General features: G+C 29.1%; 5 protein-coding genes across 19 annotated transcripts; 2 read left to right on the plus strand and 3 right to left on the minus strand.

Annotated features, from left to right (window-relative positions):
• Positions 1 to 829: 829 nt before the first annotated feature.
• LOC108560747 (ADP-ribosylation factor-like protein 5A) lies at positions 830 to 1579 on the plus strand (the record flags this gene model as incomplete). The annotated part of the gene is made up of 2 exons (XM_017918413.1): positions 830 to 1065; positions 1128 to 1579. Coding segments are annotated over 2 exons (285 nt in total), but the record flags the coding sequence as incomplete, so codon positions are not given.
• Positions 1580 to 6825: 5246 nt separating this feature from the next.
• Positions 6826 to 39506, minus strand: LOC108560750 (voltage-gated potassium channel subunit beta-2). Of its 13 annotated transcripts, none has more exons than XM_017918425.1 (11): positions 38016 to 38148; positions 16457 to 16537; positions 10921 to 11156; positions 9657 to 9767; positions 9503 to 9599; positions 9302 to 9429; positions 9017 to 9229; positions 8813 to 8952; positions 8343 to 8552; positions 8156 to 8286; positions 6826 to 8102 (listed from the first exon to the last, which is right to left on the minus strand). In XM_017918425.1, the coding sequence occupies exons 3-10, from the start codon at positions 11123 to 11125 to the stop codon at positions 8185 to 8187; spliced, it is 1206 nt and encodes a 401-aa protein (XP_017773914.1). In that variant the 5' UTR covers positions 11126 to 11156; positions 16457 to 16537; positions 38016 to 38148; the 3' UTR covers positions 6826 to 8102; positions 8156 to 8184. The 13 variants fall into 13 exon arrangements, with proteins under 13 accessions (XP_017773914.1, XP_017773912.1, XP_017773915.1 ...); XM_017918423.1 differs by lacking the exon at positions 16457 to 16537 and adding an exon at positions 23186 to 23398; XM_017918426.1 differs by lacking the exon at positions 38016 to 38148 and adding an exon at positions 37087 to 37102.
• Positions 39507 to 44906: 5400 nt separating this feature from the next.
• On the minus strand, positions 44907 to 50616 carry LOC108560752 (RNA-binding protein 45). 3 transcript variants are annotated; one of them, XM_017918431.1, is made up of 7 exons: positions 50115 to 50615; positions 47732 to 47846; positions 47199 to 47680; positions 46846 to 47145; positions 46500 to 46777; positions 46002 to 46116; positions 44907 to 45278 (listed from the first exon to the last, which is right to left on the minus strand). In XM_017918431.1, the coding sequence occupies exons 1-6, from the start codon at positions 50308 to 50310 to the stop codon at positions 46015 to 46017; spliced, it is 1473 nt and encodes a 490-aa protein (XP_017773920.1). In that variant the 5' UTR covers positions 50311 to 50615; the 3' UTR covers positions 44907 to 45278; positions 46002 to 46014. The 3 variants fall into 3 exon arrangements, with proteins under 3 accessions (XP_017773920.1, XP_017773921.1, XP_017773922.1); XM_017918432.1 differs by having other exon boundaries at positions 46500 to 46762; positions 50115 to 50608; XM_017918433.1 differs by lacking the exon at positions 44907 to 45278 and adding an exon at positions 46413 to 46430 and having other exon boundaries at positions 46048 to 46116; positions 50115 to 50616.
• Positions 50617 to 50652: 36 nt separating this feature from the next.
• LOC108560749 (FAS-associated death domain protein-like) lies at positions 50653 to 51377 on the minus strand. Its single transcript, XM_017918416.1, has 2 exons — positions 51037 to 51377; positions 50653 to 50983 (listed from the first exon to the last, which is right to left on the minus strand). Exons 1-2 carry the CDS (start codon positions 51278 to 51280, stop codon positions 50706 to 50708), a joined length of 522 nt encoding a protein of 173 aa, XP_017773905.1. The 5' UTR covers positions 51281 to 51377; the 3' UTR covers positions 50653 to 50705.
• A 1294-nt stretch (positions 51378 to 52671) lies between these two features.
• Positions 52672 to 54455, plus strand: LOC108560748 (elongation of very long chain fatty acids protein 6). The gene has a single exon (XM_017918415.1). The coding sequence runs from the start codon at positions 52942 to 52944 to the stop codon at positions 53797 to 53799; it is 858 nt and encodes a 285-aa protein (XP_017773904.1). The 5' UTR covers positions 52672 to 52941; the 3' UTR covers positions 53800 to 54455.
• Positions 54456 to 72089: the final 17634 nt, after the last annotated feature.

The raw sequence follows: 72089 nt of genomic DNA on the forward strand, positions 1-72089 counted from the left end.
AATTGAAACTTAAATGAACTGAAACTGTTTCCTCTTTCAAATTTCACGCCTAATTGACGGAACACACTCGAGGTTCTCATTTGAAAAGTTACATAAGTGGAACGGCTTAATTTCGTGTTCGCCTCGCCAACACGAGTTTTCAGTTCCATTGCTTTCAGTCATTATGCAATCGCCGGAGATGTTTTTTTCCTTCTTCTCGTTTTAACTTCTGGTCACCGCATTTGCATAGATTTGCATACCGGTAATCGCAGTATGGAATATACTCGGTCGCCTTAATTTGGCTGGTTTCCATTTTCCGTGTACAATAATGGGTATGTTGTGATAATATTGATTTATGCTTTAATCCTGTTCGTAAATACTCAATTATCGAGTGATTAGATTGGGATGAGGAAAATATTGTTGATAAATCTATTATTATCAATATAAAAGTTTTAGTTTTATTTTATTGTGTATAATAATAAATTATATTTTATATTTGATAATTTTTCACTAAAAAATGCCTTTAAATTATGTATCTCAAAATCATGTATGTATTTCGAAAGTGCATTTAATGCATATGAGTATTTACGTAAATTCTGCACTATTACGAAACGAAGAATTTAAATTGAAAGTATAGGAAACATAATTGGGAATTATCGATTTTATAATCAGTCTTTAAAATATATTCAAAAGCATTTTCGCGTCCATTTCTCACGTTCCATTTATTTATTTGCCGTTTAACTGAAGACTTAGAAATATGTGCGTAGCGCAGATGTTATTACGGTGTTTATTTGATCATTATGTGGCATATGCTTCCTTTAATAACACTATAATTTATTTGCTTTTCCAGTTTGTCATCGTGGTGATAGATTCTACGGACAAAGAGCGATTGAGTATGATAAGGGAGGAACTGTGCAAGATGCTTTCCAACGAGGAACTGTCGAAGGCTGGAGTGTTGATCTACGCCAATAAACAGGATCTGAAAGGTTCGATGTCGGCCTCCGAGATATCCAGGGAATTAAATTTGACGTCTATCAAGCAGCAACAGTGGCATATTCAGTCCTGCTGTGCGTTAACCGGAGAAGGGTAAATTTGATCCAATTTTGTGCGTAATTCATCATTAACTTTCCCCTTTTTTTTTCTTGTAGACTGTACCAGGGGTTGGAGTGGATCGTGAGCAGACTTAAAAAGAAATGACTAATCCTACAAAACATGTCTTCGTATGTGTGTGTAAAAGCGAATTGATGAATGGGTTACCTATAATAATAATAAAGAAGATGTCTCATATTGAGAATAATTCGGTTGTGTTTAAAGATGAATCCATTTGAGGGAAAACTAAATGTATTTTTTTTATATGTTGTTATTATTATTTTCTTTTTCTTTCTAAAACTAAATCTTCTACAATGACATTCGAGCCATTTTTATAGCTTTGTAAATATTCCAAAATACAACAACAACCACAAAAAACTTACAAGACTATAACCGATTACATTCTGTTATAATGAAATTTATTATTCTCTCGTGTTCCTGTTTTTAATTCATTTATGTTATGATGGTCTACCTACTACTAATTCAATCAAAATAAAATGGATCCATATGATTATGTTGTCTTTATGTGTATATATTTAAATTAATAAATTAATCATACATTTTCTAAAACAATTTTTATTCACTTATTTTAATAAAAAAAAGTACTTATTTGTAAATCCTTAACATTAAACAACTTCACTTCCTATCTCCTGATAGCAATCACTATAATGATTTTTTTCTTCAAAGAGTCTGCAATTATTTCACATAATTATTAAACATATTTGTGTTAAAATATCAACAGTTTGTATATAAATTATACAACATTTTAAATCAAATCTTATGTACTTCGATATATTATTTTCAGTTATCGATTAAAAAATTAATAATACCTATCAAATAATTTATTTGTTGTTCTTGTACTCCTAATCACTACTCCCACCCCGTATTTAGAAATAAAAATTGTTGTTCTGGTGACCCCTCTGCCTGCCTATTTTGGTGATCTGGATCTGCTTGAACATTTTGTATAATTTGATATGGTCGATCTCTTGTTTCTACTGCTTGTTTTTTTTATTTGACCAATAATTTGGGCAACTTTAGCAGAACTTGCTTGAGGTGAATGATTGTGACCGACAAATTTACGAATGTGATGTTGTCCATTCACATTGTGGTCACTCTGCCCTTGCAGATCGTTGCTTTTATTTTCTCGCAGCACCAATAAAAAATGTTCTTCCGGTTTCTCTCCTTCCCCATTAAATATCCACGTGCACAAATTTTATCACTTATTTTTTGTGACGGAATTATTTCACAAATATCAATTTTTACAAATCTTGATGAGTCGAAGTGTCGTGTTGTGTCTCGGCGATGGGACACTGCTCATCATTGACTACTTACGAAGTAAATTATTATTATTACGGGGTTGGAGATGTGTTTAGGAGTAGAGCTTTGTTTATAATGATGATTAAGCGTTTTCACGAAATTCGGAGTATTAAAAAATGTATTCGATTGTTTACGCTTAGTTTCTTTCTTTGTTTTTGGTTATACGATAAGTTCAAGTTATAAAAATGTTATTGTAGAAATTTTAATAATAAAAGATACTGCCGGGATTTCGATTGTCACCGATAAGTAACATAAACAAATGGAATAAACTCCCTTCACCGTGTGTGAATGGCAAAACAGTTCATTCTAGTTGCATCTTAGTGTTCTTTGTGATTACACATATTTCAAAACTTCTGTTCGGACATATTATTTGTGTTTTTTGTTAGGTAACATTTTTATAACACTTGCATGTCTCCGAATAGAAAGCAAAAGAATAAAAATAACATAGATATGATAAGCAAAATCATTAAAAAGCGAGACCAAGTTATACTTTTTTCCGGCATGGAACGCATTATCGTATTTTACATTAGTTTATATGGGAAACATTGTTTAACAGTAGGAATATAATGATACATGTAGAACTAGTTTAAGTGACAGAAAATATTAATAGTTTGCAACACATTTCTGTCATTTTGTATAATAATATTATTCAAGATTATACTGTTTATATACTACAGAGCAGCAGTCGCCAACCTTCTTGATCGTGAGGTCACCAATCGCAAAATATTGAATCCAGCGAACCACTACCATGATATGAAATGATTCTTATATCTGTTTTTGCTTTAGGTCTTTTATAAATATGCAATATAATAAGGGAAAAATTGTAAAAAAGTAGAATCACAATATAAGAAAAACAAAAATTGCAAATATATCCAAATTACTCTACGGAATACCAAATACTCTCGAGGACCACAACTGAATTTTTTGAACGGGCCGTGAAATGACAGCTGTCGCCTTGTGTTAAAAGAAGGAAGTTATGAAAAACTTAATAATTAAGTTGCTGTACAATTAAAAACAATTATGTTGGGTAGTATGGCAAAAAGATTGGTAAGCAATGATATAGATCAGCGCGATACACTATATTTGTTGACGCATTGAGGTAAAGTCATTTCATGACTCATTAACAATTTTATCTATGTTGAGAACATATTTATTCTTCGTATTTCTTCAAACAGAAAATTATCATCAATAACTTCTTTCAATTGTTTCGTTACAAATATAGTTGTAAAATAAACATCTTCATATTTAGTTTCAGCAAATGGTAGTTTTTTACTAGATTTTTATACTTAATTCCAGAATCAGAAATTGTTAGTTTTTATTTAAAACTAGAGATTATGAGACTCAATTTCTTGTGCAGTTTTGTTTAAAAATTATGCCTCGCTGTGAACAAAATAGAGCATAATTTTAGACGATTGATTAAGAAATAATGCTTTCAATCTCGCAAAATGTCATTTTGTACCTATTACAATGTTCCGAGATAATAGCCCATTTTGCACCGGGTACATTACAGGAGTCGAAAAACTTAAATGTATCTAATATATATTTGAGGCTCTAGAATAATTTTTAAATTGTTCTTTGAGATAGGTTTGGTTCTTTTGATTCATCAATTTGCCGACAGATGGTATAGTATATCTCAGTTAAGTTAGAGATGGAGTAAGTTTTTCAAATTTGAAGATTCAATCGATTTCGGTACATTATAAAATTGAAACACAACGGTTTGTTTTGTCCACTCTTATTTTTTCAAGGTTTCATAAAATATTTAGAAAATAAAACAAAAATGGAATTGTGTTATCTTATTTGATGTCAATGCACTTATAATAAAATTTAATTATACTTACTCAGAAAAGCATCATAATGGTAAACTATCCACCGGAAAAGATTACCTACCTAATCTTAAATTTACTCAATGTTCACATTGATGAACAGATTGTAAATCAAATTACACGACATAAAAAAAACTAACTCAAAATAATGCATAATATAGCAAGTTACTATTCCTCTACCATTTTGTTACTTACTAGTTAATTTTTTTTAAATTTTGCTTACCTCCATAAACTCTAATTATATTAAATCAGTTACTTCAAGGAATAACAAGGTGCAACAGTTTCTATATGTGTGTCTAAGCTCACAGCGTACTTGTGAAGACAATATTTAGTACTTAAAGAATATGTAAATCATTTTTTAAATATAAGTAATATCTTCTAAATTTGTATGAAGATGAATTAGTGTATCTTTCGAATTTTGTATATAGAAATAAATGTTTAGATTTTCGTACAGTATATACCTGTATATATAGAAATTGGAGGAACTGTTATGTAAATTATATACTTGTTTTCAGATGCTAAATCATATAAACTACAGGTATCCCCGACTTACGAACTCCTGGACTTACGAACATTATTCTAAAGGCTCTAACTTGTTACAAGGACATATATAGATATAAAAAAATAACTATCCAAACAAAAATTAATAATTTCTGCTTTGCTTTGCTGCATTTGTTTCTTTTGTCGTTGAATTTAACATTTATAAAAGTAAAAACCATTATAAAGTGTGATAAGATATGTATTTTGTTTTTTTTAAGATTCCCCCGACTTACGAAAACCCTTTGGAACGGAACTAGTTCGTATGTCGGGTGATATCTGTATATGCAAAAATTAGAGTAGAATAAAAAGTTTGTGTTTCCTTTATTTGAAATATTAATATAAGGCCTAAGGAACTTTTTTTGTAAAAAATAGGTTTAAAAGAAACAAATTGGTGTATGTGTTGAGGTAATAATAATATATTTTAAGAAAAAAGCTTTTTTTATAATATTGCAATAGATCAATCGAGACTTAAAACAGATCTCGGTTCAAGATTGGAAACGCAGTTTCATATACATGGTATTTTTTTGTTTATTTATTCATTTGTAAAATTGAGCCGAATGCTTTTGGAAAATTCACACTCTCACGCACTTTGTTCCAATATATATATATATTTACATAACAATTAGGCCTATCGTTGCCTATACATTATTTTTATTTATTCATATGCCTACATCTTCAAGGGCCCGGCCGCTACCGAAATTGCATGCAAAAAAGTCTCCCAATCAGATTCGACGGCGTCCACAAACGACACGCGAATAGACGGTTGAAGATGCAGCGGGTCACTGGACTTCTAGATATTTTCGCTTAATTTTAGATTCCCAAAATAAGATTCATTTTGTGCAGATTTAAGTCACTCGTCTTCGAAACAAAGAGTAACACATATTCTCCTATATGGCAGTAATTATTTTTCTGAAATTAGGGTTCTCGGTGGGTGCATTAAAGCTTTGCTTCTTCGTCCGATATCACCGAAATAATGCACTATTAATCATCCTCATCAAAATGTCATCCATCGCATTACAATAATCACTCTTAAATATTCACGTTGATTCCAAAATTAAAAGAGCGAAAATATTTAGAGTTTCGATACAATGCAAAAGTTGTTCCATACAAATTGCGCACTCACTAATATGAAACAAAACAATACAAATATTATTGAACGTCGTTCACTTAGTGTTTTCTTTCTTTCTGTCTTTACATTATTGCTTTCAAGTTAAAACCAAACTCGCGGTTAAAAAAAAACTTATCATTATTTATGTAGAACTATGCACCGATATCATCTTTTTTTTTTGCTGATACCAAATATTATATATATATTTTTGTACAATTTATATATATATACAAATAAGTGTATATAACAATATTTTTTCTTCCACGATTTTTCTCCATTTAATATTAATATACGTTACAATGATAAGAATTCATAACAAGAATAGAATTGATAGATTCTAAGAACAAGTAATAAAATTTCGAAGGTTACAACCGGGACAGAGGTTTCTTGATTCAGTTCCGTTCATTTTTTTTTAAAGAATATGAAAGTCCGCACGGAACAAAGCAAAAAATAAATTTTTCATAGCACCAGCTCAACGGGGAGCTTTTTGTTTTATTCTTGCAATTTATTCTGGCTCCAATTAGATAAAATTATGCTCAATTTATTGTCAAACAAAATAATCACAGACCAACGTTTTGCTCTACATATTTTTTATCATTCGGACATCAAAGAAAAGATTCTTCTTAGAAATGATCTGCAACAGAGCGGAATCAATAAGGTGCCTTCTCCTGGTTGTAATAAAAGACGATATGAGCACCGAACTTCTGTTTTTTGTACACAATAACAAGTTGAAATATGTTTTTGTTGTACTTGGACATCAAAGAGAACAAAGTGAAATGAAACTATTATTATAGCAAATGTAAACGATATCACAAAACACATGGTCTAACGCTAGTAAACTTTAGAAGGAAAATAAATATATCTTCAACATTGCATAGAGTACATTGTCAACCCATAATCCAATTATTTAATAAGCAACATTCCTAAATCATTCATCAAATAAATACAAATGAAGATACAGCAATCTGAATTTTAATTGAATTTTATTTAGCTTCGTGCTGGTCTGTTAACATAATTGAATTGAATTGACAACGAAGCCAATGCAATGTATTTAATCACTTTTACTTGCTTAATTATGGTTTCGCCTGGTATTGGTTCAGTTATATTAATGCCGATATTTGTTTTTTTTATATAGTATTTACACGAATCGTTTTAAGGCTCCATAGAGGTTCGTTCTCATTTCCGCGCATCAAATTTGACATTGACAAATTTATTCTGCAAGGTTTGCCTGCAAGATACCTTAAATTAAATGGGTGATGAACAAAGAAAACGATCGGTAGCGAATTTCTGTTGCATATTAACAATCCGATATATCGTGACTACAGTAGAATTCATAAAGGAAGCTCTGAAAATATCAAGAAACAATAAACGAAGTGTATCTAAGAGATTATTTTCTCGCTTTTCAAACATTTTTTTTGTCTTCTTTTTTTTGAGATAAATTGGTTATATACGTTTTTTTTTAATGATAAAATCTATGTAATGAAGAACTGGGACTTGACGCGTGCTGTCGGTTCTTCATCGTTCAAAAATGTTATTCTAATTTTCTTTAATAGTTTAGCGTGTATATAAATGACAGGAGTAATTATAAGAAAATATTACGTGATAAATGGTACATGGTATAATTTGTCTTCTTCATCGAATACGCCGATATTTGGCCATCCACCATCGCCCGCTTCTTCCAAAAGTGTAGTGTGGATGTGTAATGTAGTAAGAGCTTCGCTCTGACAGAAATTCTTCTCTTAACTCTATTAATCCATTTTAGGTTATTTTTGCTTCTGCAAATCTACCAGCAAAGATTTCGGTTGGAAATATTCAGATCACTATAAAAGCTGCAGTAACCTCTTCCATTAAATACAGCATTTCCTATTATCAATTTGCTTTAAATTTGAATGCGCTGCGTGTTTCGAAAATGTGCCTAGATTTAAAGTTTTTTTTTGTTTGTTTTGCTTTATACTTGCACCGGACTGCTCGAGGATGAGGATTTTTTATCCTTCGTCTTTTTTGCTAGAAGTGTTTCTATGGTACATTTTGGTCCTTCGTCGGGACTATAGGACCAACGTACTTTCTCTCGAGTCGCAGGCTTTTCGTCCGGGGTCTTTATTTTGCGAGTTTTTACAAACTCGGTCACCTTATGTCACTGAATCTCACAGAACGGCATTTTTTGATTATCTTTGTTTTCCATTTCAGCGTTGCTAAAATCATCGTCTTTCGGACTATCTACGTTGCTCGTGCCTCCCTGATTCCCACTATAAAAATTATTGTCTATTAAGTTACGTACATTACACACAATATAGCTTACCTGATAGAACCAGGGGGGCACATTGATTGTCATCTAAGCGCCAGGGTGGATATCATGGGTGGCCTTGTCGGTTTATTTTCCAAAATCCTCTCGATTTCAGTCATCATATTAGTATTTAATTTCGGCACAAGCTAAAACATGGTACCTCTTATATCTGATACGAAGTTATATTTTTATTTGCATCTACCTGTAGTGATTGAATACTTTCATACAGTTGATCTACAGTGGTGGCACCTAAAAGTAGGCATTGGACAGATTCGTTCTTCAAGCACCAAGCTATTATCAATTGAGACAAAGTACAGCCTAAACGTTCGGCCAGCGCATTCAGTTCCCGAATTCTTTCCGTTTGTCTGCGTGATTCTTCAGGCTGTATTCTATCCTTCATCCAACTGTAGCTCTGTAACATTCAGTAATTCATCGATTATAACTTCTAGATATTATATATGTAGCTTTATTATACGTAAGTAAAATACTTCAAAGATATAATTTATAACTCCAAAAAAATATATAGATTTTTAATGTAAGGTGATAATTATTCAGAAATATTCTGATACGAGTGATTATAAAAATATAAGTGATTATTTTTTTTTAATAAAAATATAATATCTCTATTCTTTAGTACATATCTTTGTATATGACATCATTGTAATACATTACCTCTTTATTGACGGTTTCATCTTCTGTCCAAGAAAAGGAGCTGTATTTGTTTCGGAAGCTGGCGCGAGCAAACAATTGCGCGGTTGCGTCTTCCTTCCCTTGTGGCATCCCGATCGAAACTGGAGACCAGGCCATCAACCCTGTAACAAAGAAGAATGTACACACTTGAACGAGAATATATGTGAATTGCAATCTTCATCTCACCGACGCCAATCTTATTGTACAATTCCGGCATGTACAGCTCGGTCTTCTCCCTGCAGAACATGTGGTATTCGGTCTGCTCGACGATGGGCGTAACGCAGTTGAATTGTCTACAGTTGGTGTAAGCTTCCATTACCTCAACAGGAGACCATCGTGCTGTGCCCCAGTACATAGCCCATCCCTGCGATATGCAGTAATGCATGGCGCGGACAATTTCTGATAAGATACGAATCGATTAGCAGGGCGAAGGGATTCAGAGTTGGCATGTGGGATTCTTCTGCTGCTTACCTTCCATCGGACACATGGGATCCGATTTGTGAACAATGACCACATCTATGTAGGACAGCTGCAGGCGTGTCAGACTCGATTTTACACTCTCGATAATGTGCTTACGGCTCAGGCCTCGTTCATCCGATCTAAACCAATTTATTCATAAAACACTCGACCGTAGCTCATGCGCGATTTTCATTAATAACGCAGGTTCATTACCTGGTGCTCCAGTAAATCTTCGTGGTCACGATGTAGCTACTTCTCTTCCACGCCCTCCGCGTGAGTATTCTTCCCAATTCGATCTCAGCCCGAGGACCTATTGATTATGCAATTAGACAATCTCCAAAGATTCACTTCACTTTTTAAATAATACCAGAGTACGCTTCCGACAAATCGAACACGTTTATTCCGCTATCCACAGCCAGCACGATTATCTGTTCAGCCTGCTCTTCCGTCACACCCGAACTGAACGTAGACCAAGTGGCTAAAACATTATTTATCTAATTATGTTATCCTGTATTATATTTACATCTTATTCTTACTGCATAGAATGTAAATAAAGATACATCAAATACATGTTTGATACAATGAAAGAGTAAATTTGTATAATGATTATGCATTACTCAGAGCATTCAAAATGGAAGAGAGAGTTCCAGTAGGAATATTTGCTGTAATTGGTTATATAGCAAACATGAATGAAATATGTTTGCCAAAGAACTTGCTGCCGGCATGTTAAAGATATGTCGTGTGTTTGCAACACGATGAGCGGAATGTAGTTTGCGAACGGCTTTTGCGGTTTGGAAGCATTACTAAGCTATGTGAAACTATTTTACGACAAACATTCCCGGGTTATTAAATGGAAAATTGTTTTAAGTAATTAGCATTCATAAACAACTACTGGATTTTTCTTTCCTTTTTGTATTTCTAATCAATATTACTCTTTCATTGAGATATCAATTAATATGTTTTAAGGAATAGTTATTGAAATAATCCACAAAAAAATAAGAAATTATTATGAGAGTGATTAATTTTACATTTCTTACTTTTTAAAAGAAAGTATAACAAAGCTAAATAGCAAATGTAGAAATTGACAAGAATCATTTAGTAATATTATGATTATTTACCACATACAATGATAATCATTAAGCGAAAAACATTAATAAATATTTTTAGAAACTAATAATGTTACAAAAAGAAATACACATATATTTCTGGTCATCAACTTTTCAGCACCAATGAATATGAACGAATATTGGCAAAAACGACATCAAACTGAAATTTCCTAGTTGTTAATTTTAGTGATTATCTCTATTTAATTGATTCTTATTATTCATCACATACCGGAATAAAATTAGAAAGAAGAAAAAAATAACGAAAATGTACTACAAAATTGGAAAAGAAAGCGAATAATTGCTATAAGTTCAGATTGAAAACTAGTAATAAAATTTCAAAAATAAGTGTAAAGCGTTAGGTCTAGGTTATTAGAAGAATTGTATTTATGGTATTAAATATTAAACATGTTAAATTATGATAATTGATTATTTCTTGTCTTGTAGATGGTATTTAGATATTAAATGATTGCAGCAGGCGTGTCTGAAGTGTCAGTTGAGTATTTGAAGTTCAGTGATAATAAATACCCAGTCCAATGTTTGAGACACGAAGGCCACTTTTGCCGAGATTCTTGTATCGGAGTCCAGGTGTGATGGAGGTCTGTCTGCTGAGCTGCATCGGTGCTGCAGGCGCTGAATGGGTGAGTCCACTCAGGAGGAGCCTCTCTTTGGTGATGGTACTGTCCCGTTCTGCAAGGGCGCTGAGGCCGCTGCCCGCGCTGAACTCCTCCATGCAGTCCAAACTAGCTATCGGTGCACGACACCTGAAATCCACCGCAACCAAACGGCCCCCACAGAACCCATTTAATTCGATCATAAAAGGAAAATCATCTCGAAACATATATAGACACAAAAATTTACAATAATATCTCTGATGTAATGAACGCTAAAAACACTAGTATTACTATCTCTTCTATCTTTTTTTACTGTTAAGTTTTATTTTAGCGTGGCGTGAAAAGGATCTCTCTGTTTTGGCACAGAAAGTGTGTGGAAAAGGGCAAGCAAGCTGTATACTGAAAGTTCTACTTTGCATGCAGAATGTTTGGCTTGGGGAACATGAAAATCTATTTGGAGCTAAGCAACTCCGGTATCTCCCTCCCTCCCATCTATATAAAATTCAATTGAATTTTGATATGCACAAAGGGAAACCGCAACTCTATACTTGTTTTTTTTTCATCTCCAGGTATTGCATATTTCGCATTAATCACATTACTTGAATCTGAAAACTCATTCATGGATATGCATAGATCCGTTTTAATGCAATTTAAACGAAGGCAATAATATTATTTTTAAAAAAGGTAACAAGAACATAACTAGTTTGTGTTCTAATTGGGTTAATGCCTTTTAGTATTAGAACTTGTGTTTTCAAACTACTATAATTTTACAATTACATTCAGAAGTGTTAGTACTATTTTCAGATTACGACGGCATTTTAATTGTCGAATTAGTTCGAACGAAGTTTACCGTCAAAACGTTTCGATGTTAACGATTCACGTACAAAAAAGGAAGCAAATTAACACTTTGCTTGTTATAAACAGAAGATTTTGAGAGAACGCTATTTGTAAACAATGTGCTATTTGTACGAATCTAAATATTATTGTTGCTAAATAGAGAACAGTGTTGTTGTATTATATTGTTGTAATAATACTATTGTGTAAGTAATTTATATGGAAATGAAATAAAATTTAATTACCACGAGACAAATTGAACACGTTTATTCGAATGTTGTTTGACAATTATGTGTAGTTTAATTTCTACAACCACTTTATTGTTGTGTATTATTATGAGTAATATTTAATCATATTAAATTTAAATGATCGAAATTGCCATGCAAATAATCGTTTATCATATTGTGTCTTTTAATGTAATGAAAGCTATCTATCATCATACGTAAAACCGTTGTTTTGCGTTGCAAAAAGGTTGAGAACCACTAATTAAAAGATGGTTTGAAAATATTTACAAGTTAAAAGTATACACTCAGCTTATTTTAATACAAAGTAATTAAATATGCTAAATTACATAACATGATTATTTTTTCAAAAATATCATTGCCTTAAGATGCAATTAATTTTTACTTTAAGAATTATAAATTTTATGAAGATATATCGCAACTAAATATTTCATAAAATCGGAAAATCTCTGTTTTTTTATTATTGTTTCAAGAAAACACAATACAGGTAAACGTCGTTTTGCGCCAGTTCGATTTACGCCAATTCACAATTACACCACTGTGAAATAACGCTTATTAATTACTGATTTTACACTTATATAGAACTAAATCCTACAGTTACCTCACTTTAAATAATGGTACATTTTACGCCAATTTGATTTGCGACGGCTTTTGTAGGAATGGAACCCCGGCCTAAAATGACGTTTACCTGTATATTATATATCTTGATAAAAAATAATGATTAGTTTTATATTTATAATTTAGATAGAATTATAATAAAAGCAATTTATTAAAATATATAACGGTTATTGTTAATTCAGGTACAGAGCCTTTATTTTTCAATTGTTATGCTTTGCCCTTAAGTGAATTTGAACTTTTGCCAAACGAACGCGATTCCTCTTTTTTATTTTCATTCGCGGCTGATTGTTATAGTTATGACTATTTGTAATGCCTGGGGCTGCTAAAAAATAACGAGCATACTTAATTTCAGAAAGGGCTGAGGGCTGATAGTAATTCTCTCATGATGTTTTATTAATGATTCAGAGGAAATAATAGAATTTTGGTTTGATGAATTTCGGAGGTCATTAATGAACTCATGCGTCGGTTTTTTTTATTGAACCCTTAATTTGATTAATTAGCGTTCGAATGGAAGCGTTATAAATTATTTAGTCTAACGAAATTCATTTCTTGGCGTCAATATTTCTTTTTTAGAATTACGTATTTACTTCTGCAGAAGCAAATCCAATTTTCATAATGGATTTAGAAATGCAGGAAGAATAAATCTGCGCGCGGAACTGAAATAGATTTGCACATTCAATTCAATATCACTCAAATGCTGTTATATAACATTACTAAATTAATTGAAATTCAAGTAATGTCGTAAATAGTCAATTATATAATGATTAGTTTGATTACATTTAGTTTGTACACACAATCGATTGTTCGTTTTTTTTTCTTTGAAAAGATGCCATATAAAACTATGAAAATAATATACAGTGGAACCTAGCTTAACGAGTACCTCGCATAAGGAGCATTTCGCTTACCGAACAAAATGAATATGTATATGAATATGTTTCACTATACGAGTAAAAATCCGGAAATTTTGGAACGGTTCCACTGTATTACGTCGATGATAATTACATGTTAGAACTCATCAAGTAAAAGTATTAGAGTATTCGAGTGGAATATCCGCATCTTTATATACATTTTTAATTATTCTTTCTGTGTATCTTATTTTATATTTAATATTTAATTGTTGACCCTTATAGAATTTAATCGTGAAAATATATTTATTTTTGTATGAATTTCACTAAGTGCTTGAAATGTGATTTCTAAATATAAAACTTCGAAAGTATAATTTATCGCAAGGTCAAAAGAATCAGCCCTCCCCATTATATATACATGAAATTCAAGAATAAGTTCTCAACAATAACAAACACATAATGCATATACATCCATCATAGTTCTGTTTAACGTCACTGGTGACCCACAATGTCAACTTTGAAATTGGTTCATGTTTTCTTTTAGAAAATATTTTCCATCTCTATAAAAGCATATAATATCAAATATTATAAGAAATGGAACTTTAACAATTTGATTGACCTTGAATTATTCAATATCGAAATAGATTTTAGATAGTTGAGATCCTTCAAATTTAATATAATTTTGTAATATGTATATTAATAATAAAAATAATACCAATAATTTATTTTAATTAGTCAATATTGACATTTTTTCACACTGAAAGAAACATCTTTCTTCTATTACATCTTTATGAAATTAACTGAAATACGATTTATAATTTAGAGCCTATTTTATTTCTTGAAAAAATCAGTACAAATTGGACTGAAATACAGCAATGGGATATTGTTTATATAAATTTGTTATAATTATGTATGCAATAAAGATTACTTTACTTATTCAGTTAAAAATAAATATTTAAGAATTGTTATCATAAAAATATTCGAATTAAATAATATATATTTTGAAAATGAATTTTAATAATCATATAATATTGACTCTTTGGTTTGAAAACATGATATATATAAATAAATATGTTATACAGTCGGTTAACCTCGGTTAACGTTACCTATACCAAAGTCCGCAATTGTTGGAAAATATTGATAGTTCTTGGAAAGAAATGCTTAAATAGAGTTTGGAGACTAGAATATAATCCAGGGGTTCCCAATTTATTATAGTTTGCGGCGCCCTTAATATATCAGAATTTTTTCGACACTTGGGGACGGTCAAAACATTGGTCTATCTTATGTTAATATATCAGAATACATATACAGTACAGCGCGGCGCACAGTTTGGGAACCCCTGATTTAATCAATAGGTTAAATATCTATGAAAAGGATGTTAGAAATGTATTGAATGCAAAACATGATTGTTTTTCGGTGGAATATTTAGAAAATGTTAAATGAAAAAAGCTTCAAAAATAAATGTAGACTCATATCTGAAACGTGAGTTCACTTTGTATGTATCAGGAAAGAAAAAAAATCGTTTTTTGATGGTAAAATATAAAAAATAATCACTATCTGATAAATGTATTATTTCCCTAACTCTTGAATGGCATCACTCACATTGAACATTTTTGAAAGCTCAGAGCACGTTGCGTTAGAATTTGAATCTACAACTTATTTAATATCCTCGTTGTTAATGATCTTTGGTCTCCATGAGCATTATTCATCGATCAAGCTGAAATTACCCGAAGAAAATCTTTTAAACCGCTTCCGCACTGTTCGATCACCTACAGCAATGATTTTCAAATTTTTGGTGCGCGGCCTCCTTTTGGACATAAACATTTTATGCGACCCACCGAAGAATGGATTTATTTTTTTGCGACTCCCAAAATATTTTGTGCGACCCCCTGGGGTCCACACTTTGAGAATCACTGACCTACAGCATGATCTTCGAACGCGGTACATATTTTTCGTTACGCCTCAACAGCTTTAGTGCCGAGCTTGTATTTATAAAACAAACAATCTCAACTAAAAGTTTGTAAACAATTACAGCAAAATTTGTATGGACGAAATGAAAGAGTTATACTAAAGTAGACGACACTATATAAACAAGTCTTATTAATTACAGCAACTTAAAATATATTTATGGCAATCTGTATTATTAACCGCACGAAATATTTTATTTACTATGGAAATCTGAAAAATAGTAATTTTGAGGAACGCATCCAATTCGTTAAACGAGGTATGACTGTATTAGATAATCTTGAAATTTGAAATATATTTGAATAATATAGAAATCTCTTATACTTTAAGCAATTAAAAAGTAATATTTATCAATATTATATTTACCTTACCCATGTTCCTAAAAAAATATTAATTATATTACATAATATATTTATGTTTAAATTATTAATATATAAATGAAGCCAAAAGGAGGCTTTATATACAAAACTGTATAATTATGTAGTATACAATATAATCTAATTCTAAATTAATGATCTATACTAGTTAATGTCTATTTCTAATGGTATATTGTATTGAATAAATTACTATGTACACGAATACGAAGTGACACCAATGAAGAAGTAAAATTAAACGGATGGGAACGTGTAATCAATACAGAACGCATTTCAATAACTAAACTCACTAAATTCAATTTCGATGAATCGATCTCAATTAGTCGGCGTGAGTCGAAAACTAATTATAACAAGATTAACATCTATTACCCGAAAACGGTCTGGTATAATTGGAAAAAGTAGTGGAAACACAGACAGCGACATAAAAAAAGGAGACACTAATAGTTTTCCTAAGAATTTCGAATCTAGAAGACACAGAAAAAAAACCAACAACACCAAAATGAGATTAATGTACTTTTAAGTAATGGAATATATAAATGAAATCGAAATAGATATAGAGACGTCAGACTTACGTAATATCCGGCGCGTTTCTTCAACGACGCAATCAATGACGTTACAATACTTTATTGCGCTACGTGTTATATCGATTGGTCCTATACAAAAGTATACAAGTTGAATTCGATGTTACAGAAGTAAAAGAAATAATACGAAGAGACATATTGAGATTTGCAGTACAATGTTTAATTTAAGGTTAAAACATCAGACTATTTTTGCCGTCATATGCAAAGTTTACACTAATTAAACACACCCCAAAAAAATGAAGATTGTGATAGTGTGCGGGATGTACGTTGCTTAAACATCTAATTAGTGGACGGAATTAAATTTAAGAATAATATGTTATTTTAATTATAATCGTCCGAAGGAGGTAACCAACTTACTAATTAATTTCTGCGTGTATTGTATGTGCGCGCGTGTTTTTGTGTTGTTTGGTTATAATAATAAATTCGTGTGCGTTTTCCGTTTCGGGGTGTTTCGTCGAGCACAGTTTGTATGAGACTAAAACACGTAGAATATACATTCCACATTTTATGTTACCACAATGCAGCACAATCGAGCACAATCATATTATTGAATTTGTTTAAAAATCAATTGCATTAACATTCATATTGTTTACCTCGACTCGTTAGTTAAACATTAAATGGTTCTATAAAACTATAATTGGATCGTTTGTCAATGAAATTGGAGTGAATGGTATTTTTTATGTATGGATATTTTAAAATTATAATTGAAACACTTTATTTTAATAAATTTTTTATGGACATTTTACAGTTTGTATTTTAATTTAGCATTAAGTTTTTGTGTATTGAAAATCAAAGTTTTTAATATTTTTGTAAAAAAATATGTTAGACATAGAATATATATATTTAATTAAGTCTAACGTAAGTTTTTTTTTATATTATAACGATTATATGTTATAATTAATGTCCAAAAAAAATTGTATTGCACACTTATTTAAGCTGAAATGCGAGCACATTATGTAATTATAGTTTATTGACATAAAAACGAATTTAATCATTTTTATCAATTTCAAACATGAAATCTATATATTCATATACTCACATTTATTTTAGAGTTAAATTTGGATTGTTGTAGTGTTTCTTTTGAATGATTTTTGTCAATGTAATAATTTTACTAGCATTTGTCAGCTGTGAATTTTAGCTTTCTTAAAAATCAAATCAAGTGTATTTTTTGTGAGATTTGTTTGTGTAGGTTTAATTTTAACATGTAGAATAAGAGCGTTCATTTTCGTCAATTTATTTATGAAAAGCAAAGAACGCAACACAAGCTGCTAAAAAGTTAAGCAATGTGTATGGTGATGAAGCTCTAAAAGAAAGACAGTGCCGGAATTGGCACTGGGATCTGGTAGGCCAAAGGAAGTTGATGATGCTCAAATCTAAGCCATAATTGATTCGGATCATAATATTTCTGTTGGAAAGATTGCAGAAAGGTTAAGTGTATCGCACATTACAATTGAAAATCATCAAAAAAGGACCAGAGTTGGTGAATCGTTAAAATGTTATATTCCACCATGATAACACATCATTAGGCACTCGCCAAAAAATATTGACGCTTAGTTAGCAAGTGATGTAATATCCGCCGTATAGCCCTGACTTAGCAGAACCTTACAAAATTTGTTGAACGGTAAAACCATCAATGATGATAACGCTGTGAAATTACACCTAGTTCAGTTTTTTGTTAATAAAGACCAAAAGTTCTATGAGCGAGGGATAATGATGTTGACTGAAAAATGGTAAAAGGTCATTGATCAAAATGGAAAATATATTATTGAATAAAGTTTAATAATTATATAAAAAATCGTGTTTCATTTGTATAGGGAAATTGGCAATTTCTTTGTTGCCAACCCAATAATTTGCATTGATCTCGGGCGGAAAGACCTCGGTCGATAGCTCTTTGATGTCAATGTTTGACCAAATAATATTAATCTGAATTAGAGTGTTTAACCTGAATTCCTTGAAAAATAGATGCTAAAAGTTACAAGTTAATACAACAATATTAGTCAAAATATTTTGTATTACAAACATAAATATATATATATATATATATATATTTTATTATATAAATTTAAAAAAATTAGTATATTTTTTTATATGAATTTTCCTTTATACAGTCAAGTCTCTTTTTGTGTCTATTATTTTTGTGTGAATTAGTTCTAGGATTAGTTCGGTTTCGAACAACCAATTACCCGTACTATGCGAGGTATTGCTTTATATTTACAAAAGTAATATATATTTTAATTCCTTTAAAATATATATTACTTTTGTTTTCTCAGATCCATAATTTACGTCAACTTTCCTGCATTGTTCGTTGATTATAGCATTCATGAAATGAATATTAATATTAAAATAGCGTAGTAAATTCCATTAATTTTATTTATGTAAATATATTACTCGTATTTCCATAAATTGTTTTTGCACTTTGATAAAATATTATGATTCAAAATCATATTAATAAAATGTAGAAATACACGCTAATACGAAATAAATATAAACCAATACACAATACATACGATTCAGAATCTTATATTTAAATATGCGATTTATATTCAAATCAGTAGATGATGTTCCTCCTTACTCATGATTAAACTATCTCCGATAAACCACGCCCTTAAAAAGTCATACATTTAGTGGATGAACTTTAAGCAGATGTGCGATAACCTATGACATTTAATCAATATGAAGGTTCGTCACAGCCGTTCTGTTAAATATTTATTAATCTATGTCAATTTTCTTGCTGTACATAAAAAATATATTTATTAAAATTGAGTATAAATAATTTAATTAAAAATGTAAAATATCATAATATAATTAATAGGATATAATCAATGTATATAAGGAAAATGATTATGTGTACAGCAATACCTCGTATAGGCCGCTACGATTAGTCCAGTTTTATTCATTTAGTTTCTCGATTAGTGCGGTTTTAAACAATTCGGTATATTGATGAAATCAATTACCGGAATAAGCAAGGTAATTTATATAACGTTCAGAGTAGCAAAAGCAAAATTTATAAGTACTAAATCAAACAAATAAAGCAGTATTAGTATTAAGCAGAGTTAATTTGTTTGAAGTTATATATTGTGTAACGAAGAATAAACACAAACACGGATTGGAAAGTATTATAACAGTATCTAAAACCTTGGAATATAAAATATTGAACTTTATAATATTAAATAACACAACTAATAATACAAGAATTTTGAAGGTTTGTTAATAAGTTGATATTGTCACGATTGTACATATATTCGAAAGACATCAGAAATATAAAAAACAAAAATGAAGATCTGCATATAATGGATGAATATATATAATCACAATCTACATTAGGAGCAGTTGTGAGCTCGTAAGAATTTATAGTGGTGGAGCTGCGGCAATAAAATTTTAAAAAATAAATATGGGTAAAAACATTTAATAGAATTCTTCTCTTCATTCATTTTGAATATAAAAAAAGAACTGAGAACGGCGATAATAAAAATACATTCATTTTTTAAGGAATATAGATAATTGTGTAATTTGTTGCAGAAAATTAATCCACTATAAAATATTTTGTTTACTGCAATATTTGACTGTACGGTTTAGTTTAAACTGTTGAAAATACAAATATAAGCTTAACTATTAACTATTGGAAAGCAGTGTGAAACTTTATAAGTTATTAAATTTATGTTAACTTGAAGACTAAAACGTTTTAAATCATTTACCGTTTTAGTTAGGTATTATGTTGCACATGACATGAGACTTAAATGTCTGTCAGGCTTACCAACTAATTGCAATGTATATACAATGCAATTTAAACTGTCTGTTCAGATTTGGTATCATCGGACACGGTAACAACAATAGTTGGTACGATTGACATGCATTTAAGAATAAATAGAATACTATCAATTTAATATTAATAAAAGAATAATAATATAAATCGATAATATTAAATAATTATTCAATATTGACTTGTATATTTGACATAACATTTAGAAATTATGGTCTTTAAATCAGTTTATTTTCTTATTAACATAGACTAAGACCTCATTTAAAGCTTCATCCATTAATGCTAATTCGACAGAATGCGGTCTACTCCAAGCCTAAAGACCTTTACATTCGTTTATTGAAATATAATCACATGAACAAATAGTAAATGTTAAATTCATTTAACGCTATTTTACTTAGCGTTTGTCGTCTAGGATAGCATCTTAAGCACTAATTGACGTATTACTGTATATGAAAATAAATTGGATTAAATCAAAACCAGATATTAGACATTTACTATTATTGGTTTGCTGCATTATAGTTCTCTATTTAAAAACCAAAAATTTATAGATTTAAGATTAAACTTGAAAGTAAGGAAAGTTAGCTTTAGGTAAAGTTATATTAAAATAACTATTTAAATATATTGTTTTCAACTGTATATTAAATCGAGAGAATCAAACATAGAAATAATGAAACGCTTCGCGAAAAAATGAAAAAAATAATTAGAGACAATATTCGGATCTTAAGTTGAGATAATTGAAGTGTTTGCCCTCAAAAATATTGATTGTTTCGATTCTCATACAATTAACGCAGTATAGAAGTAGATATTGAGATAATATGCATGTCATCTTATAACCTCACGAAATTTTTGCGCTAATTATAGAATTTTTTTATTTTTAATAAAAAAAATATGTAATTTATACAAAACCGGTTAAATACGGTTTTCGAATTTTCATTTATAAAATTCTTAAATATTAAATAAAACTATAACAAAATAAAATTACTCCATAGAAAACTATAGCGAAAAACGAAAAACGAAAATCGGTAAATGTTTATAAAATATTATTATATATTTTTTCTTAGAAAATATGATTAAAATGAAAATAACGTCTGAAATTGCTCAAACACTTAGCCGCTTTTTTCATCATTCTAGTTAACTTCTATTGAATAATTTGGATACAATATTAATAAAAATTGTCTAGATTTAAGATCACACTTTTTGATGTTAGCAAAAGAAATATGCTGGACGTCTTTGTCCAAACGTTTTGTGAATTTTATAAGTAATTTATTTTCTCTCTTGAAATCATGTCTCTACAGCAAGTAATATCTTAGAACTAATTTCATTTTTCAACTTTTTTCACGTTACAGAAATTCAAATATGTCTTCACTTGTTAATAAATTCGTATTTTGTCATCCTAAGGACTCTTTCTATTATGACCTCTAAAATTTTTCAAGATTTTTGGAAGTCAAGAAAAAGACTTAATTCCTTCCCAATTTTGTGTATGTTTCATGAAATTTAGTATTTATACCAGAGACGACTTTGGGATCAAAATGTTTATGTTTTTAATCAAATCAATCAAATAATTATTTTTTTATATTTTAAGTCTAGGTTCTAAATCCGGTTTTGTAGTTGAAAAAACCCGGTTTTTGAATTGTATAAATATCTTCAAAACCCTATTAGACATTATGTTTCAAATACTCGAAATGAGTAGTGTTACCTACTAATATACAAATTTTTCGTAGTTGACATTATTTGAAATAAATAATATACAAATAATAATGTACGCTTTCCAAGTAGCATTTGAAATTAGTTCTTATAATTCCCAGATCTCAAATATTAAAATAGGTAGCCGAGATTCTATTTATGAACGCGACGAATTTTCTACACAACTATCTGTTGACAGAAAACTTTTAGTAATATAGGTAAATAGTTGAATCTTATAAAACATTTAAAGCTGCATTAAAACAAAACATCAAAAAATCATGTATTTTCATGTAATTTTGTTGTTGACGTTTTCAAATATATTTTTCATCTCGTTTGAAAGTCAAGAATAAGACTTATTTCCTTTCCAATTTTCTGATTGTTTCATGAAACTTAGTATTTATAGCAGAGAGGACTCTGGGATCAAAGTGTGTATTATTTATCAGTTTAATTGTATTCTATATAGTTATTTAAAAAAAAATCCATAATTATTTGAAAAAATTGAAAACTTTGTATAAATATAATTAGAAATTATTGACTCAAATAGAGTTGTAGAGGTAAAATACATTTAATTGTATAATAAATGAGATTTGTGAAAATAAAATTGATATAAGGAAATCCTATAAAGATACTTAATAATCCTTCTTATGCTGCTCAACTAGGACTAAAATGTTATATTCAAGGATTATATACAATATGAAAATCGCAAGTGAATATAAAATGCAGAATATATATTTATATTTCAAAAAAGAGAAATTGTCTTATATAGATTTTATTAACATTTCTTCTTCAATTATTTAATTACAAGGATTTAAATTATAAGCTTACCAGGATCGTTGCACTTAACCTCAATGTAAATAAATAGAACATATTATTAGCACACTTATTGCTTATATAATATTACACACATATCAAAAAAAAAAGATAATATTGTATATATTCCAATATATGTCGATAGTTAGACACGACAAATAAAAAAATCATATACAAACTACTACAAAAAAAATTGTGCACTAAACGTTCTATAAGCACAAACAATCATCTTGGCAGCATTTATCTTATTAAACGATATTCCAAATTAACATAGTCATATTGCAAGAGTATTGAACGCAAAGTGTAATTAATTACATGTCTTTATTTAATATTCTTACAAAGCGGGATTGAAGCTTGACTTAAACACCCCAAATGAAAATTAATTACAAGGAACAGAAAAGAAAAGGAAAATGAAGAGAAAAAAGTAATAACGAGGATGTAAATTATGGCAAAAAGTATTTACTTACAATATTTAACAAGGTCCATTATTTATTTTTATTATAATCGGGGCCTCGACTATGATTTAATATACTCTTATTTATTTATCTCTTCGTTTAGTTAAATGTTCACTGTATGATATTAGAATGCTCGAAAAAAAAATCACTGTTTTCGGTGGGCGCTCATCGTTTTAAAGCACGTTCATTTCTCGGACATTCCTTCTTAACCCAACAATCAATTATCTGTATTAACAAAATATATAAAGAAAAATGATATGAGTAAATGATAAAAATTAAAACAAAATGTTATAGCTTTTATTCTTATTAAATGTTGAGAAAGAATAAACATTAAAGTTTAATGTGAATACATCTGAATCTCTTAAAAATAAATGATTCTCTTTAAATATATAGGACGTAATCTGCATTGGAAATTTATTTCGGTCTGCATACATACGTTTATCGCTCAGACCATAAAAAAATTCCCATTCATTATTTTCTCTCTCAAACTCGTTTACGCTAAAGTTTGCAACTTCCAGAATATGAGCAACAGAGAAAAATTGGAATTTTAATTTCGGAAATAAAAAATATACCTCCCCGAAACGTTTAATGGCGTTTTCGTTACAATTTGAATTCGACGAAGTTCAGGTTTCAGCAATCAAAAATATTAAGTTTTCCACATAAAATATTTAACGAGCGACTCTTTATTATTATTTTCTAATGTCATTTCGCAGCGGCAGTAAATGCAAAACTGTTTAAATATATGTTAAATAGAAGAGAAAAATATATTGCAAAAGTCATAAACTAGTTTTACGATGATTTCTTGATTATATTTTATTTGTTTGAAAATAAAATATGTAATATTATAAATGTTTTATCTTTAATATTACTAAAAAATATGATAATTGTTATGAACATGTATTATTTATTTCAGTGATTCTCAAATTTTTTGGTCTGCGTGCCCCTTTTGGATGTAAAAAGTTTCTGCGACCCTCCGACGGATGGGTATGTGTAGAAAAACAGTTGGGATTGATCTGTCATTATTTTTTTGCGACCCCCCAAATATTTTACGCGTCCCACACTTTGAGAATCACTGATTTATTAGACAATTATTTAATTTTATAAAAAATATTTTTAGATTTTTAATATATTTATAACTAAATCATTCATACAATTTTGATGCATATTCTGATTATATATTCTGGATGTTTATAGTTTATATAATGCAGCAATATTTCGCATAGTCCGGGCAATCAATGGTTTGAAACTGGACTAATCAAGGCACTAACACCTGCTGTATAAATTCTAAAAAACCGATCATGTGATGTGTACAATAAAATGTATTGTTCTTGTGTCTTCTCCTTAATTGAATATTTATTAATGTATTCAGACTTTCAATTATCTTTCAATGTATTATATTTACTATAATATGCAGTTTCTAGAACGTCTATCTCAAACATACAAGGAATACTAGAATTTCCTTTAATTTCAAAGTATGCTTATATGTACAATGGAACCTTGCTAAACGAGTTTAATCCGTTCCAAAATTTCCGGATTTTTACTCGTATAGTGAAACATATTCAAAAATACACATTATATGTGTACACAAGTTTTAAAAATGATGTAGCATGCGCGTAATCCGGTACTTCTCTTCTCATCGTCACTCGTTATGCGACACGCCGCTCGTTAAGTGGGTAATTTTTCATACAATTAATTTTGCTCGTTAAGCGAAATGCTCGTTATGCTAGTTGCTCGTTAAGCGAAGTTCCACTGTATTTTTATAACGAAAATGTGGTCAGAGATTCAAGGGAAAGTTATTTTAGTAAACTGTGTTCTTAAACAACTAAATTTAACAGAAATTATGGAATAATTAAATTGGGGAGGATCCACTACAAAGTAATTTACTGCAAACCCTGACGCTTTGGTTTTGATAAAATTTGATTCAAATTTTGCTCCTCTTTGCGCCTTTAAACAATTAATGTGTTGTTAACAGAGTTGACTAAATATAAATAAATTGGTAATAAAATAATTAATAATATGTTTAGAATGTGACATAAGAGAAAATAAAATTAAAAAAACGAATTGAAATCGATCAAAAACTTTTTAATTAAATATTATATATGATACTGCAGTAGAAAATTATTTTTTATCATGCTATTAGCAATGATTGAAAAAAATTAATTATTATTACATAAGTTCCAGTTTTCACTATAAATAATGATTTTTATAAATTTTACTTTAAATATCTATAATATAACAATATTATCTTTTAATAATTATTTTCAGAACATTATAATAATGCAATAAATATTTGGAGGTTGATAGAGACACTTTTGCATGCAATTGAGTATATGTTTATACTAGATAAATTTACTTATTTTATAAACTTGAATTTAAGATATATTAAAGTAAATTCTTTCAAATTATATATAACTCTATTATGAGGAACAAATCTATTAAAAGTATATTAAAATGATTAATTATTAAATAAAAAATATTATAGTTTATCCCTTTTTTGCAAAAATCATTGAATTAAACAGATTAAGTTTAACTTGTTTTAGATTACAGTTTTGAGGAATTAAATATGTTTGTTCTGAAGAAATTTCAAAAGTAGGAAAATAGTAGAATAAATTATTAAGTTTCTAAAACTCAGTTAAAAAATTGCGAAGTTTGTCAATATTGAATTTTATATAATCTTAATGTTATAATAGATTTAGTAATAGCGATATTGATAAAAATAGAAGAAATTAATCTATACAGCTTAATGATCAAAATAAATTGTAAGAAAAATGACTCGCGAAATGGAACGCCTTATCGTATTTTACATTAATTTAAATTGTTTAAATTGTTTCACTATACGAGTAAAATTCCGGAAATTTTAGAACGGATTATGCGAGCATAATCGAGATTTCACTGTATATATAATCTCATTAGTTGTGAAATTTTATTTCCTTAAACGAACGAAGTTTACACAATAATTAAGAAATAAACTTTCACTCTGATATTAGTATATCAATGTTAAAATATTATTATAATATTTAATTTTTGTACTAAAAGCATTGTAAATTGTAAATGAATAGTAATTTCGCTTTGTAAATAATTACTGTTATTTTAACTACATTTTGTCGATGTATATTAACTTAAATGTCAGTTACAAGAAACATCAGGTGAAGATCTAAAATATTAATTATGTTGATATTTTATTTGAATATTTTGTAAATACAGTGGAACCTCGCATAATGAGCAAAATAAATTGTAAGAAAAAATACTCGTTTAACAAGCGACGTTTCGCATAACGAGTGACGATAATAATATTCCAGATTGTGTATTTTTTGAAATGTTTCACTATACAAACCGGACATTTTGGAACGGATTAAACTCGTTAAGCGAGGTTCCACTATATTTATAATATAATTAAATCAATAAGTTTATACCGTCAACATATAAAATTACTTTTCATTAAACAAAACAGATTAAAACTAAGTTGAATAGTGTATGAATAATATTTCTGCAATTACTAAATTATACATTATTTCCAGCAGCGTCAGCAGGAATTGAAATTGCGGATATTAATTAAATGATAAAACATCAAAATCGAATATGCGTGTCGGCTGTTAATAACTGCCACATCGCATCTGCATAATGAATTCAACCCTGACATAATTTACTTACGAAGAATATAAGGAGAATCGAAATGTTTCATAGAATAATCGATAAGGGGACGGCAATGTTCACAATCGAAACATTCGTCCGTTCCCTTAAACCTTCTTTCTTTTTGGCTCTCTGTAATTTCGGTATGCAGAGCACTAATCAATAGTGGATTGCGTGCATAGTTCCTAAATAGAACGTGACGTAGATGTCGTGTAGCATATGGTCACAGGCCAATGTCAAATGAAAATCAATTTTAATCAATAACTAAAGTACATCAGGCTATTTAGTTTAATCGTCCAAAAATGAGAGAACCCCCTATGCTAATTAGGAAAATGTTTCAGTCTAGTTAGAATGGAGATTATTTGCTTAGAACAACCTGTTTCGCAGAATCTCTAAAGTAATTTAGTAGTCAAATTACAAAGAAGTTTTTATGACCCTGCACAATCATATATAAATAATAAAATTTGATAACAACGATTTTATTATTTAAAATATATATTCTAAAATGATAGTGAAGGGGATGTTAGAAATTAATTGATTGGAGAAAATAATTATTTTTCAGTGGAAAATTTAGAAAACCTTGTTAGCAACGAAGACAAAGAAACTATAGATGGACATATTTTGGGGGGTTGCAGAAAATGTTTTAAGTGCAATTTAGGGAAACGCTGAATTAGATTAAGTTTTTAAAATGTGATTTCACTTTGTACATATAAAGTTGATTTTTTATTTTTATAAAACTTTAGATTGTTCTAAAATAATATATTTTGGCTATAGAATTGAAAACGAAGTTTCACATAACGAATTAATTTCGTGATATATCTGTAAATACGTGAGCAAAAATGAATAATGTACAATGTTTTGATAAATTGAATAGTATACAAATAATTTATTAAAACTGAAATCTGTTGTAGTATGCTTTAGGAAAGAAATTGATTCCAATAAGTGGAAAAGAAGTAATGCCTGTGGTCAGTGTCTGTATTCTTTTAAGAAAAAAGAAAATAAATTTCCACATAAATTGTAGTTTTTTTTTTGATGTGTCACAATGTTAACCGATTAGTAATAAATTCTTCTTATAATATTAATGTAGTTACTGCAACTTCTAATAATGAGAAACTAAAAAGACATATATCCACACTCTGCTGCAGAGATCGAGCATTTGGTCTGTTGGAAACTTTAGATGTCATTCTGTTTGGCAATGTTTGCACAACGGAAGAATGATAAAATGAAACATAAACGTGGAATTGGGATTCTGTTTTCATTGGACGGAGCAGAGTTTCAGTAGAACACTACTCCGTGGGTGTATGTATATATGTGTGGATCGAGTTGAAATATGAAACACGGACAAAGACAATACATGATGCATTCACTGCGCGGAAAATTTGCGGCAATGTTTATCTTAATTTACGTTTCGCGAATGTAGTTTTGTGTATTTCACATCGATAAAAAAATGGAGATTTTTTTGTTTTAGATCAAATGGAAAATGGGTGTATCGTATTTATAGCACTCGACTTGTCATTCTATTTTGAATAATACCTGCGTATTTTCACAGTTTGAAAAAGTCATTGAGGTATTTATAGTGTTAACAGAGGGTAGCTTTCACTGTTTTAATTAGCAAGAACATGGACAATGCAGATTAGCTTGATTTACAATTACGATCGATTAAGCAGTAATTAAGCTGCGATGTTTGAAATTAACGTTTTATATTTAATTGGAAGGATAATTTTGGTGTCTAGTTTACTTTTTGTTTATTTTTTTTTTATAAATAAATCATATTTTTCAATACATTTCAAAATAATTTTAAATCCTGTCAATTTCATAAAAATAATTGATAACTATGAACTCTTATTATCTAGTTAATAATTATTATTTATGTATATGTTATTTCAACTAATATCAATTTTATTTATAAATTTGTATTGCTCTATTTTTGCCATACGGATATGGACTTAATATTTTCTGCTAAAATTATGAATATTATCATAAATTTTCAATAAAAGCAATATAATGTAGGCGTCTTTAGAACAATGTTTTATCAAATCATTTCTTCTTCATACATACAAATGTATGAGCATGATTATATTCATTATTTTATATAATCATCAATTTTCAATGCAGAAAGACTACATTCAATAACACTAGTTTTTTTTTTATAAAAATATTAGAGTTGACATACAGTATTATTTCTTATTTGATAATAATTACTAAATATATTTAATAAAATTATATAATCCTATATTGGGCAGTTCAAAAAGGTTTTTCTATTACGAAAGTTTGAATAATTTCTCAGACAGTGGACCTAGCTGTTAACTAATTAAATATAAATTAAATAAGTTACTATTACACATATAGAAAATTGAATTATCTTGCATGTAATAGAAACGTATTTGAGCATAATATTGTGAAACCTAAATAGGATTATATTATTTATCATTTATATAATTTATTTTGTTGTAAAAGTACTGCTAATCAAATTATTTTTAATTAAAAATATAATATATGTCTAAAAATATAACATACTTAATCATTGTATGATTTGTATTTTATCATCCATTATATTTTGACTTATTAGTCATAATTAGTATAAAAATCGCTTCGAAATTTTATTAAATTAACAGAATTATCAACCGTGATACAAATAATAACTTTAAAAAACATAGTTGATAATTATGCTTTATAATATTTTAGTTATGATTGTCAATAGATTCATATTTTAATTTAGATTTATTCACATAAAATACTTGTGTTGAAGACTTGTATGTTGAAAGAATAATATTGAATAATATTGAAATTGTGTAACATAAGATAACCAAATACTTGCATAATCTGTTACGCCAATATTCCCCAGGTTGTTTGAATTCAGATTAACTGAGGACTTTGAAACTGAATGTGTGTGTATTTTATTATACAAAAAAGGTTATTTATGTATAAATAAAAAAAATGTTTACTATTTTCATAGAATTTACAGACCTTTTGTAGATTCTAGCCTTCCTCGAAAACTGTTATGCGAAATGTGAAGTTACAGTTCGGAAAGTCGCGATTATGAAACGCATTGAATGTGAACATATTTCAGCTACAGAAGTTAGTCTTATATTGAACAATTTTGTCCTGCAATATAAATCACGATTTGAAAAAAAATGTATTCCTTGAAAAGTATATTTTCAAACAAAAATATTCGTTTAATTAAATAATTAAAGGGGATGTTAGCATAATTATTGTATTTTTGTTTGAATTAGTAAAATGTTTTGTCCTCCATTTCATTGTAATAAAAATTGGTCACCTTGTTAAAAGCAGACTTCAGGATGTAGTGGATTCGCTGGTTTAAAGACTAAGATCGGATTACACCAATCTACATAAATCCGATGCATAATAAAGTATCAAATTAAGCTAAGTGTTTCGTAAATAACTTACTCGTCAGGTTAATTGGGCCAATATTTTCAGTTAATTTCCACTAATATATAAATAACTATACTATATATAGATATATTTATCAAACTCGTAAATTGGAACGGTTGTATTTTAGATCTTTTTGCAAATAATATCCGTTTTCTCGTTTATTTTGGGAGCATAAAGATAAGTAAAAGTTAATCGTCAATAAAGTGCGGGTGGCCGAAGGATAATAATAAAAATAAAAGGGAGAAGATGAAAATAGGATCGCCCGTTGTATTCGGGTCGTTGGGTGTTTAATACCAAAACACACGAGAACAAAATATATAGATATATATGTGTGCGTGTGTGTGTATGGAAGGGAGGAGTAGAAAAAGGGAAGCGAAGGGAAAATCGTCAGTTACATAACTTATGGTGCGCGGATCGATGGCGGCGGCGATTGTCCGCCTCCCTCGTTCCGCACCAAAAACACTTCAGCGCGAAAAATACTTATTCGAGCGAAAATATAAATTCAATTTTACAAGTAGAGAGAACTCGTTGATCTCGATATACGTGAACGTATTTATAATGTGACAAAAACAAATTCAAAATATTGATGCTGTACTTATAAAGTTGTGCCGAACACAAATGTTTACGTAAACATATTGATAAAAATACAGTGGAACCTCGCTTAACGAGTACCACGCATAACGAGAATTTCGCTTAACGAGCAAAATACATTTCAAGAAAAATGACTCGCAAAATGGAACGCATTATCGTATAATGCATTATTTTGTCTGGGAAAATTGTTTCATTATAAGATTAAAAATCCGGAAACGGTATACTAATGAAAATTATTTTACATATGTACATTGAAATAATTACTAGTCAATTTTCGAAATTGTATATTTCAAAATATAGATTTGAATACATTTAATAAATGTTGTACGTCAACATTCTATATAGACACACAAATAAACACCTTTAGATCACATACTATTACAGATTTTTTAACTACTGGCAAAGTGCGACTGCATTCAGTATGGATGGATTCACTATGAATATAAATATAAATTCTTAATAAACATTACAGAACATTATTTATTATACATAACAGATCGTTATAATTCTATCGTTATAGCTAGCTATACAATCATTTTATGCTGTTTATTTTTATGCGGTTTTAGTCCTTGATTAGTTCGGTTTTAAACAGTGCGGGATAATTTTTTCCTTATTTTCAACATAATGTTCACGAAAATACTATTAATCGAACACAAATTAAAAATAATTATTAATTATTATTATTGAAATGTTTGACTGCATAAATAAAAAAATATAACGTATTTATATCATCATTCAGAAATTAAAAAAAATGAACTTTTATAAAAGGCTTTTATAACTTGACCAATTTATATAGGTATCCGCCGACTTACGAACTCCCGGACTTACGAACGAAATTCTAATAGCTCTATGTACTATCTGTTTTGTTGCATTTGTTTCTTTTCTTGTTTTTTTATTAAATAATTGTTATTTATTTTAATATATTTTTTCAAATGTATGAAGTCAGTAATACGGAATTCAACATATATAAAAGTAAAAACCATGATAAATATGTTTTGAAATTTTTAAAATTCCCAAATTCGACTTACGAACAACCTTTTGGAATGGAACTAGTTCGTAAGTCGTATATGAAAAGTTGTGATTTAATAATCAAATTGTTTAATGTATTATCTGATTTACATATTACGAAAAATTGTATTTTATTAAACAAAATCTCATTAAAGTATGCTAGGTTGAAGACTCATATTTGAAGTTTAAATTTTAAATTTAAGAAATATGTCTCACGAATAGTGAATGTTTAATAAAGTACTCACAACCGAAGGACTTTGCGGTGCCAATTGGCATTAAACTTAACTATTTATAGATTACTATGAAAAAAATAAATATATCGTAGATATTAGATTATTCTAAAGATTAAGTAATTAATTCAAGTACAAACATAAATGAACTGATTATTAAAAAATAGTTTACTTACGATTAATATCTGAAATAAGTTTATCAATTAATAAAATTCAATTTCCATTGACGCCAACTTTGTACGAACTAAAAATAGTGCAGAGTATTGTTGAAAATATTTGTTTAACATATTTGCAACAATATAATTATAAAAACTAAATTGAAGTAAAAACTAATCTCAAAGATTCGATATATTTCTTTCTATTTTTATATTTGAATTAACGGTATAAATTTTGGCTATGGAAGAGAACGCAGTAACTTCATATCAGCATCTACAAGAAAATATAATACCTACTCCAAAAAATATTTAAAAAAAAGTAGTGAATCAACAGTAAAGTAAACACAGTGCTGCATACATTATAATTATATTAATTATACATTTGTCTTTGATATTTAGACAGAAGATTGACAGGGTAAGCTTTATGTAAAATATATATATTTTCAGATAACTCAGGATCAAATAATAAGTAAATTTGATTATTTCTTTTAATAATTCTTTATAAAATAATGCGAAAAATAATGTTAATATAAATCACTGACCAATAATTAAAAAACAGTAGTATCTGTTTTTGTGCGGTCCATTTTTATGCGATTTTATTTTTGTGCGGTCTTCCAACCAATTCCAAAGGCGTTGCATATGTCAGTGTGTATATGTACAGCCTGCTCAAACGATTCTATTAGTCTATTTTGAACCAAGATGCGCGTTTTGGATTAACACAAGTAGCAGTGAATTATGTATGTGCATTTTGAAAATTTCTCCATATGTACAATGAGAAATGAATTGTTTTTGAAATGTGTAATTTAATTATTTATTTTGTTTGGATGCACTTTCTCATGTATTTCGTAAATCTTTGACGCATTTTCTAAGTGCGATTTTTTATGCGATCCCTATCCACCGCATAAAAAAAGTTTCTGTAATGTATAATACAAAGTTATTTGTTATATGTAAGAATTTATGAAAATTTCATATATTTTTTTATAACATTTTTTTTATACGATCCCTATCTACCGCACAAAAACAGGTCTTACTATACTACAACTTATAGTTAAAGAACACTAAATAAAGATTTCTTTAAATTTATGTATGGAAAACCATTTTATTTAGAAAATATATTTCATAATCTTGCAATATGATCATCTATATAAAATAGGTAATAACTACTATAATAAATTCAAATTAAATTTAAGCTTATTTTTCTCATGTCCAATATACATTGAGCATATTTCATGTCTAATATTTGCAACATATATTTGCATCAATATAAATTATTGAATTTAGTTTAATTCGTTATTAAGAGTGAATATTATATTAGTATTAGCTTTTGAATTGTACCAAAAGTTACACTCTTCTTTCTTTTATTGTTTTGGTATACTATTTCAAAATATTGATTCATAATAATATAAATAACAATAATAAATGTTAATAATGATGATTACAATGTTAATTCTGTATATGTACACATCTCTGATGATTTATTTTAAATTTAAACTTATTTTTGGCATAAAATGACTATTTTCCTTATGATCGCTTACCACATTCGATGCTGCTTTATATAATCGATACAAATAAAAAAGAATATTTTTTCAATTTTCAAGTTTCAATGAGCTTCATTCAATAATAAATAGTTATGACAATTGATAAATCGGCCGATTATTAAATTGATACAGCGAGTTGCTTATTGCGTTCGTGTTCGGGGAGATGCCGAAATATGGAAATTCCTTTATGAAAAGTTTAAAGGCGTTCGTTCGTTCGTCTCTGGCAGCAGCATCCTTTCTCTACTCGAGCAGCGAGCGAGGCTTAATAGAACGTTAGAAACTTTGGAAATTGCCACACAGCTCTAATCGCATTTACCTCTCAACAATGGATACTATCGCCCAGTGCGTCAGCGTCGCATCAACCTACTTCTGTTTTGGCAGGATTACATTCATTCGTATTCGAACGTGCGCAGCCTTTTTAGCAACTCAATTTCCGGTTTAATTGACGTCGCCAATTAAATTACGAATCGATGGCTATATTCAGTGAAAATTAAAAAGCACAATGTGTCAGGTCTCTCTCCATGTTAACATTATTGATTATCAGTTCGGCTTCTATTTGGAGAACCATTCTACCATGCTTTTTCTACCATAGTTTTTGTTTTGTTTAAAACCATAAATATTATCAAATATAACATGTGTATACTCGCGAACGTACAGTTTTCCGACGGACCTTGATATCAAATGTAATAATAACGCATCAGATACTCGCAAATGAAAATATCTCAGAGATTTCAACAAAGTGAAAATTGATTATTTTTATGCCAAATATGCAAGATTGGACTAACTAAATAGCAAATTTGCTATCAAGAATGAATAATATATCGCTTAACGAACACCTCGCATAACAAGCATTTCGCTTAATGGAACGCATTATCGTATATTACATTAGTTTATATGGAGGAAAATTTTCACTATACGGAAATTTTGGAACGGATTATGCTCGTTAAGCGAAGTTCCACTGTATATAATATAATTTTGAGTATTCAAATTCAAGTGTATTTCTACGAAAAATAAACATTTGCAACAAAAGATTTCAATTTATTTTCAATTTTTTATTTAAAGTTTAAAGAAATATATATTTTGGTAGACAAGAACAATAATATATAAAAATGAGTAAATACTTAATTAAAAAGACTAATTTTATTTTAATACTTTTATTTACAAAACTTAATTTTGTAAAACTATTTAATTCTTAACAAATGTTTCAGATTTTAATTAAATTAGTACAATCTGTAAATGCTGTCTGTTTAGTGGTTATTTTGCAACGCATGATTTAATTTTGTACACGTAGTTATCTCTTTACAAATTATATACCCCAATAACTTACATTTCTTTGCGCATCCGTTTATTTTGTCTAAAGACATTGGTTTTATGGAAAATTTATGATTTTCCATTATACAAATGGAATCAATCAATTTAAAAAAAGTATGAAATCGATTGGTAAATAGATAATTCTAAGTATATCATATTTATAAAATATATATATATATATTTCATATGTAACTTTAAATAATTACCATTATATACAACAAATTCTATGATATGATAATAATAGTAACATTATCTTTTATATATTTGATTTATTATATTTAATATTTATCAATTCTGAAAAATAACGTCTGAATATAATAAAAATGTTGATAATAGAAACTTAGATAAAAATATGTCTAATGTTGATCAGCAGAATTAATTTATTGATAAAAAAAATAATAAAAATGAAACTGCAAGGACTGAATGCAAAAAAGTTTTACTCCAAACGAGCATTTAACACAAAGTTCAACTAATTATTTTTTATTGATTAATTTAAAAAGTATTGCTTTGGATCAGTGTTACACAATTTGTGATAGTTGTACCCCACTGATATTTTCTTTGTTATATATAAATGTGTGCACCAATATAAGAAAATAGATTAAGATTAAAAGTCTGAAAAGTTTTTCTTAAACTTAAACTAACGTATGACAAGAAACTGTTACTTTGATACCATTGCTTTTGTTGGGTACTGATAATTTATTTGATTTAATTTGGAAGTTAGAAGTATACTCTTCAAATAGTAAAGAAATAGTGCAATTTGGGAATTGTGAAGTTTCAAAAAACTTGTCGCAAAAACGAGATCAATAATCTTAAAAATATTATTATTTTATAAAATTTATATCTGATGTAGATATTTCTATATATAAATGAAATTAATAAGAAAAATTATAACAACTTGATGAAGCTATTCCCAAAGTAATTTATATATCAAGTTAGAATGTATATAAAATAATTGTATTTGGTAATTACAAACAAACTCAGCTATCATTTAAAAAAGTCAATAATCTTTATCAATTATGCAGTTATAATGCAGACATCTGACGTTAAGTTGACGCAACTATTGTAGTTTTCTTAATCAATAGAAATTATTGACATATTACATATACAATAATTCGATTTTTTATGAATAATGTGAAATTTATACACTAAATTTAGCAATAAATAGTATTAATTAAAACCGTTTTGTGCAATCGCAAAGCTAAATCGAATGCAGGTATCAGAATTTATTGCAGCGTGTTATTTATTAATCTATTAGACTTACCTACAAAGTAGCATTTACTCTGAATATGTTATTATTTATTTCCCCGAAGATATTCATCATCCTTTTATTATTAATAAGAAAGTTGTTAGTCATAGAATAAGGTGAATAATCGCGAATATTCTGATACATATGAATTTTCAATTATCACATATCACAGGTATCTTGGTTGGTCATATATATAAATAATAGTGTTAGATAGCATTTTCATTATAGCAACACAACGGACAATGAAATTAAAAGAATGGAATGGCATTGTTTTATCTACTGGAATCGACAATAAAAAAAGTGAAAGATAATAAAATTACAAAGCGACAGTTTTTCGATACTGTATTCTATATACAAAGTGTTATATTATGTAGAAATCAATAGGGGATGGTTTGCTTGTTTTATTCCCAAAAGTGCAGGTTATGTAACCTTACATAGTAAATGCAATGTCCCTGTGGTTGGACTGGCGGTGAGTGTTGTGTAGACAAAAGAAAACAAAATAAAATATAATATAAAATTGGAATTTAAACAAAAAAAATATATATAATTTAATTTCAGATTGTAAAAATGGAATCAGAGATTAAAAAAATTAAAAAGGAATGTAGACAAAATATATGTATATAAGTTGCCTGGACATCATATACACCGGAGTATCTGATTTTTTGTTGTATATATGCCAAGTTGATGTGTATAACATGCAATGATAACAAGTGATCAAAATTTCCTTAAGTGTAATTACAATAAAAGTGAGGTAATATCAAATAAATAATATAATATATATTAAAGAAAGTGAAAGTAATTCAATAATTACCGATAAATGGTGAGTGGCGTTGTCGAATCTTCACTAAGATTATCATTGCTGTTGTTGTTATTATCATTATTCGAATTACAGAGTACCAATTGTGACATTTTTAACAAAAAATTTAATTTGTTCCTTTTATTTAGATTAAAAAATTCGGTGTGTTTAAATCGAAACAATAAATAAATGCAAGTCGATACAAGAGAAGTGAAATGAGATTCGGACTAATTGACTAGATTGTTACACAACGAATTGGCATTAAGTTGTTTATTGCTGGACACACTCATAACAGTATATTCATCTAAATTATTACTTTTAATTATAATTATTACTTTCGCAGGCACTCCGTGTCAAGTACGGTGAACAAGGCTTTTGTATAATGAATTCCTGTCCACTCTTCTACTGTTATTTTATTCGTTACTTCTTTTTTGTTCTTCTAATGTCGGCCGAGTGAAGTGAAAACCCTATTTTTGGTTCGTTCCCGAATCGATAGGACGTGTGTAATGTAACCTTGCAAAATACAACAGAACCTGGTGTCGTTTTCTCGCCACCATCAAACAAATGATAAACAATTGCTATGGAGACACTCCTTACGATATATACCTATGTATGCGCGCGTGTGCGTGTATATATATATATATATATTAATGTAGTATATGTATAAATGTATATTATATTATATATCACACTATTCTTATTGGTTGTTTTAATTGAGGAAGATCTAAGTTGAATGCATTATTATTTGATTCAGATCACGATGAGAGTAATCAAAATCACCACTAAACGATATATGTTTCTTATCTAACAAATCCAGCTTCCCTTTCCTAACTTATCTTCGTTATTTGTTATTAGTATGCTGCGACAAAGGCAAGGATAACTAATATTTTGTTGTTAGTATTATATTTATATATATTATTACAAATGGAGTAACTATTTAAAACCTGATATTTTGTTCGACGTCGACGTCGAGTTTTTGCATTGCACACACAAACGTCCAAAATTCAACAACATATTTACATTAAAAGTTTATTGTTTGCTGATTCCTTTCTCTCTCTCTTTCTTTCTCTTCCAATCTTCCTCCCTTTTTTTCTCTCTCTCTGCTCGGTGTTTAATTATTTTAAGGTTTAGTTTATTTTTGATCGTCGCCGTTCGTTTCCTCCTCTTTTGTTAATTCTTACTGTTTGTTATTAATTGTTTTGTTTATTACACAACCGAGATTCGCGTATGATTTAGATATACTTCCGTTTAAACTTTTACAGTTGATTTATTAATTAAACATGGTTTAGAACTTAAAATGGACTTGCTTCGTTCCAGTAAATCTTAAACTATATAGGTAAATGAAACGTAGGTCACAACATTTTAACAATAAAAGAAGAACCCGCAGGGAGGTCGTCGCGATGCTAACGTCGTTGCGTCACTGCAGTGAACGATCAGTTGCGAATTGCGGCGATGTTTGACGAACAAACATTTCCTGATTTTTAAATAAATAAGTTAAGGGCTCTGCGCGAGGGGGCGGCGCGTCTGTGGGGGCGTCGGCGGCTCCGATACCGCCACCACCTCTGGTTTTACTGCATTAAAGGTCACATATACACTCACACATCGATGAATACGTATACGTATACATCCGCATTTGCACACACATACGCACGCACGCGATACCATATTAATTAATACGTACTTGTATTTTGAACCACATTTCACTTTTTATCCGATTTTAATTAAGCCAGATGCAATTGTGAGAGAACACCGCGCCACCCTTGTGGCAGGAACACGTCAATCGATCCGCACGAGGACCGCACGAAGACCAACAGAGTGTACAAGTATCCTAAATATTAATTGCTTCCAATCCGATTGTTTTCCTTTAGAATTAATGCATCATTCGTGCTCTTTGAACCTCTCTGCGTGTGTGTACGTGTGAGTGTGGCTTTGCTACGCGGGGTTGGGGTGCGGCAGTTATATAATCCTGCGAAAAAGGGGTTAAGGAGAGGGCGTGGTTTCTTGGCAACAAGAAAGGTGTTACAAGATCGCTTTATATTCAATGCAGCTGTTTTTCTTGAATTTAGATTAATGGAACATATTCAGCATCTGAAACCTCGGCGCGTCCTTACTTCTCATCGACCACCACCACCTTCATATAACTTTTATTTTCTCTTTTTTTAAATTATTGTACCGCAATGCCATACGAGCTCATACGGCAATGCAGAATACTCATTTAAAATATATAATAAATTTATGCAGATATCCAAAGTGATTTATTTTTTTCGTAAAAATATATTATTACAAAATATATTACACTGTACAAAATATCTGTGACAAAAATCTAAAATGCTAAAATAAACTAACTCCACACAGACAATATTATATAATGTAGATACTTACAATATTAATATTTCAAAATTTCTATCAACATAATCTCGCCATTTGTATATTGATATGATTTCATCAATTGCTGCTGATATGTCAGCATATACAACTTTACTGGCACCAAACATACGATATCGTGCAGAATCAAGATTTTCTTGTAACAAACATACTTCAATGTTATAATTTGTTTGATACATTGTTATGATTAAGAATTTAATTACATTAATAATACCTATATTTAACAATAGAATAAAAAAGTCTAAAATAACGTATTTCGGATATTTTAATTTAAATTATAGATCGGCAAAAATAATTATGTACTTGATATAAATATATCCACCTTTTGTTGTTTTATCATTATATCCACTTCATGCTTTTTTGTTTCGTAGACTGTGGATATTCAGTAGCACAACCGTTATTGACTTGTTGTTTGTTCCGCTATCACTCTTGTTGGTTTTTTGCTATGCATTTATTTTTACATTGGACCTTTTATAAACATAAAACGTAATAAGGAGAAAATTGCAAATAACTAAAATAAAATATAAAAAAATCAAAAATTTCAAAGAAATTAAAGTTTACTCGTGGACCACCGGTTGACGGCCGCTGCTCTAGTAGTACTACTCCTTTGCATTATTTTGTTACTTCTAATAGTAGTAATGAAATAATTGGAAAATAGTCAAAGAAGAAATTGTACAGAGAACAGTTGATCACCTGAAACCACATATTATAAAAGTCAGTGGCGAAACTTCAAATCTTTGTCCCCCTGCGTTATTCGGGAACTCTAAATCGCTCAATTTTTTTTATGTAGCGACGTGTTACTTCATGAGGCTTAAGCGTATTTGAAGTACTTAGACCGCGGCCCAATTGATGTTTTCAACTTTCTATATTTTGAATTTTGGTATTAAAAAACAAGTGCCACATTAACTATAATAAAATATTTTGAATAAGTTCTTCGTTTTATTTTTTTATATGCGCTTAGCTCAGTAATATTTTTTTGGTCCACCAAACGATTTGGGTTGGGCATCCCTGACTTAGACAAAGTTGATAAAACAAATTGATTTGAAATATAAAAAAAATATAGAACCCTAAACAACAATCAAAAATTACTGACTGTAACATAACATCGACTTCTTATATTCAAGTTTTGTCATTTGTTTAGTATATTTTTACTATTTTCTTTCCCAATTTTCTGTTTTGCCACATATACAAACACACTTGCAATATCTTATGGACTCGCGGTATAGGCAACTATATTACCACCTAACTATATTACAACAACTCTCATGATACAAATATACATGTAGTCGCCTGTATCATGACGATACGAAAAAGTTGATTCGAACCTCAAAAACAACAAAAAATTGTAGGGGCCGAAAAGGGGTAGAAAAAGGGGCAGATTTATATCAATAATAATTGATATCTCTTTAAAAATAATATATATATATATATATCATAATAAACAACATGCGAAAATAAAACGTCTGTCTGTTCGGTGTACCTTATATATTTGTATAATGACAACTCTCAGTAAAATTCGAATTTAGTTTCAAGATGAAATATATATATATATAAAGCGGACAAATCACATAATTGTTAGCCCTTGACCCAATAAACTAATCTTGAGGTTAAATAAATAAAGTATTGAAAATAGATACTTCACATTGATTATAGCTAAATAGTTTATTAAACAATATCATTCATAATATTAGATTTTGAATTCTTGCGAAACATGACGAAATTTCATCGGCTGTTTGTTTTACCTTATATATTTGCTATAAGATGATTAATATAAATAATCATATCGCAAGCCCGACAACCGAAAGACCGTCTATTGAAATCCCGAAGTTCGAAATCCCGAGTGTATCGAAATCCCGACAATCAAAATCCCGACGTATCGATATCGGGATTTCGGTTGTCGGCCTTGCGATTGCCACCGATAAATAATATTTTGTAATATTTGCATTTTCAATGATCCAATTTATATTTAAATAATGTTGATTCCATTATTATCGCCTCCTGTCGTTTGATTGTTACAATAATATTAACATAATAATAATATTAAAGAATATATTTTTAGTTTAATTAATAAAGGGACATTGGTTGACAATTCGATTGATTGGTAGCACTAAACCAAAAGTTCCTAAACATCAGCAACGTCGAGCTTTTTTTTCCCTTTCAGTACGATGCGTTTAGGATGGGTGATGATGACATCATCATCTTCTTCCATCCTCCTTTTCGCTTCGTTCCGAAAGAGCAAAAACAGCTCATCGTCTTTGAAGTAACGGTACTTTCGGTTAAGAGGAACCTCTCATCCGTATCGTAAACCAATATCCCGAATATAATTTGTATGAAATTTTCTCGCCAATATAAACTCGCCAAAGTAAAACATTCGCTCATATAAGTACACTGTGTACCATCTATCGGTACTCGTTGCACAACAACGCACTAATAAACAAAATACATTTTGCATATCTAACAAAACAATCACATTATATAATGTTACCATTAAATTAACATTAAATATAATCATTGTTTATATCTTTAATGACATATGATTTTTGGCGGAAAGTCTATGGTCAATAGCCCTTTATATGTAAGTAGAAGCATGTCTACAGTAAATTACGATTATTTTTTGTTATAAATTATTTTCATTCTGCTAATAAATTGTCTTCATCTTTCTTGTCATATTTCTCATTGCACCAGATGAATGGACGACTTGCGATAAAAAAAAAATAAAGAATTGCTACGCTTAATTTAAGCGAACAATATTTTACTGTTATAGTCAACAATTAATTCAAAGAGCCTCTAATGTTTCTCCAATTTTTACTTTTCATTTGTAATTGATAAATATTAACACAGGTAGGGTAAATAAATGATTACATTTTTAGAAAATTAAAGCTCCGAATTTCTATTTGTTATGATATGAAGCAAAATATATCTTCTGTGTATAGTGCATTTAAACAGAAATATATTTTGAGAAACCTAGTTAACTTCTAGAATCTAGATCGCAGCTCGGCAATTTATAATTATAATGTTATAATTGCAATAAACTCATTAATAAAACAATATTTTAGATAATAACCAGTGAACTGTCAATTGTGTATATTATGATGTATCTATGGTATTTCTCTGAAAATAAATATAATACTGGAATATAAGTTTTGAATTAATATTTGAATATATGTTACAACAAAATAAGTTCATTCAGTACCTAAACTGATCTAAAAGCGAAAAAAGTTAATTATCTTGTAAGTAGATAATGTTGGATTGATAATCTTAATTTTGTACATGTTATCCAATGTAAACTTAAAGTTATAGGATATTTGATTAAGCGTTTAGTAAATTAATATTAAATGCAATGTAGAGATTTGCTTGAAAAGTAAATAGTGAAATTTGAATCTATAGAATAACCATATATAGTTATAACGATAACATTTATTGCAAAAAATTACATAATAACATATAAGAAAATTAAAACCAAATGCCCTTTTGTCCTGTATAGTTATATATACTAAAAACATAATTTTAATTCATTTGTTATTATATATATACAATTTATATAATACAACTAAGTTAATTAAATTGTAAGAATATAGGCGTTCTTAAAAAATCCTTCTATACATAAATTTGTTTATTAATGTGATGAAAATCACATCGTTTATTTTTACATAAATAAAATATAAAAAATATGTTACATAATTGTGTAGAGATATGAAACTTTATGCTGCTCATCAATGCCATAAAATGTTCAAATGGTATATTGCATGATATTTCAATTATAATTATAAACTATTGTTCGGTTTATTTCAATATTCTGATTACTAATTGCTGGACTAGAGAAAATGATTTATTAGTTTTAAATAAGGATAAACTTGATATTCCACAACTCAAATAATTTACTGAAGCAATAATAGATGAGTTTAGTTTTAATCAGGGTTGTCTTATTAGATAATGGTTGATTAGGATAAAAAAGTTTAAAAAAAGAGGAAAAAATAAAAATTCAAAATAAATATGTATTATGCAAAAAACAACACAATTCTATATAAATAAATAAATAAATAAATAAATAAATAAGTATACCCTTTGTGTACAATAAAAAATGTTGATTAAATAAGAATGAATTACAAAATACGTTTTTCACACACAGACAACTTTAAAAAATCCCGGACAAAACAGATGTCCGAGAAAACCCTTTGTTTGATAGGATTTCCAACAATACGAAACAAACCGAAGTGTGTGTGAAAGTTAAAGACTAATTTATTTACCTAAATATTACGAGAATTAACATTAATTATAAAATTATATAGAAAAACATAATAATAGAACATAGAATTTATAAAAAAGATTGCATTACAATGAGTAAATGTATAGAAGAATTTTATCTATTTTGCAATAATTCTCAAATTAAAATTTCCTCCCCTTTATGTATTTTTAGTGAATTGTAATGCGATTCGAATGTATAAAACAGAAAGTATTTAGGACTGGTATAGAATGCTAGATTTCCTAAGATTGTATTTTCTGTATCGGTGTGTTACTTCAAATGAAATGCTATTTATTTCAAATAACTTTCACGCGCGTATGCCATTTTTTATTGCGCGTAAAAAAATGCAATTGGATCACATTCACTTCACCCGAGCACATTCTTCGTTTTGAATACAAAATTACTTACAAAACAAGTTTAGCGTGGCCATCGCTCCTGCTGCTGACAAGGTAAGAGAACATCACAATTCCATTTTTAACTTGGATTCGAGCAGTTTATCTCCTCTAACGATTCTCGATATCCACAAAAATATTTACTGTTACTGTAACGTCCATTTAAATAACGTAATTAAAATTCATTGGTCACGGGATTTACGAGTCCAAAAGATAATTATGAAACCGGATTTCAGTGAAAATTTCTGGTGTTAATTGTTCCCGGTCATCTTTTTATTTATTTTTTATATTTTGAAAACAATTTTATCTATAAATAAACAATTGTTACAAGGCTACAACAAACATTGATCACAAAATACGCTGCAGTAACTGTAACACTTCTCATTTGCTCATAGGAAAGGCTGAAGGTATGGACGTGACGCTGGGTTACCTCCTGTTGATTTTAAATGGTCTTGTTCTCGCAACTCCATATGCAGAAACAATCCGTAAGTCCTTATAGATTTATATAATAAATAATATTTAATCATATTTCAGCCTCGCTTTCCTATTACAAACAAGAGATCGACCCATATATAGAATATAAATACATAACATACACAATTTCTCCATTCGAAAAAACTTGGTGGAAGAGAGGAACGCACAGGAATCGAAAACCGGAACAGTTAACAGTTATAAAACCATGACGGAAGTAGCAAATCTCATAATTTATTTGAAAATAGTTTAACGATTTTTTTTAACATACAATCTTTACAATAATAAAATATATTTATTAAATTAATTATAGAACATAATAAAAACAATTTTAAAACACAACATTCAACATTAAAATAAATAATTTATTTGTCCTAACTTCGTCTGCTTGAATTATGCAAATATATTCTTGCTACAAGTAATATAGTGTGCGTGTATGTGGCCAGCCAGAAAGCAGAACAAAACAAAAAATAAACAGAACACATTGCAACATAAAACTCGTACAAAAGAAAATCGTGATTAGTGATTATAAATATGTATATATGTGTATGTGTGAGTGAGTGATTGATTGAATATTTTGTTTGGTTTGTTTGTTGTTTTGTTTGGAATCATCATAAAACATGAAGCACATCCATTGCATATACATATAACTAACAGTCCAAACTCTGTCCATCGTACAAATCCGTCCATCATATTATGTCGTGATGTCAGTTATTCTACGGCAAAAAAAATATTTAAACGTCTAATGTAACTCGTAGTTAGTCTAAGTCAGCCACAAATAAAATATAATCAAATAAAACGGTGAAGCAAAAATAAATAAATAAATAAATACTAAAATGTAAATACTGGTAATCAAATAAATTCAATTAGAAATCTGTAACACGTTGCGATTTTCATTGACATGAGATCAGGTTTTCAAAAATGAAAACAACAAGCGACGAGAAACGAGAAACGGAAACTTGGAATGCAATTGTATCGTGCATTACGAAATAAGTTATTGAAAAATAAGAAAACAAACGTGTAACGCAATCCAATGAATTCTTAGCAAAGCTTTAATAAAATAAACTCTAATCTCATATACATGAAAACTTTCATTTGAAACAGCAAGCTAATGTGTAAGAGATTCAATTTTTGAATTCACTGTAAAGTCAGTTTGTTAATACCTTGACAATAAATGTCTGATTATTACACCATTCATAGTCAACATGTTAACAAATAACAATGTAAATATAACAACTTTAAGTTTCTATAATAATGTGTGTATATATATAATAGGGTTCCTTGCAAAAAGCATGATAATGTCAGTTCTCATATTGCAAGGAACGAATATCTATATATTTTATCACAGATAGTAGGAAACCCAAATTTCAGTCAATAGTTTTGCGATTGTCTTTTAAAAAGTACGTCTCCTGAAATAGGAACATTCAAAATGAACTTACTATGAGTATTAATTTATTGGTCATCTAATCGAAGCCTTTTTCGCGAATTGTTCCCTCTTTCGTCCGCCTCGATTACCTTTATTCTTCCACCAGAAACTTCAGCTCCGTGCAATACCTATAAAAACAACAATCTATTGAATTTTGTATTTGCATAGTACACATAAAGCAAACAATGGAAATATGCCCTAATTAAATAATACATAACTAGCATTCACAATCATGCACGGTACCTTTTAAAAATATATAACCTAACATTTTTTAATTAAATAATAAATAGTAAATGCATTGTCAATGTATATCTTTTTTATGTTAATATTAATAATATATATATTTTTTAAATAAAACACGCTTATTAAAAAAGCATACGCGATGCATTAAATGTTCCAAATATTAATGATAAAATAATGTCACCTAATATAGCTTGAACTTCTGTAGTAGCATAAAGAGAAATTGTATCAAAAATAAAAACTATAATCAAGCACGTTATAACAGTATTACCGTAATCGCTTCCATTGCAGACTCCTTTGTAGCATATTTAGCGTATCCACAATTCTTATGTGATAACAAATAAACTTCGATTAAATTTCCGAATCGACAAAAGAGATCCTTGAGTATAGCTTGTGAAGGCGGTGGCGGGGTGCAAACAATGAAACACCGAGCGGCGGTATCCGCGTCGATGCTTGCTAAAGCTTGAGGCTCCGGCAATTGAACACTGCAAATCTCTGAAATGTCACTGTGCGGGCTCAAAGCGATCCGAGTACCTGTACGAAATTTGTCTTAAATTAATGAAAATATATACCATACTTATTTATATAAATAAATGTCTTAGTGTATTTATGGTTACCTGGTGTTAGAACAACATTCTGTATCACTGCAGTGGCGTGATTCAATGTCTCATAAAGTTCTATTATGTTCGAACTAGGAATTATATTGCTTTTAGATGGTATTGATATTTGCGACGTTCTATTAGTGTCTTGTCTAGGCACGGTCCCATCAGGTTTCACTAGTAGTCTTGATCCTATGGGATATTCAAACCCATTTAATTTGTCTATTGCATGGGTAGCCCATTGGAACGACGAATATACGACCGTACCAACATGACGTCGTTTAATGGTGTCATACCTCCACTGACAATATTCCATTCCTAAAACCATCAATGTTAACCTTATTTATTGACATTATATTATTAGATATTACCAGGGATAATATTAAATAATCTCCACACTTGTTCTTCAGTTAATTGTGGACTACCTAATACCATAATTTTGAACTTATCTCCATTACCAATAGAACTTTCTTGAAAAGGCTTTGTCGTAATTGTACTCAAAGTTTGTTGGTAATCATTGCTTGCATTATTACTATTGTTGTTGTTCGTAGTGGTGGTGTTATTGTTATTTCTATTTGAATTATTCTTTCTAGGTTCGGAGAATACAGCTCTATACTTCCTATCACATTCCTCAAACGCCTTGGCCGCATGAGAAAACTTGTAATATTTAATGTACCCTAGTCCTTTGCTTTCACGCGTTTCCTTATCACGAACTATATTCACATAATCAATATCACCGAACTGACCAAAGTAACTTTCCAGTTCTGCTTCTGTCATCGTTTTGGGTACTAGAACAAACAGTCGCTGAATCTTTTCATCCTCGTTTTCCTCACGTTGCGAACCTTTATTTCGGCTGAAATAATAATTCAATAACATACAATCATAAATCACTTGATAAACTCACTTGCTAGCGATCATTACTTTGATGTGCCTATCCGAACCCACTATTATTTTACCATTCATTGCTTCCATAGCTAGAGCTGCTTCTGATGTTTTTGCATATTTTATATAGGTAACACCTGTAAATAAAAGGTAAATATTTAATAAATTAAAAGAACAATTATAAACAAAATGTCGAATTCATTCAATTTAGCATTTTTTTAAAGTTATTCATATGCGTTCATTAATTATTTTATATTGCAATAGCATGAGAAAACCTTATAAATATCATTGCGAGAATTGAATCATTCCATATAAATAGCACATTCCGCAAAAAAGAAAGTACGTTTAATGGTACATTAATTGCCTGCAGTAATTATTTGAAGCGTGGCTTATGTAAGGGATTTAAATAAGTAATGTTCAGCTTGCTTAAATCTGTTTAACAGTTATAAATATTATTTTATGCATGATGCTGGTAATTATAACTTTCTAATGAGGAATATTTACGTTGAACTGTAATAATAAAGAATATTTCATGCTCGTGTTCAAGTTAAAAACTAATTTTGAAACCATCTATTTTTTATCCTTTGATTATTTAGCTGCCATAAGAACAGAAAATCTATACATGCAACTTGTTGTTAGTTTTTCAAGCTTATCATTAGAAATATAATTATAGTTCTCGAGCTGAACAAAGATATAAACAAATGACGGCGATGTTTAAGAATAGAAACTTCCTAAAAAAGCTATATTATTAATTTCAATGTGTTTAGATTTTAAATTGTAACTAAATATTGCTAAAATTAGAAAAATCATACATATTGATAAACAAATTGACATAAGCTAGGAAGGTACAGGAAAGAAACAAATTTAAGGGAAATAATGATTATAAATGTTCATTTATACATAACAGAAATATATGAATCCTAAAATGGTCACGTAGTATCGAAAAAAATATTTATAGACCAGTCTTTTCGGGATTCAGATATTTTGAAACAAGCGATGACGTAAGATGATATAAGAAATACCGTTAAAATAGATTTGATGAAACTACAGACAATAGAATATGCCGAAGAAATTATTATTCAGTGAACTGGGAAATGTTCCTTAAAAATGGCAGGCGGAAAATGTGTATTACGGGACAACTCATATTGATGAAAATATTTGTGTTGGAACATTAATAATTACAAATTATATTTTTAAACTACTTTAAAAATTAAAAACATTAAAATATCTATAAAAATAAATACAACTTTATGTAAGCAAATGAATTGTAAATATTATTTTAAATAAGAAATATATACATTTGTTTTTCTTTGCAAAGAAAAAACCTATTGGCAAAGAGAAATTGACGTTTTCATTAGCAACAGAAAAGTAAAAGTTTTATTTGTATATTTTCTCACTACAAAATATTCTAATTGTAATGAGACTGCATTGTTTAACTTAAATTAAATATAATAGATTCAATTTGTGTTCAGACAACTACCACATAACGTTGTACTATTGAACACGGTCACTTTCTCACTAGTATTATCGAATCACAATGTTTCTACAATAACTAGAAATTAAAATCCTATATGAAACAGTACATATATGTAAATATTTGCATGTATAAGCTCTAACCGGTATGATTCTTTATTAATATATAGATATAATTAATAATTTTTCAATAAATATATTTACTCTGTTGCAAATTATTATATAAAATCATAGTTTTTATAGGTGCACATATTTCAAACAATAGTCAACTTTTACTATATTTTTTCACAAAGATAACGCCAAACCAATTTTATTATGAATTAATTCAACTAGTTAAACAATAATTAACGACATGAAGAACAAAACAATTTAATTATTGAATAACATAACAACTTTAGAGCAGATATACCTATGGTCAGGGTATAAAGACTGATGGTGAATAGGCCATTGCATCACCTTTTATTATTATTTATCAATTTCATTTTTTCAACTAATCCAAAATTCTGCGCAAGTCTTTTCGTCCAATAATGTTTTATATAAAATATTAATAGAATATAATTTGTATTTAGTACATTCAATTTAATTATATTATTGAACTGTATTACAATTTTTGCAGAAGTAAATTTTCCCTCCTAATTCGTGTTCTTCATACGTGTGTGCAAATATCTATTTACATTAATTTCTGTACCAAGAGAAAAATCTTCGTAAATTTTAACGTAGACGATTGACATTTAAAGTAATTTCAAGGTAAAGGAAATAAGAAGGCAATGTATGTGATTAAAGAAACAGTTGCAAATCCACGAAAAAATAAAAATATAAAAACAAAGGAAAAGTAACGGTTTAGACAATGCTAAGAGTTAACGCCATTATGCAAAAAAATGTAAATAAACATTAAGAGATTATCCAAACATAGTACAAAGAAAATAATGTACCTTTATTTTCACCAGATCTACGATCTTTGACTACCCATATGTCTTCGATCTCGCCGAACTTAGCAAAGGCATCCCGAAAATCAGATTCGTTTAACCTCTTATTGGCGATGATAAACAAACGTGAATTCGGGGGCTCATCCGAACTGGATGTCCTGATCTCGTAATTGTTGCTAGTCCTGGAATCGTACCGGTCCATACTCTTCTTACAAAATCACTTCACTCGTCCGCACTGTTGTGTTTGTAATATGCGGTCAACACACGAAATAGGAATTCCAATGAGAACAGCACAAAAACACTCTCGTGGGGGAGTAATCAGCACCTCTGAATAGAAGAACACTTATCTATGGCAACAACGCGCAAAGTTACCTGCCGTTCGTATGGAACTCGCTTTCCCACTTGTTCCCACTTTGCAAGAAAAGATTAGAAAAAAAAACTTGTTACGTTGCGTAGTTACCAATGCCTTGAAGTTAGCTCAAAAACACGAAAGAAATGAGAAACTTCACGCGATAACTATTGGGTAGCACAAAAAAAAGATCAATAAAATAAAAAATAAATATATTCTGTCAAAATATTACAAATATATAAATATTGTTAATAGCTCATTAGAAGATCAACCTCTCTACTCAAGTCTTTTCTTCTGCAATTACTTAAAGCATTTATCAGTTCATGTCTTTGGCGTTTTTTGTCACAATTGTTTTCATGGTTTGTCAATATCCATTGTATAGCTTCATTGTGCTTTAAAGCACCAAGCTCATCAATTTTACTTTCAGATACTTTCAGTTCCCGAGCAAAGTCTTTCCAATTTTTGCCTAGTCTATTGCACATAATCTCATAGGCTTTATGAATATTGCTGGAAGGTTCACTCGATACTAAAACAATATCAGTTAATTTTGTATTATTATATACAAGTAACAATACATACATTGATAAGTATTTATTTCTCTCCTGTAGTTATTGGAAGCTATTGTTAATGGAGCACTTCTTTGTTTTTTGGGTTGGAGTATATTTTCAATCTCAATTTTATCCTCATCCGTAAGAGCATCTCTTCGTTTCAACAAATTGATTAAATCAGTTCCATTATTAACACTTGATAACTTTCTTTTGGAGTTGATGACATTTTCATATTTAATTTTTAGCAATGCTAACATTTCTTTCTCGTTCGCCATTTCTTTTTCATATGTTATATTTTATGCAATAACCTCACCCTTGAATATATTGATACTGATGTGATTGGATGCTTTTTTGTTTAGCACAGAAATTGCATTTTACATTGTTGCCTTTATTCTCGAAAACATCAGTATATCTGGATGCCTATATAAATTTAATTAGCTAACAATATTTTTTTTTTACAAAAACTACCCTTACCTATTACTTCTATTCCATTCTGTGACAACTTTTATATTAAGTAAGTATATAATAACTATTCGATAAAATTCAGAGGTTCATAATGGATATTTGATTATTTCAATTGACAATGAAATCATTATAAGACCAGTCAGTAAAACCTATGATCAATAGCCCTTTGCAGCAGTTGAACTTTTTTGTTTTATAGTTATTATTATTGTTAAATGAAAATGATTACTCTTTTTTACTATTACAACGATTATTATTATTCATTATAAATATATAGAGATGAAATAGATATGAATGTTATATTTTCTTTTCTTGTATTATTATTTTGTTTTAAACTTGATTTTTTTTAATGAATATTTTTATATCATACGGATATTGTATTCCCAGGGGTATACATAGATGATATATAAAAATATAATTACTTGTAATTATGCATTAAATATTTTTAATAAATAAATTCATCTTTAAATAATTTTCCTCTATGTTAATCCATGCATTAGCGACACTTGGTTAAATTTGTTTGAACTTTCCGTATCTATAAAAAATCCAAAGATGGTGCCACAATCGAAATTGTTTATTATTATTTACACGTTAGGAATAGTAACTATTATTTAAATTTCATATTATTAAATGAGCTGAATGACGTATCTATAAGATATTATGATAACTGGTGTATTGCATAATATATTATTTAATATTATATTATAATTTCAAGTAGTTTATTGGATGTATTACTATTGATAATTTCAAAATAATATTAGGAAAGTTATTTGAAAGCAAATCTTATTGTTATAATATATTATTATAAATTATAATCCAACTTAAAAAGTATACTAAATAAATAAATATATAAAATATCAAAAATGCATTATAAAAATCATCATCAGTTCGGTTTCATAGATAAGTTTTATTTATTTTGCAAATAAAGCGTAAAAAAGGAAATAATGATATTGAATTCTAATTAAAATTTAGTGATGTCGTTTGTTAATATACAAAATGCATAACTATATCTATAAAGTATAAGTATTGGATGCATATTAAATGTTGATTTTTTTTTAAATATATGATACTGGTTTTGATTTGTTCTATATATAGTTTGCATAAATTGTTATTCGCAGGTATACAATTCTGGCCACCTGGTGATAGTGCAATGTTTTTATGAATTGAAGGTGTAGAACGAAGCTATAAGTCAGTAAAAAGGAAGAAGCGCACGCGCCGGGGGGAATGGCGGTTAGGGCGTGCGGTTTGGAGCCGGTTTCTGCTCGTGAGCGATATAACTCGGTGATGGATAGTGCGTCTGTTCGCATTTAAGTAAGCGCACCAACCGGCGAAAGTGAGGAGCCCCCCAAGCAAACGAAAGACAAGGAACCTCTTTGGATCCTCGCAAAGGAGAGCTAAGTTATTGAGTAGTTTATGTCTAGTGCGTGAGTGTGTGTGGGTGCGCGAATAGAAGAAGTCTTCTTCTGTAATCAATATGCAGTACGCTCAAGTGACGCTGCCGAACTATTCCTATGTGTTCAATTTCGAATCAGAATTTAGCCACCAGCCTACCCGCACGTGGATGTCTGAGAACTGGACGCTGGGTTTCTATTATGTAGGGCTATACATGGTGCTGATATTCGGGGGGCAATATCTGATGCAGAACCGACCCCGGTTCGAATTGCGAGGGGTCCTCTGTCTCTGGAATACTGCGTTGGCAACATTCAGTATAATGGGCGCAGTGCGTACCCTGCCCGAGTTCATAACTACCCTGACGCATCACGGCATATACAATTCCGTGTGCATTCCTTCGTTCATCGAGATGGATAAGGTATCCGGTTTCTGGACTTGGATGTTCGTCCTCAGCAAATTGCCAGAGCTCGGCGATACCATTTTCATAATATTAAGAAAGCAGCCGCTGATTTTCCTGCACTGGTACCATCACATAACAGTACTGCTATATTCGTGGTTCAGCTACACGGAATATACTGCGAGTGCGAGATGGTTTATTGTTATGAACTACTGCGTGCATTCACTTATGTACTCTTATTATGCACTGAGGGCGATGGGTTATAGTCCTCCGCGCCAAATCGCCATGGTGATCACATCCCTGCAACTCCTCCAGATGGTCGTCGGTTGTGCAGTCAACTTCTGGGCCCGCCAATTGCTGCAAAGCAACATCAAATGTCACATCTCTGAAAGGAACATTAAACTGTCCCTGGCGATGTACTTCAGTTACTTCGTGCTCTTCGCACGGTTCTTCTACAAAGCGTATCTGTCTGGTGATAGACGCAAACCGAAGAGTCGTCCTGCCAACGCGGAATACCCTGGAATTAAATCTAAAGTACACTAGCAATAACAGGAACTTTCGTTCCAGAGTTACCAAGATTCCAAAATTGTTATTAAAATAAAATATATTTTTTGGGTAGTGGTTGTGATGTGCTAAAATTAAGTATAAACAGTTGCTAAATAATTGCTTAAAAGGAAAAAATAATGATTCTTTTTTAGTATTAATTTTGGGTGTAATGTTTATTATTATTAATTTCGCGTATAGGATTCTTCTAGGGAATAAAATCGCTCAAAAGAATCTTACGAAAATGGGAAGAATAATTTTATTTATCAATTACTTTTTCCTTTTTGTATCAAATATACATTTTTTACCGTTCAATGTACCAGAAGAATCATTGAATTTATTTATATTATCTAACCGGGCATAATAATTGTAATTACCTTACTATTTTTTATTGTTATTGTTGGGTTTTTGTACATTGCAAAAGGCTAGTCATTTTTTAGATAAATAAGAAAAATGTACTAAAAAAAAGTATGGTAAAGAAAAAAGCAAGGAGCGCAAAGGTTTTATACTTTAACGAAATTTTTTGTAAACTGAAACCAGTATGTTTTCTTTTATTGTAATATAATGCATTTTTTTCTCCTTTATATTTATTTTTCATTTAGAAATGACAACTTTTATTTATATTCTTCCTTTCATTCCAGATAATGGAGAAAATGGCAAATAAATTATTTAATTCAAATTGTACGATATGAACAATGAAACAGAATTTTTATATATCTGATTTTTTGTGTGCATAAAGTTTTTTTTAATATGATTAAAACATATTTTGCTTTATTTCTATTTTTTAAGCATCCTTTTTCAATCATCCCTTATTCACGATTTTGGCCAATTGAAACATAAAATATTTTTATAGTAACATACTGATCCATTCATTCTTTTTTAATCCTAGACAAATTATGTCTGTTTTATATAATCTACTCCTATCACCTACAATAAGTGTTTCCGATGTTTATAATAATTAATAAAATTTCTTTTTCAGGCTGAAAAATTATATAAAGAGTTAATATGAGGTTTACATTATAATAAATGATAATTGTTATTGACCTAAATAGACGATTTAGGCAAATTTAGAATTTATGTTTTATTTATGAATTTCTTGTAGCTTGCAATATGAATACGATATTACGAATTTTTGTTCTTAGTCATATTAAAAAGAAGTATTTCTTCAGAAAAAAGTAATGACGTTTCGCACTTTGCATGCAACTTTTTTTTAGGTAATATGTAGGTTACATGACGAAATGAAAACAACAAGTCGCATTTTTGTTTTTGTTTGATCAGAAAACAAACAGTTCATTGTTACTTAATCGGAATTTCAATAAACTGCCAGTCGTATAAAATGTTAATTGTAATTGTTAATTAGCTAAAGTCATTAGTTTGCTTGATTAGTTGGAAACACTAATAAAACTGGTTTTAATCGTAAAATTTTACGTATTCAATTAACAGACAGGTCTAGCTCACACTAGACAAAACAACGAAAATAATTTCCGGCAAATGATGTAATCTCAACATTCTCGCTTTATACTTCGGATATTCCAGAATTAAATTAGATTTTTTTAAATATTTATATTAAGGAATTATATTTTTCAACATTATTAAATGTAGTTGTGCTAAAATATGTTCATTGATATTTTTTCTTCTTGAAAAATTAACTTAATTTGAACAAAATAAATTTGAACATATCATTTGAATAATTTAAAATTAATTTGTTAATAAATCAACGTAAATTAATTTAATTTATAATAAATTGATAAAAACTGTATTGGAAACAAAAAAATGTTTATTTAATTTAATCCAAAGATAATTTTCATTACATAAAAAAAAATGCTAAAATAGAAATGACGTAAACGCGTATGTTCGTTAGGTTTATCCTACGAATCATACACGGCTTACTGTTTTTGGTTGAAGCCGACATGTCGTTGCGAGAAATGATGAGAAACGAAAGTCAAGTTCAAGGTTCTTCGGAATTTAGGTTAGCTTCCAGGAAATCTATATCCCAGTGCAGTCTCCCGCGTGAAGTTTGCACACGAAAGCTCAGTATTTCCATCATTGGGTTAACTTTAAAGTGCGATTGCATACACCATTCTCATTGCAACGATGCATAATGCATGACCCAATTATCCCTAGGGTTTTAATGGGTTAAAGCTGAATAAATTAGTTTGATGAGTGGAATAACAAATATCAAATTACATGTTATATAATATCACTGTGCTATCTAGTCATTAGTTGAACCGGAGTGGAAACGTTTCTTTATATGACAAGTGCTAATAAGTAAATGACGCAATATACAGGGTGAATTTTGTTACTGTATTAAATATCATTAAAGAAGAATATACAAAATGATATTATTGTAAAACTAGAAATTCAAGTGTATTTTCAAATATTAAACTACAATAAATTATAGTTACGTTATAAATTTTGATATTTATTAATAATAATAATTTATTGGCCAGATATCAATACAAAAAAAGTATATTCTATAAATAAATGATAATAATAATAAAAAAAAACTAAATAATAATATAACTCTCAAAATAAATAGATTCTAACATAAATAAAAAAAAATATTAATAGGCAGGATATTTCTTATATTATTAGAAACATTGAATGTCTTATAATACTGTGAAACTATTTAATTATTTATTTTAATATTTGCAATATGCAGTTTCCCAAGAAAGACCAGTGCATAATAACAGTACAGACATGACACTGAGCGTAAAATATTTATGTCATAAATAAGTAAACTTCATTGGTATTTAATTATTTATAAATACAATAGCAACAACGTGTGAAAACAAACAGCAAATATACGAGAAAATTTAATGGTAAAGTCAGGTAGCAACAAATAAATGTTTTTAAAAACCTATTTTTATAGATATTTTAATGTTATTGTTCCTTCAATATAAATAAATTTAAACTATTAAAAAGAAAATACTAGAATATATTAATTAAAAACAAGTAAGTTCAATATATAATGATGATTATACATACATAGTTTTGTATATAAATTATATAATGTGTATAAATCTAAAACTGAAATTATTTCACCCAAAACAGTGCTTAATATTTATCAAGAATTACGCTTTTTTATATAAACAAATATTAAAAGTATAAAGAAACCCCGGATCTATACAAGAAATATAAACAAATAGATTCACTCTCTTCAACCTATGTGAATGGGAAGACAGTCCCTGGTGTTAATAGTCATGAAAGTTGCATTCTAGTTGTGTTTATGATCATACATATTTCCAAACTTTGTTGGGACGTTCTTTGTGTTTTTTTTTTGTACAAAATTTTATTAACACTTGGAAAACCATATGAAATGCAAAATCATTAAAAAGCGAGTTATAATTTTTTTCCGGCATGAAACGCATTATCCTATTTTACATTGTTTCACTATACGAGTAAAAATCTGGAAATTATGGAACGGATTATGCTTGTTAAGAGAAATATGAGAAATAATGAGAAAAGTTCATTTTACTACAAATTTCTGGACAGTTTATCACTAATAAAGTAGATAAGTAAGTTCTCAAAAAAAAAAACACTAACAAATATTAACATTCTTATTATATTTATATTCTTGTCGATCGGGATGGGATATCTCTGGACACTGTGTAATAATTTGTAGTTTTGTCGGTGTGGAGTCCTAGTGGGTTTTATGATTAATGTCATAGAAGTCGGTGTATAAAGTAGGATTTATTTAACACTTGTATTACTGAGTTATTAATCTAACTTCCAATTGCTACAAGAATAGGTTGCTGTTCAAGAGTTATACTAGAATTAATAAGAGTCTAGCTAATGCTAGAACTAGGACTAAGAAAACGTATCAAATATAAAAGAATATTCAGGGGTGCACGTTATGAACATGTGCGCTTCAGGTACGAGGGTCGTAGATCTCGTAACTATTCACTAGGTCTGGGGAACTATTCTTAGGGTAGTGGTAAAAAAGGTTATGGGTGTACATTTATGCAAGTCTAGTACCTTCGGGTAAAGATGTGAACAAATACAATTAATAATCATAGCTAATTATGAATAGGGACTAAATAATACCCGCCATATGAGCGTGTACAATTACAATCAGAAAATAATCAATGTGGACTAAATGGTAGTCTCGTCGCGGAAAAAATCTGATATATTAAGGGCGCAATAAATTTGTTGAATTGCAATAAATTTCAAATAGTTCAATATACGTTAATCTATGTAGAAGAAATAACGAATCATTACTGTATTAATACCGTACTCATGGGATTGCGCACACTTTGACAAGTTTTATCAAATTGAACAATAAAAATATACGAATTTATTAAAATTCTTCAAAGTAGTAGAACGAAAATAAACTTCACTCGACTGAATCGCGCTACGTGCATTTAGGGTAATCCCCATATACATACAAATATATATATAAACATCACGTGATTATGTACTAATAAAAGTTAATATCTATTTTTAAAATATTTACTCTTTCATATCTCCTTGTTTATTATCATTCATTTGTTTGTTTCAATTTGTGATTTTATTAATTTAAATATTCTTTGGCTAGAAAATGGTACAGAAAAAATAGTTATTTTTTAATAAAATTAAAAGTTTTTTTTATTAAATAAACTTATAACAAAGTGAAATCACATTTTAAAATATGAGTCTAAAGTTGATTGTATTTTTATCTGTTTCATATAATAATTCCATTAATTACTTTAACAATGATTGCTTAACAAAAAAAAAACTTTCTAAATCTAGATCAGGATGATTTCACTAAATCACCTTTTTAAATCTTTGGTTTGATTGGTAACATTTTTTCACCAAAAACTTTTATTTTTGTACTGAAAATATTCTTTGTCTTCGTTATTAACAAGTTTTCCTAAATCTTCTACATTTCTAACATTGTCTTCATTAACATGTTTGAAACCTATTGATCTAGGCATCTGGATAACTTCATTTTTAATTTCTTAAATGATATTTTATTCTTCTAGCACAACTTCTGTTGCGTTTTTAATGGTGTAGTTTATAAAAAAGATGTTCATCTTCATCCTCCACTACAATTACATTACCTAAATTTTCCCCGCTGGCGCCTATGACGTACATCCCACATGGCAAATTAGCCCCTACCCTTAGAATATTATTCTGTATTTAGGTATTTAGTACCTGTTCTTACATATAAGACGACACTTGTTATTTTAAGTTAGTCCTAGTTAGCCCGAGACTCACGTCTTAGTCCTAGGAAGAGACTAGTCTTAGTTCTAGTTTTATTAAGAATCTTCATCACCTAAGTGTTAAATAAATACTATTATTACACTGACTTTAATTTAGGCTCTTCCATAAAACCCACTAGGACTCCATAACGACAATACTACAAATTATTCCACAGTGTCCAGAGACATTTCATCCCAGGACAAGACAATTTATCTTTATATAAATCTAACTAAATTTCCAGTAACTAAAAACTTATTAATGATAAATGGATGACTATTGCTGATGATTCATTTTGAAAATTGAATATGGGTAATTGAATATGATACTTACGCGATTATTTTAACCTAAATAAATATTTATAGTTGAAGTTCCTTATGCATTAAAAACATATAATTATTTTATAGTTTTACTACTTTTTTGTTGTTTTAGATTCATTAAGGGAAATGATCGTTAAGCGAAGTGCTCGTAAACCAACGTTCCACTGTAATTTTAATTTATAAGAAGTGTTTACAAAAAAGAAACAAGAAAATAAAACATTATTTTTATTTTTAATTATTTTATAAATATATTTTATGTCTTTGAAATTGAAAATGTGTGCCAATTGGAACTTGGAATATATTTAACATAATATAATTAAATAAACATATTTAAATTTTCATTGATACTTTATTATATATGTCATAAATATTTAATATATTCGTATTGAATTAAACATTTCATGGCTCGTACAAAATTCCGCGGCTAAAAAATAAATATTGCGTAACGTTTATTTTACTGAACGAGAGTCCAAATATATTTACCGAGAGTCAAGGGCGTACAAATACAATAAAAAATAGTCACTTGCATAATATTTAGTTATTATCTCCGATGGTATGTTTACACAAACGCTACGCAAAACAAAATAAAATGTATTTGTATGTTTGCCCCCTAGCTTTATATAATTGAACTTTTACATTTAAAAAACGTTATTAAATAAAATTTAAATGCTATAAGTGTTATGTGAGTTTTAAGTTCCGAATAACCGTAAATATGCAAGTATTATTAGATGCATTTAATTGTCTACCTGGAAACTAAAACGGTTAATCGAGTGTCATTTCTGTATATTCGATAAGTCATACGTGTTGTATGACTTCGGTCTTTAACCCATATGTAAGCCGCAGTAATCCTTAAGCAAGTGGCTTTAAAAGTACTTGCATTTGCAGTTTAAAGAATTGTTTTCTTTGAAAATTCATAATTTTCTATTTTCAATAGCAGTTTTCATATAAACAGAATTTTATTTCCACTTCTATTGTTAATGGAAATTGATGTTAATGCAGAAGCCATACATTACCTATAAGGTCATCTACCTCTGAAATAAGTATTATATGTAGCTGTGTTATATAAATATTCATATTTTTATTTGAGAAAGAGACATTATCATATTAAGTTTATAAAAATTCTTTACAGTGAAACATTAACAAAAATACATACTTGGGAATTGTTCTAATTCTTAACTAATAGTACTATATAATAATAATAATGTTTTTTACAATTGTTATTAAAAAAAACAAACCATGCGCTAGTGACAAGAAGTATTTCCGTGACATTAAATGGATAATCTTTCCCGGTGTATAGAATTATGATGATTTTATTTTAATTTGTTGGTTGTCTGTCACCTTGTAGGTTAACTTAAGTAGTATATTGATGCTCTGCGATTCCACTATTTCCTTTGACTGTGAATCTGCTGATATCCTTAACACTGACATTGTCCATCGACTTGACTGAAGGTCCATATGCTGAACCTCATTCATTTGACTGTTGATCTGTGATGAACGATGGCCCTATTGCTCACAAAGGGCGATAGTGGGTAGGGCAACTTAACCATTCGGCTATTACTCGCCCTTTATTTATTCATAACGTAGCACTTATTAATGTTGTCTATTTTGTATGTTATAAATTGCTGAGGCCATTACATACTATTTACATGTATATATTAACACAATGTCGATAATTAATTGATTCTCCATGTGACCTTTCAATCATAGCTGAATCAATGATTTTAATTTATATGTTAATATTATGCGTGTCGTCTGTCAGGCGTACAAATTCTTTCAGAAAATAAATTTTCACACTATTTTGTTATAAACTGTAGTACGATGAGTGCGACGATTTAATGTTGAATTTCATATTAAATATTATATGGGTTAAAAAATAAAACAAGTAATAGTTGAACATAACATAGCTTTAATTTTTATCGGAATAAAGTAAACTATGTTGGATAAACAGACATATTGCGAATCGGCCTTCTTAAACATAAATAGAACAATTGAATAGGTTATCAAGAAGTATTTAAAACAATTACAAATTTAGTCACGGTTTTCACTGAAACAAAACTGAATGAGGAATTTGCCATTTGATTAGCATATTTTAGTAATTATTTGATATGCAACGTAACGTCAATGTAGACTAGACAATTGAGATAGGTTATGTTACCTTCATAGTGCAGTTTCTTAAAGTAAAGATTTCTTCCTAATTGAGTTACTGTTACTAGTACAGTAGAATCTTGCTTAACAAGCATAATCCGTTCCAAAATGTTCGGATTTTTTCTCATATAGTGAAACAATTTTATTCGGAGACATGCAAGTGTTATTAAATTTTGCACACAAAAATAATTATAATAATGGTAGGACACAATACATTTATGTTTTGTAAGTGCACAATCTGATACTTTTCTTGTCTTCGTCACTCGTTATGCGAAACGTCGTTAAGCGAGGTGCTCGCAAAGCAAGATTCCATTGTACACATAATGTGTATACAAGTTTTAAAAATGATGTAGCAGGCGCACAATCAGGCACTTTTCTTCATCTTGTCATTAGTTATGCGAAACATCGCTCGTTAAGCGAATCATTTTTTTACAATTTATTTTGCTCATTAAGCAAAATGCTCGTAAAGCGAGGTTTTACAGTATATGATTTTAACTTCTTCTGTAGTCGCTCTTCTAAGAAAAAATATATAATATAGATTTTATTTACAACTTTCGCTCTATGCAAAAAAAATCCAGTGCTACATGTCCAAAAACGTTGAATATCATACTTTATTTGGTTTATAATTGTTGCAAGTAAACAGTTTTGTAAATCGATAACAATCCATATAATTCATATTAAAATATGCTTAGCTGATTTTAAATATTGTTTGTCATGTGAATTATTGTGAAAACTAGTTTTGAGAAAAAAACATCTTGTTTGTAATTGAAGTCACACTTATAAATAAAATTCGATTTCATTTAATAATACAGAAACCGGACTAATTGAGGACTATACATTATGTAATATTTTCTTTAGAATATATTTTTATTTTTCTCAATTAAAATATAGTTTGTTTTGAAATTTTCAAACTGGACTATAGTGAATCCGGACAATAAACAATAAACTACAAGAATGACTCTAAAAACGGAGAATCACATTCACACTAAAGAAAAACACTTGTGCAACAGTCAAATATTTAACCTTGCATCTCGTCAGAAGGTTTCTGGCCAAAATGAAGCAATAGGAAACAAAGTTTACTGATTCTTAGAGAACAGGTCGAAATTATTAGTGGAGAATAAATTACTAATATACTAGTTAATACTAATTACAAATTGGGGGTATGGTTTTCAATTGTGGTATGTAACCAGAAAATCGAATGGAAAAATACATAAAGACCTCTATATCGATCTGGTTGAGAATATAATAACAATGTTTAGTAGCAGATACGAAAATAGACTAGAATCTACATATTAATGTTCTGGTGACATCAAAATAATAAATAGCGTTAAGTAAATAATTATTATTATTCATAATGTTAAACATCCATCAGGAAAGTTTCCATTTAATATCATTGATCAAATTTACTTCTTAAGTACACTAAATGCAAATGAGCATATACCAACATAAAAACATTACATAGTGTAATATGTTATTGATCACTGTCTTTTCGTTCTAAAGTAAATAATATTTATGATCAGAATATTATTGCACTTGAATCGAATAACTTCAATTACTATTTTTTTTAATACCAAATTTCGTTCATAGAATGAAACGTTTCGTTATCAGCAGACAAACTTTAATCTAGTGCAAACAAATAACGGTCAGATTGTGTGTGTGTTTGTTTTTCATGGCAAATGATTTCATAGAAATTAATTGTATCTAAAGTGCAATTATTGCAATTACCCTACAGAGAGAAAAAAAACAACTAAAATACAATAAAACAAAGTGCAATAAAATAGTGCAATTGGTTATTTACAAAATCTGTGTATGTTCTTTTAAATACAGTTTCTCTCGATTGACACGGTTAAATGTGATGTTCCAATGCCATGCGGTAACAAACCTGTGACCTTCCACGCTCGCGCAGAATTATATCACATGCCTTTAGCGCTAGTGTATATACTGAATGTTACATGAGATAATGAAGTTGATATATAGATAAATAATACACGCGACCATAACAATCGTTTTACATATGTGATTGAAGAATTTGTTATTTATGAGATTTTAATATATCGATAATTATTAAGAGATTATTTAGCGTATAGTTCGCGTTCCGCTTGTTTGAATTCAGACTAATCAAGAACTTTAAAACCACACAAAAAGAGTTATGTTAATCGATAAGTTATGTGTACAAGAAATGAAGATTGAAACCTTCAAACTGGACTATAGTGAATTCGGATTGATCGAAGCCGGACTATGCGAGGTATTTCTGTATATTGTTTATTCCCAGTCGACACTCGAAACAGTATATGAAATATCAAATGCAATCTACTTGGCGTTCAATCAATAAAAAAATAAATTATTGTTTTATGTAATTTGATCGTAGCATAGAAGGCTTTCTTCTTGCTGGTTTATTTATTTTTTAGTTGTTGTAACTATTCGGGTAGTCAAACGGTACTTTGTTTATTCTTATGGTTTCGGTTGTTAACTGAGAGTTTATTATGGAAGATTCATTTGCAATTCTACTACAACTTTCCACGGATGAAGTACGAATTTCGATTGAATTTGCTACTTTCTTTGATTGTCTAATATTTTTTATAGTATTCTATATGTTTTGTTTTTGAGAAATATTTATAAGGCAAATTTTGGAACTTTGAACTCAATAGATTTTTTTAACCTTGTAGATCCCCTGTGCGTTGTATCTTTGAAATATTTTCGGGGTAAATCAATTCTTGGCACAGTTATGATTTATTCAAAGTGGGTCGTGCAGATTCCATTCTAATTGTAGCTTTGTCAAATAAATTATAGAATGAAAGGAATAAAACGACAATTTATTTTACTTGGCAAATACTTGTAATAGTAATAGTAAATAGTAATTAAGTTTAACCTGTGCTTCTTATATATTACGCAGTTATTGCCACCACATTCAGTTTTAATGTACTTTTGCTTTTAAGTAAATGTCGATAGTTAAGTACATATATTACGAAGTAATTGACAAATATAAAAAATACTATTATTCATTAAAACAAGAACAAACATATTTTTATATTTAATTATATGACAAAAATATCGTGTGATTTAAATGTATTTACCCATTTCGTCAGCCTTTCGTCATTTAAAAACATATGTATCCTTCCTATTTCATTAAAAGCAAGCACTATATTTATTTTATAATTTATTTTAAAAAATAAACTTAATCCAAGAATTAAACTGCTTCGAAATTGTTAGTTTATTTTTTAAAACTAGATGTACGAATGCATCATCCAATCTGACATTAACCTGGCACCAAGCGATTATAACTTTTTCAAACATTTGCAAAATATTCTTGATGGTAAAAACTGGCCTCAAGAGAGGCTTGTGAAAATGAGCTGTTCAAGTTTTTTACCAATAGGGACAAGAAGTTTTTCAATCGTGGAATTATGAAGTTGCCTTCAAATTGGAAAAAAGTTATAGAAAAAACGGCACATATTTGACCTAAATCCGAAAATTCTAACTTTGTTAATTTCATTGTCGACATAAAGAGAAAAACGCTCAAAACTTTTTACTTCACCCAATATTAATTTTCTGAAATATTATCAGACTCGATTTCTAATGTAGTTTTATGAAAAAATAATGCCTGGTTGTGAACAAAATATGGATAGATTTAAGATTTCACTATATATTCTATGTAATCAGTCATATATTAAATAATTTCTAGTATAATATTTAGTAATAATTTAATGGTATATCATTCTTTAATGTTTTACTAATGTTGGTGTAAATAATATAATTTGAAACTTGTTATAGTTGATTGATTGTTTACAATACAATATAGACAATAACAAGAATAGTACATTTGCACAATCACTATTTTTATTGAGTTTCCTGATAACTCAAATGTAAGTAGTATTTATGTATAGAGTACAGAGTTAATTATAAATGAATAACATATTACTCTTTCAAAATGGTTCGATAAAAGTATTAAATTTATTTTATTATATCGTAAAAAATAAATAAGATATTCCTAAGTACATAAGTATTAATATAATTATTACATTAAAGATAATATTACTATTTTTCAACAAAATCACACTAAAAAAAATATAGAATAAATAACTATTCTAATTTTAATGTCGAAATATGTTTTACTTAATTATACAAACATAAAAGAAACTATTCCAGTTTTAAAATGTATACTAATTAAAGTGGTCATAACAATTAAAAATAATGAAAGTTTCATTACATAAACTATACTTACGACTTTAAATGAATCTTATTAATTTATAAAGTGGCGATCTTATCTAAATTAAATTACGAAATCCATTAAGTAAATTAACAACAAAAAACACGTTTGCATGTGTAAAAAATCATCTCTATTTTTGTACAAAATTAGTTTAATATCTTCTATGTTCATTATTATAATAACCTTATATTTATGCTATAAGTTTTGATTGAAAATGAATATTTTATCAAACAAGTATTTGAAAATGGTACATAGATCATTGATCTTCGTTATATGTATCGTTGGGTACTAGTGTAAAGGAAGCACAAAAAAAAATAAATGTAATGTAATTTTCATAACAGAAGAAGATTAGAGGCGTAGTAACACAATAGTTGGAAGTCACTGATATAGCACGCATGAATTATTCTAATAAATTTCAAATAGTAATATCCATAAGCAAGTTTTGTTTATAAATAACTATGTAATTAAAACGTATTTGTAAACATACTTATATTACTTAATTGACCTATTGATTGGAATAAATAATATTAAATGACGTAAATTCTATGGTTAGTAGCAGAGTCCAAAATTGAGTCAATATAAAATGTAAATAAATAATTTTAAGTTCTACTGTTTTTGTCTATAAATATTATTATGCAAATATATGAATTTTGGAATTAATAAGAGATAAAAAAAAAAAATCAATGTAGTTGTTGAAGACATTGGTTGATGGCTATGTGTAATGAAAATCTTTATCATTTTATATTTATATAATAATTAAACGATATTTCATTGTAGAAAGCATTAATATTGAATTAAATTAATAAATATCCTTAAATCTGAGGATATCGTTTCCTGTATTATCTCAATTATTTCGTCTCGTTTGAAGATCGCATGTTTTTTTTTAATTTCCACTTGATTACAGGAAACAGCGGATCGAATGTTTACTGAGTATGTCACATTATTTTTGTTTTCTGTGAAATCGTGTAAGATGTGTGATAGGAAGTGGCCACTTTACTATCAAAGGCATATCTAACCTTGACTAATTTGCATATTGGGCAACATAAGTTCACGTACACTGCATTCATATGTAGTGTTTGTTTGATATGTGTGTCTCTATTGGATACAGTTTGACTTTCTCTTACTTTCGACTACCGGGCTTTCTATATAAACTATTTACAAATTTGTTTATAATATAATTTTTTACAGACAACACTTTTGGCATTGCTATACCCGATGAATACAAATTATATATGAACGCGCTGCTAAATATATAGAATATAAACTAGTTCTGTCTGGCTATATTTGAGCTGTTCAAAACAAATATTGTTTTATTATATTTATATATATACAGAAGAACCTCGCTTAACGAGCATAATGCGTTTCAAAATTTCCGGATAAATTTTTCTCATATAAACTAATGTAAAAGAATATAATGTGTTCCATGCTAGAAGAAAAAAGTATAACTTTTCCTAAGGTGCAACTAGAATGACTACTAACACCAGGAACTGTTCAGAATTCACCTATGTTGAAGAGAGTTTACGCTTGACTAAATTTGTTTATATTACTTATATCGATCGATATATTTCAGCAGTGTCACACAAAATGTCTTGTAATGTCTTGTAATAGGTTCGCCATCACTCTCTATTTCCTGTTTTTGTATGTGTAATTATATTTTTTTAGTGCTAATTTATTTGACCTTAATATCAGTACAGGTCATATTACCTAAAAAAAATATACAAAGGGACAGATTAAAGTTTATAGGTAATTATATATTGCATAGGAAGTTTCGACACGTGGAATAATTTCCAACACTACTGGCATATTAAAATGTATTATTCATTTAGGTTAAATGTCGAACCCGGAATAAAATGCAAAAAAATGCATCATCATCGTTGTTTTTTTTTTCTATTAGATCACGGATAGGGTTTCCCACACTTTTCTTGACTAGTAAATTCTGAAATTTTCACGAAACACCTTGTTTATTTTATAGTGTAGGTAAGTGTATTGACTTTATATAATAAAAAAACAAATAAATTAGATATACAGATTAAGTAAAGTCTGTTGGTTTTGGATCAGTTGGATCCAAACATGAGACCCCGTCTCAAGAAATTAAAGGTGCCAAATTTTTAACTTGTGTCTCTCCTCAAGAAAACAATACTATTATCTATTACTTGTGCTATTGGCGCCCCTACAATTGTTGTGCCTGTGGCCATCGCCACCCGCTGATCAAACAGAAGACTTTATATAAAGTTTAATTTAATTTGATATATGGAAAATTAAAAAAAAAAACATAAACGCAAATGCAAATGCAAAATACGTCGTTTTCATTGAAGAAAATAAAATATACGGCGTATATATCTTTTGTATATTTATTAATTCAATGATATTAAAATTAAATAAACTGAATAATTAAAAATATACAAGTTCTGTACGAGACGTGATAGAGTACGGACGTATTTGAATAGCAGTATTTTATTAGCAAATAGTTAGTACTTTTTCTATATTTTTTTAGTATCCTCGCGTAACTGCTCCGTCTGGGCACGGTATCATATGAGAAATTGCTAAATGAAAGACTTCTACAAAAACCGACACTTCCCAGATGTGTAAAGCACCTCGGGTGCCTTGTGTCACCGACAAATATCCCAATAATACTAAATGTAATAAGTGCCAGGGAACTCATCCGACACACAGATGCTCTTGGCGACTACCGCCGAAATGTGCGACATGTAATTCAGAGGATCACACAGTCAATTCCTGAAGCTGATTTCCAAAGGCCAAAGTTAAACCAATCAACAAAAAATTAGCGGAACTCCGCAAATCCGATTCCTGTGGTAGCACGATCATCGGTGTAGTGACTATCCACGACCACATAGTCAACACATTCACGAATAAACTTAATAATCTAAAGTATTCGGACTGTGCTGCACTGATTCATAGGCCAAAGAAGAGATTCTTGGTTAACTTCCACGCACGTATGTTTTCGGGGAACTTTTTACATATTCTAATGTTTGACCTGGACAATGCCCAGGCACCTCTAAATTGCCGTGAATGGATAGCATTCATCTTAGATCACACCAAATCAATAATTATTATTTCCTGTTTGTCGAAACCAAATCCCATGTGCTGCCTTTTTTCAGAGATTGGCACTTTAATTCTTCCGTCCTCAACAAATAGGCAATCCCCCCTTCATAAATGATCCAGCATACGAAGTCCTGCATTCTCTCGCACAACTCCAAGATCTGTATTTTTCTTGTTTACATATATCCCAATTCCATCATTGATGACTCTATATTCTTTAAAGCCTCCCTCTTCGACCACGTCCTTATTATTGGCGATTTCAATTTAATCAAGTTCAAATCTCGTCACCTCTCTCATTTCCTAGCCAATTTCAACCTTGTTCGTATTCCTACCCCTCCAACATTTATCAAGCCTCATAATTCCAGCACTAAGAACCTTGTTGTTCCTGATCTTTGTTCTGATCACCCGGCAATCCAATTTCACCTCGTCCTCCTGTATACTCCTATTATTATTCCTCCTTCATATGTTGCAATTCTTAATAAGGGTGATGTCTATCATTAACTCGAATCTACTCTCCTCGGTGTGGGTGTATATCCATTCGGTGTTGATAATTAATGCTCAGTTTACTTATCTCTTCCATCACTAGTTTGGTGTCGGTGAAGGAATAAATATCATCGTGTGTGATATACCGCGGTAGCCCGATGACCAATCTCAGCGTCTTTGATTAGAACCTCTGGATCACATGAATAGTAGTGTTATATGCAGATGCATAATTGAATGCCGTATGTCCAAATGGGTTTCATAATAACTTTATAAATTAGTATCTTGTTTTCCATTGAGATGTCTGAATTTCAGCCAAGTAGCCAGTACAATTTTCTAACCTGAAGTGCCAGTTGTTTCCTTTATGTGGTTCCTCCAGGTGAGGCTGCGGTCCAGGTGCAGTGTCGTCGGTGAATGTAGTCACCGTAACATTCTTCGGTGTTGGCAAATCTGCAGTGAATAGCAAGTATAATAAGGACCCAGAAACACTGAGAGGTCCTATCAAAGTTAACTCCTCATTCAGCTTTACCTGGAAGTTCCTTCCCGTTAATTAAATTGATTGAACATACTTAATAGTTATTTTAACTTTTTGAATTAACAAATAATTTTCCGTACAACTAAATTGTCATTCAATGCGCGATATGCGTTCATTATTTTCTGAACACGTAATTTTTGTATGCAAACAATATTTAATGTTTTAGTGTACAAATAAGTACCCAGATGTTTATAAACCAATTAATAATAGTTTCCAATGACATGTGTTAAATCAAAATGAATATTGTTAGTAAAATGATATTTTTCTAGAAAGTTCATAGTTCTAATATTAATTGCTCATATTTTAAAATCGTTTATTTGTCTTAATTTGTACCAAAGAAATAATGACGAAAAACTTCGTTCCGTTCCTTAAATATTGAATAGAACGTAAGATTGCATAGTTTCAAATAGATACAAGGATTATTTGGAGCACAGTACTTTACTGCCAATATGATTTTGATAACATTAAATTATATAATAAATGTATTAGATATTATCGACATTGGTTTTTATTTTAATATTACCTTAAATTTCGTTGGTCGGCTTTTTTGTTATTGTTGAAATAAAAATTTCTACGCATTGTGACACACTAGTTTAAAGGTATTAATAAAAATCGTTTCGTTTCGCATGTGATAAATTATTATTAAATGAAGTTAAAAGTAATTGTTATTGCAATAAATTTATTACCTGTTTCGATTGAACTAAAAATTTAAGTATAATAAATGTATTATTAATTATAGTTCATAGTTCTAATATTAATTGATCATATTTTAAAATCGTTTATCATATGATTTAGTAATTACATTTCATCTCTCGTTTTTTTTTTCTTTGTGCATATTTTCTATGGGAACCTTATTTCACACCGTAGGTTGGTGATTTTTCTAAGCTAGTTTGATTATGGTTTTTCAGTAATTTCGACATAAAGAAAATATTTGTTATTACTAACGCAATATGCCGTATATATGTATTATTATTTATTTATACACTTTTATTTGTCTTAATTTGTACCAAAGAAATAATGACGAAAAACTTCGTTCCGTTCCTTAAATATTGAATAGAACGTAAGATTGCAAAGTTTCAAATAGATACAAGGATTATTTAGAGCACAGTACTTTACTGCCAATATGATTTTGATAACATTAAATTATATAATAAATATATTAGATATTATCGACATTGGTTTTTATTTTAATATTACCTTAAATTACCTTGGTCGGCTTTTTTGTTATTGTTGAAATAAAAATTTCTCCGCATTGTGACACACTAATTTAAAGGTATTAATAAAAATCGTTTCGTTTTGCATGTGATAAATTATTATTAAATGAAGTTAAAAGTAATTGTTATTGCAATAAATTTATTACCTGTTTCGATTGAACTAAAAATTTAAGTATAATTAATGTATTATTAATTATAGTTCATAGTTCATAGTTCATAGTTCTAATATTAATTGCTCATATTTTAAAATCGTTTATCATATGATTTAGTAATTACATTTCATCTCTCGTTTTTTTTCTTTGTGCATATTTTCTATGGGAACCTTATTTCACACCGTAGGTTGGTGATTTTTCTACGCTAGTTTGATTATGATTTTTCAGTAATTTCGACATAAAGAAAATATTTGTTATTACTAACGCAATATGCCGTATATATGTATTATTATTTATTTATACAATTTTATTTGTCTTAATTTGTACCAAAGAAATAATGACGAAAAACTTCGTTCCGTTCCTTAAATATTGAATAGAACGTAAGATTGCAAAGTTTCAAATAGATACAAGGATTATTTAGAGCACAGTACTTTACTGCCAATATGATTTTGATAACATTAAATTATATAATAAATGTATTAGATATTATCGACATTGATTTTTATTTTAATATTACTTTAAATTTCGTTGGTCGGCTTTTTTGTTATTGTTGAAATAAAAATTTCTCCGCATTGTGACACACTAGTTTAAATGTATTAATAAAAATCGTTTCGTATATGCATGTGATAAATTATTATTAAATGAAGTTAAAAGTAATTGATATTGCAATAAATTTGTTACCTGTTTCGATTAATTATATTGCAATTTGATCGTTTACAATGTAGTTGCAGGTATTGATCTCTATATAAAAAATAGTACATATATAATGTATGATTATTAATATTTAAATAATCTAATAGTTTCACTCTATACTGCGCGAATTATAATTTATGTCAGAATACATAAATGTATACGAACATTTGAATAATACAATTATTTACTACATTTAATTTATTTAAAATAATTTTCAATGGTGCATTGTAATCAATTATAATGGTTTTCTATCCTTAAAAATAGTAGCATTAAATTATTTAATAGTCATCCAAAATATTTGTGATG

This window comes from Nicrophorus vespilloides, unplaced genomic scaffold (genome assembly GCF_001412225.1).
Source record: "Nicrophorus vespilloides isolate i.1.1-1 unplaced genomic scaffold, Nicve_v1.0, whole genome shotgun sequence".
In the NCBI taxonomy this organism is placed as follows: Eukaryota; Metazoa; Arthropoda; class Insecta; order Coleoptera; family Silphidae; genus Nicrophorus; species Nicrophorus vespilloides.

Excerpts from the sequence above, each read along its gene's own strand:
- LOC108560750 (XM_017918417.1), bottom strand. The coding sequence starts at position 37,184 with ATGTCACAATTGGTACTCTGTAATTCGAATAATGATAATAACAACAAC. Across the intron at positions 8,953-9,016 it reads GTACAATAAGATTGGCGTCG|GGTTGATGGCCTGGTCTCCA; the intron begins GTGAGATGAAGA and ends TCTTTGTTACAG. Across the intron at positions 8,287-8,342 it reads AAAGTATTCAATCACTACAG|CTTGTGCCGAAATTAAATAC; the intron begins GTAGATGCAAAT and ends ACCATGTTTTAG.
- LOC108560752 (XM_017918431.1), bottom strand. The coding sequence starts at position 50,310 with ATGGACCGGTACGATTCCAGGACTAGCAACAATTACGAGATCAGGACA. Across the intron at positions 47,847-50,114 it reads TAGATCTGGTGAAAATAAAG|GTGTTACCTATATAAAATAT; the intron begins GTACATTATTTT and ends TTTTATTTACAG. Across the intron at positions 46,778-46,845 it reads GAATGTTGTTCTAACACCAG|ACAAATTTCGTACAGGTACT; the intron begins GTAACCATAAAT and ends CATTAATTTAAG.
- LOC108560749 (XM_017918416.1), bottom strand. The coding sequence starts at position 51,280 with ATGGCGAACGAGAAAGAAATGTTAGCATTGCTAAAAATTAAATATGAA. Across the intron at positions 50,984-51,036 it reads AGAAATAAATACTTATCAAT|TATCGAGTGAACCTTCCAGC; the intron begins GTATGTATTGTT and ends ATATTGTTTTAG.
- LOC108560748 (XM_017918415.1), top strand. The coding sequence starts at position 52,942 with ATGCAGTACGCTCAAGTGACGCTGCCGAACTATTCCTATGTGTTCAAT.